The 72,089-nt window shown below is 31.6% G+C and overlaps 3 protein-coding genes across 4 annotated transcripts; 2 read left to right on the top strand and 1 right to left on the bottom strand.

Moving 5' to 3' along the window:
- The first annotated feature begins 6,058 nt into the window (after nucleotides 1-6,058).
- On the top strand, nucleotides 6,059-7,139 carry LOC108488258 (uncharacterized). Its single transcript, XM_017792548.2, has one exon. The coding sequence runs from the start codon at nucleotides 6,301-6,303 to the stop codon at nucleotides 6,931-6,933; it is 633 nt and encodes a 210-aa protein (XP_017648037.1). The 5' UTR covers nucleotides 6,059-6,300; the 3' UTR covers nucleotides 6,934-7,139.
- A 15,321-nt stretch (nucleotides 7,140-22,460) lies between these two features.
- Nucleotides 22,461-28,619, top strand: LOC108487389 (uncharacterized). 2 transcript variants are annotated; one of them, XM_017791720.2, is made up of 7 exons: nucleotides 22,461-22,633; nucleotides 22,982-24,170; nucleotides 25,091-25,151; nucleotides 25,244-25,359; nucleotides 26,222-26,312; nucleotides 26,930-26,977; nucleotides 28,330-28,619. In XM_017791720.2, the coding sequence occupies exons 1-7, from the start codon at nucleotides 22,627-22,629 to the stop codon at nucleotides 28,426-28,428; spliced, it is 1,611 nt and encodes a 536-aa protein (XP_017647209.1). In that variant the 5' UTR covers nucleotides 22,461-22,626; the 3' UTR covers nucleotides 28,429-28,619. The 2 variants fall into 2 exon arrangements, with proteins under 2 accessions (XP_017647209.1, XP_017647210.1); XM_017791721.2 differs by having other exon boundaries at nucleotides 22,985-24,170.
- A 131-nt stretch (nucleotides 28,620-28,750) lies between these two features.
- Nucleotides 28,751-32,553, bottom strand: LOC108488815 (protein NRT1/ PTR FAMILY 5.1-like). The gene is made up of 4 exons (XM_017793101.2): nucleotides 32,289-32,553; nucleotides 31,752-31,969; nucleotides 30,446-31,002; nucleotides 28,751-29,680 (listed from the first exon to the last, which is right to left on the bottom strand). Exons 1-4 carry the CDS (start codon nucleotides 32,389-32,391, stop codon nucleotides 28,807-28,809), a joined length of 1,752 nt encoding a protein of 583 aa, XP_017648590.1. The 5' UTR covers nucleotides 32,392-32,553; the 3' UTR covers nucleotides 28,751-28,806.
- Nucleotides 32,554-72,089: the final 39,536 nt, after the last annotated feature.

Consider the following 72,089-nt stretch of genomic DNA (forward strand, 5'->3'; position numbering starts at 1 on the left):
CCTAAGTTGTAAACCAATCTCGATTGGGGACTCGTGTGGAAGGTGCAGCCTGAATTAAGGATTCACTCTCCACTTACTTTAGAATTGTTGACAGAAACGACTAGAAGTTCACTGTCACTGTAGTCTTCTACAACATTAGCTTCATTGGATTTTTCTGATTGTTTGCTCTTTTATTTTGTAGCCTCCCTTTTGATTTTGTTTTGTAGCTTAAAACATTCAGATTTAATGTGCCCTTTCTTTTTACAGAAGTTACAAGTTTTACTTCTGTTTGAAGACTTCGATCTTCCTTTAGATTTACGGCGAGGATTCTGTTCCTGTGTTCTTCCATGATCATCATCAACATTCCAATCTTATCTCTCACAAAAAATGAGACCCTCTCATTGAGAGTCGGGTTTAACTACAAGATACTTCATCTTATCATACGAGGTCAAAGAATCATAAATCTCATCAACTATGAGAGACTTGTGGCTATACAAAATAGTGTCTCTAAAGGTTGAATAAGATGTGGGCAATGAACAAAGTAGAATCAACCCTAGACTTTCTTTTAAACACTGTTAAGTGTTTGTGCACAGACACCCCTAGACCTCCATGGCCTCAAGATTTGAGAGAATTCCCTTAAACATTGTTAAGTGTTCGTGCACAGACACACCTTCCTCCAAACAATGAGCATAAAGACGTTGCTTCATATACATCTTGCTAGTTAGAGTTTTTGACATATGTAGTTGCTTCAGCCTTTTCTAAAATGCAGCCACAGTCTTCTCTTTCATCACATCCTATAAAATTTCGTTAGAAAAATGTAGATGTAATTGCGTCAAAGCCTTTCAATCCTTACGCTTCTTCTTTTTATCTGTCAATGTCGAAGGCATCTTATCTATCCCTAGTAAGGCATCTTCCAGATCCATCTGCGCAAGAACTTTAACACCTCTAACCCATATTCGTCGCTGAATTATGGTTACGGAGCATTAGAGTACAAATAGAACATTAAAACATACATTTCATACATTATTACAAACATAAAATAAAATAACTATTCACTTATATATAGTCTCTAAATCAAGCCCTCGAGGCCCTAAAAAATACCTTAGAAATGATTCGAGACCAATTTGAAATCATTTCGAAAGTTTATGAAAAAGTTAGAAATTCTGGAATACAGAGGTCACACGACTGTGTGCCTCACATGGCTAAGACACACTCCCATGTCTCAGGTTGTGTAACCTTCGAACTAGGGACATACAACCATATCCCAACCCGTGTCCTCACCCGTGTAACTCTCTAAGTAAGCTCACACAGTCGTGTTACACGCTCGTGTGCCAGGCCGTATAACTCTCGAAATAGCCTTACACGCTTGTGTACCAGGTCGTGTGCTAAGCCATGTAATTGACTAACTTGCATACAAAGAAACCAACAGGAGACACACGGCTATTTCACCAGGCTATGTGTCACACACGATTGAGTCACACCCCCGTATCTTAGACCGTGTGGACTGTCGACTTAAATTTTCCCGAAATCAAGCCATTTCCAACACCATAACATGCATAAACCTATAGGCCTTTTGTGCACATAATCAAGGCATCAAAATCCTGTCAAAACATACATATAATGACCAATTCAGGTGTCCTAAAATCAACTAACCAATATGCCATTCAAGGCACCTCAAATGCAAACATCCAAAACTTACCTAAACATGCACATTTTACCACTTTTCATTCATCAACTACTAGCTTACCAAACATGCCTCAATTCGACCATTACCATTCCATTACAAAAACATGTCATTTGAGCCATCCAAAACATGTAACATGATATAGTCACTATGTCACAAACTAGCAAGGCATCAAGAGGCATCAACTAAGATAACTTATAAATACCAAAACATCAACTAATCATTCAACTAAATTCCATTACAAGTCCACCTATACATGCTATTATAACCTTGACCAAAACATTCAAAAACTATCGATATTTATGCTGGATAGTGTGGTAGATCTTCAACGAGCTTCCGATTATCTATAAAACATAGGAAAGAAGCTACGTAAGCACATAATGCTTAGTAAGTTCGTAAAACATGAAATATAACTTACCATTTCATTGCATAACAATAATTAATAATATAATGTAATCCAAACCACAAGCTTGGCACAATCCTAAACATCATCATCAATACACAGGCTAGTGTATTTATACATAACTCTTTTGGATTAACCACATGGTAAGCCATTTTCATAAGAAAATATATCATTGATTCATATATCCTTTTCATAAGCATATGCATTATTCCATTTGGAAACTTACCTTTTTAGTTCTTTTTCATGCCCGTTGAACCATCTAGAATATCATTGGATACTCGGGAAAGCTAACATGAAGTGTATTTAAACATATAATCATAACATTTCCTTTACATTGTTGCTCACACGATCTGTGAAATGGGCCCGCTCACACGAGCTGTGAGTTGGAATGTAAGCTACACGATGCTGTTCACATGAGCTGTGGAGTATAACAAAAAATGCAGGACCTCAGCCATCGGTAGGAAATTCAAGACCAACACCCGAAACATGAAATCCCTAATGACATGTCATTTGTATCCTACGAATTCCTAAGGTTCAATTGGGACTCAGTAACCGTCATAACATTGCCTTGGATATACATTGTTCAATAGAATTATAAATACAAAATAATATACAATTAAATAACATGAATATAGTAATCCGTACATACGAACTTACCTCGATGAATAGGGCGTAGAAACGAAATGGGCTAATATGAGGCTTTAGCTTTTCCCAATCTAAATTCGTGCATAGTCTATCTTGATCTAAATAGACAAATTCAATTCATTTAATATCCCTAGTATCCAATTTAATCCACATTTCATATTTATACAAAATTATTATTTTGCCTCTAACATTTTAACTTTTCACAATTTAGTCTTGAAGCTCATAAATTGAAATCTAAGCATTTTAATCCTCCTGTCAAGCTAATAGATTTCACTAGGGACTTAAGCCAACCCATAATAATCAACACTTCATAAACTTAACATGAACTTTTAATATTTTTACAAATAAATCCCTATATGTAAATTTCATCAAAAATCTCTTTACAAAACTTCTGTATTTATCAACAAGGATTCATAACCTACCATTTAACATCAAGAATCACACAAAATCATTCATGGAATAACCCTCAATCTTTCACAATTTTCCAAATTGATCCCCGGGCTAGCCAGGTTAAACTACAACGATCCTGAAAAAATAAAAATTATTAAAAAGGGGACAAAATTACATACCATGCAACTGAAACTAACTTGGACGAACCCTAGCTTTCTCCCATGGTGATTTTTGATTTTGAATAAGATGATATGAATATGACACCATCTTTTCTTTACTTTTGTTTTATGTTTTATTTACTATTTTACCATTTTACCCTTTAGAAACATTAATAATTTCAATAAAACCATGTTCATAAACATTCACTATCAACCCAATTCGTCTATTTACCATCCAAGTCCTTTAGCTTAAAATTTCATAGCTATTTGACACATTTAACTAGTAGAACTCTACTTTTGTACTTTTTATGATTTACTCATTTTCACTTAATTAATCATGCAAACGTCAAAATTTCTTAATGAAATTTTAATATGACCTTATTAGCATCCCATAAACATTAAAATAAAAATAAAATAATAATTTACTTATCGGATTTGTGGTCTCAAAATCACTATTCCGATTTCACTGAAAACGGGCTATTACAAAAATTGTTCGCATCTTAATCTGCCACAATGCGAATCTGGTGTTGCGATCCAACAATAGAATTTTTTACTTTAGCGATGTCATTACCGTGATCGAGATAAGCAACCCAAAAATCTCTAATACAAATTTGTGAAAAAATAGAACGTCGATAATGACAATGTATCGCAAAGAAAAAGAAAGAAAAATAAAGAACACAGATTTTTACATGGAAACCCTGTCAGGAAAAAACCCATGGGTAGAGGAGAAGATAATTCACTATGTTGAATTTGAATGAATACAAGAGGATTAGACTAAGTTTATTTATAGGTGTGTAAAACCATATTCTAATCAAAATAAAATAAAAGTAATACAGTAAGGTTAAAACATCTTATTCAAATCAACATTAAACAGTGGAAGTATACTTCTATTTGAACTTCTTTTGCACACTTGTATTTTACCATTTGTATTTTATTTTATCATGAATTTGGATCACATCTCTAACATACATTAATATCATTTGTATTTTTTCTCAATAGCTTTTTCACGCAAAGCAAAATGAACAAGCATATATTGACTCACTGGTTACTTAACATTTAACTAATATTAAGTTGCATTATGTGATCGGATCATAATGCGAGAAGACAAATTATATTAGTAGGTAATATAAATGATCCATAGTCTAATGAATTAAAATTGAGCAAATTGATTCAATGAATATATGTCGCTTATCATATACAATTGGGGAGATACCTTGTCTTGGATATCAGAGCGAATGACTCCTACAAGATAGAAATATAAGTGTGTTTGTCTGGATTGTCAATACATTGGACAAGACCCAAGTAGAATAAATCTTAGATTCATTTATGGATTTATTCACTTGTGACATTCATAGTGTGACTTACCTTAATCATGAGTAAGCGAATAACTATGTGTGTGTGGCTCGTATACTTTGATGTGTTGAAAGTCTGAGTTCAATTGGTAACAGAGTTGAAAGTTGGTATGTTGGATATACGACTTTTACATGTCATAACTTCATTTACTAAATTGGATTTCATAACACAATAAACGGTAAATGATATCCTCTAATAGGCATTACATGATAAGTGAAAAAGTATTATGCCATGAGTAATTTTTCTAAGACAAATGATTTTATTACTATTTGTTAGTAATTGACTTTTTCATGAGTAAACGACTATGTGTGTGCGACTCGTATACTTTGATGTGTTGATAGTCTGAGTTCAATTAGTAATAGAGTCAAAAGTTAGTATGTTGGATATACTACTTTTGCAAGGCATAACTTCGTTTACTAAAGTGGATTTCATAGCTCAATAAATGGTAAATGGTATCTTTTCATAGGCATTACATGATAGATGAAAAAATAATGTGGCCACGAGTCATTTATCTAGGGCGAATGATTTAATTATTATTGGTGGGTAATTGATTTTTTTATGAAGAAAGATGTAATGATTACCATGACAATTTGCATTTGAACCAATACAATGAATAAATGGCAACGACAAATTAGAGAAATAGGTCACATGTAGCATTATCTATAGTAAATATATTTTCTCACTATGAACAAAAGATGACTTAGAAATTAAATTAATTTCTTTGAGTTTTTATTTAATTAATTATAATTAATAATAGAAGTTCAAAGTGAAAATTAAATAATTAGTCATCGTAGTTTTGCTGGACAAGATAATTAAATTTATTTACTCATATATTCTAGTAAGAAAAAGTTATCATGACTAATAGAATTAGAATTGGATTGAGAAAATAATTTAATTTTGTGAATTAATTAAATTTATTTTAATTTATTAAATAAATAATATTTTAAAAATAAAAAATTGTTCTTTGAATTGGTTAAAATCTAGATAATACATATAATTGTACTCGATACATGAGACATGCTCTGTGACCCATCTTACACAAGATATTGCCCATTTAATTTTATGATAGATGTAGGTCTTTCTTATATGTATATTTGCACCAAATCAAAGTTCATATATCAAATTACATATTGAATAAAAATTATGTATAATTTTAAGATTTATCTTAAAACGAGATTCCAACCTTTTAACCCAATGGAATTATATTAAAAATCATACCCTTTATTTTGTCAAAAATAAAATATTCCAACATTTTAACCCAATGGAATTATATTAAAACTCATACCCTTTATTTTGTCAAAAACAAAATAAAATGCATACCCTTTAATTTGATTAAGTGTTTTATACGTAATTATCTAATATTTGATATTTTAATTATTAAAATTAATTAAAATTCAATTCAACCGAATGAATGAATAACCAATAGATATTATCTATTTCATTCTGGAAGAGTTTATTATTATTATTATTGTTATTTTACATCAAAGAAAAGAAAAGATATGAAATGTAAGAAAATTGCATGAGCCTAAATTACATACCCACCAAACTTAGACATAAACAGGTTATTTGGCCTTGAAATATTCTATTCCGATCTTTACCAGGCTTCAACTTCGGATCTTGAGCATACACTCTCTTAAAATAAAAATATCAAATAATTATCACCCACTCGCACGAATTCAGTTTCCCAAATGTGGAGTGACAGCAGTAGCCATGAGATTCAGCCTCACAAAGCTCTCCAAATCAAGCTAGATGACAAGTTCTTCTGCAGGCTAATGTCCAAGGAAACTTCCATGTCTAATTCTTCTTCAATGGTCTACTATGGATCAGCTTCGGGTGCTATTCCATTCATGTGGGAATCACACCCTGGAACCCCTAAACATCCTTCCCCTCACACTTCTCTTCCTCCTTTAACTCCCCCTCCTTCGTATCATTCATCGTTGAATTCAAAATCGCAACCAGTGCCAAAAAAGAACTCGAAATCGACCCTTTTCAGCTCCATCGTTCGGAAGCTGATCAGCGCCGCTCCAAGGATAAACCATGCTTCTCCTTCACCATGTTCTTTATTGTCTTTATCATCACGGTCTAATGCTTCCATGAATAGAAAGTTATCTCATAGACTAAGGGGCTATTTTTCATGTTCATGTTCAATATCACCCGTTCATAATTGCATGGATGATGATGATCATGCTGGTGAACGACTCAGATCAACAGCTTCGACGTTGTGTTTTGGGATTAAACCAAGGACTCTGAATGAAATTAGAGGTGGTCGGTCAATGATAAAAATGAAGAAAGCATTGCTATCATTTGTTAGCTATGACTGATCAGGTCAAGGTACTATTGCCTAGACATAAGTTAAGTAATTAATTTCATGGTATTTCGTTTTTATCATTTTGCTTTTAGGTGTATAGTAAACATCGTATGTTATTTAGACTCGAGATGAGTGTTAGGTACCGGTATATTTCGATATAAGTGATATTTGATCTTCTATAATTTTTATATATTTCATATATTATATCTTAATAACAAATATATATTAAACATGAATACTTAAAATAATAATAATCCTCCTAACTTAGTTTATAATTTGAGCTATTAAATTTACATTATTCAACCATCAAACTCAACAAAAACCAATAAAAGGTCATGATGTTGTTGTAATTTATACTAGCATTTGGTGTATAGTTTATCTCTAATTAAGTACATTCAATTGTAAAAACAAAGGAAACCCATTACTCATTACAAGTTTAATAATTTTCAGTTATTTTTCTCTTTAATTAATTCTATTTTATTTTTAAAAATTCTTTAAAAGTAAATCAATAATCCTCTTGATAACTTTCATGTGTGTGCACATGAAGATGCATGCTTTATAATTGTGGCAATAAATAACCATGTGGGACGCATTAATTCACTCTAGCCTTTGTCTTGGGTGTATGCGTTTTCAGACTAGCATGTAATGAACAAACAAAATAGGAATGGTGAAGAATCATTTAGCACTAATGTAACTTCCTTTTTAACCACTTGGTTAGGTTGCCGTAGATTAGAGATATTATTAGATTGAGTTGAATTGGATTGAAATTAAGTATGAAATTTGTATCATATTTAATTGTTTAAGTTAGTTTTAGTTGGAAAATTTCGAATCTTAAACTAGAAACATTAAGATTGGGATGGATTGAATTTAAGTATAGCATAATATCTTCTATATTAATATTAAATCTTTTATTTGTGTTTATTGTTACGAGTCTATCAAACACTAATTTAGTTGAATAATGATTAAATATCTTTGCTTTTCAAAGTAAATCATATTATTTTGAAAGTGCTTTTATTATTTTATATCTTTTATATAAAAATAGAAATATAAATACACATAATAGGATTTGAACCCAAGCCTCTATAGTTTTCAACATTTGTACTTTACCATTCAATAAAAACCTTGTTAAGTATTTTAGAGAATGTGTCCCCTTCAGGTGGGTTAAAGTGTGTTTTTATATGATATGGTTACTGTTCATGGATGTGACATCGTAGGTAGGTTCCCATACATGTTGACACATACCCTATACTAGGGTTAGCACATGTTTGCATGGTGTAGGCTCGCCTATTTAATATAGCGAACATATATCATGCAATCTTATCGTAGAAGGATGTGAGCTCCTTACAACCTTAGGTTTGAATTGTATAAAGTACAGGTTAAGACCCAATTGGGTACTCGGGTAGCGGGTTATAACAATTTGTTTGCCACCTGGTTCAAAGAAGAGTTATAAAGTGACTTTTCCTTGAACTTGATTTTACGAGATGAGAGTTCACGTAAGGAAAATCTTATTATGTGCGCATTATGTTTTAACTTGTAACATACGCTTCGCCACGTGTTAAGGAGTGGTATAGTTGTACACAACTGATTATGCCCCTATTCTCGGAGACATGAATCATTAAAGCATAATACCCTTTTAAAAGGAGGTTGCCTAAGCCTTAAAAACTAAACTGTTTGAAATCGAAATTTTGGAGAAGAATTCGTTGTTGAGAAGAACAATATCAGAGGTAATTTTCTTAAAATTTCCATCGTTCTTGTGACTTTTTATGGGTTTATTAGAACATAATGGTTAGGATGAGAGAAAGTGGTCGTGTTATTTAGGACATCTCTTCATGACACCGTGAAATGAGTATTTCGGTGGAAGCAAAGGCTTATGTTTGCACAACCAAAGAGGAAGAAATGAGTCGCATTTTGGCTACTCGGGGAATTCAAATACCTGCTTACAATTTCTCAATCCCCAAAAGATTAAACCGATTGAGCGATACCACCGATGGGGGTTTCCTATTTCCACTGCACATGATAGAGATAAGTTTCCATTTACCACTCTATCCCTTTTCTGCCACCTTCTCGATGAAAGTAGGACAACTCCAAGATAGTTATTTGGCTTTTCGTGGTGGGTCAAAATGACATATTTCATTGGATGTAGTCGACGGGAGAAAGTGCCATTGATTTTCGATTTTCCAGAATTTGTACCAACTAAAAACGTACAATCGGGGTGGTTCGGTAGGTTTATTTTATTTATCTCCTCAAGATGTAGAATCAATCATCTCGAATTGGTCTTCGAACCTTTGTTTAACCGCTGTAAGTACATATGGGTTAAGTATAAGTTTAAAAGTGGTTTTGATTTTTCGATTGTGATTGAAAAAGCAAGAAATTATGTCTGAAATTGGGTGGGGTTAGTATTATAGACTTCGCAAGGGTTGTATACTAAATTTGGAGGAGGTGCTGACTGTTAGGAATGTGTTTCAGCATTGCCTCCTAAATTTGAGCCCTAATAGATGGCGGCCTATTGATAATGGTAATGGTGCGAACACCATGAGAGTACTACTTGCACAGTTTGCATGGCCGTATGGAGGCACTGATGATTTGGGGCTTATACTCTTAGGGAGGAAAAATTAGCCTAAGAATTATTTTTATATTTTTTACAAACTAAAGCCCTGTCCGTGGTTCTTGAAACCTTCAGGGGGTCCAAAAAGTGGTGCGAACCCCCTTTTGCTAACTGCTGGTGCTGATAATACATTAGTTGGTGATGTAGTCACAGTTCGGGGTGTTAAAGAGAGTTCAGAAGAATCCACCAATTTATCTAGAGAGATTGACGATTACATGGACATGTGATCCTTTATGAAAAATGTGCTAGGTGGTCCCTCTATTACTGCAGTTGGGGAAGGGAGTACGAGCAGTAGAAAGAAACAAAAGACTACTATAGGAACTACTAACCTTGTATTGAGTACTGAATATGAGGGTAGTCCAGCAAAAGAGCTTCGTCAAAAGAAAGGAAAAGATTGTGTTGCAACATTTGGCGATGTGACCTCTATTGGTACAGTCCTTACTATAGTTCCTTCTCGCTCTAACTCTCCCACTAATCTCAAGCACCACTAAGACCACCAATTGTAGATACATTCAGGGTAATTGTTGATTATGGCCCTCCTGGTGTTTCAATGAAGTTTACTGCTTTTGGTGGTGAGACATGAACATTATTCCCATGGCGCGAGCATCTCAGCATGCAAAAATTTTCTTATAGTCCTAGTGAAGTGAGTAAACAATGGAAAAATTGCATGCATGAAGAGGCAAAAGAGCATATATGTCCGTCTAGATCATCCAGTTGTATAAGGAAATCTTCCTTACAAGAGCTTATACTTTCTCTTCAAGTTGTCTTAGTTGAAGCTGGCATGGTTAGTGTAAGGCTCGCTGAGGGTATCGACGAAGTAAAGGTGAAAAAGAAAGAGACTAAAAATTCTTACTAGTTTACCATGGGGGCACTAGAAAGGCTTACAAATTACATAATAACTTAGATGAAGAAAATAAAAAATTAGTGGAGTAGAATAAGAGGTTACGAGAGCGTCTCTACCTTGCTGAAAAAGATATTGAAAATTTACATAGAGAGATCATATTTGAGGGAGCTGATAAGGGTGTCTTGGAAGCAACCATGAAAAGGATGGACGAGCAACATAAACTTACAGTGGCTAATATGGTGAAAGAGCATAAAGAGGATTTGGAGAAGTATAAAAATAATACCATGGAAAGCTTTTAGGAATACTTACTAGTTTTAAAGTGTAACTTCCTCTTGCACGCTCAGGTAGTTGGTGACCCATTCGATGCTCGCAAGGTAAACTTTGATGCTCTTAATCATATCATAGGTGCCTCGTTGGATTTTGATGTTCACTTCTCTTTTGGAGCAACTCAGGAGGAGTTTGTAGAAGAATGGAAGAATTCTAGCAAACTTTACTTCGCTGAGAATCCTATTAAGACAAGTGTAGCTCCCACTGCTAGACATGAAGGGGGTGAAAATGAAGGAGAGGGTGAATGAGAGGATGGAGAGTTCATTGAACCTTAAGATACCTACGCTAATTCTTAATTTTATTTTTTTCATTTTACTTGTCTCTTTTTAATTTGAAATGAAAAATCTATGTTTATTTTGTATTGTAACGATGTGGTGTTTAGTTGCGAACTTGTTTGAGCAAACTGCATAATCAACTTGTCACCATAAATGAGTCAACTAATATAATTTAGAGATGGCTAACTTAGATAAGATTGTTCATAATTTTGAATAAAACGAACTTGGGGTGATCTTAAATCAATGAGTTGTTTGAAGAAGTGATATTAAATCAACTATATCAAATAAGACTGTTCATGATCTTAAATCGAATGAACATAAGTTGTTATCTGAAATCAACGAACCTTAATAATATCAGTTGTGATCTTAAATCAGTGAGCTGTTTAAAGAAACGATATTAAATCAGCCATCTCAAATAGGATTGATCATGATCTTAAATCGAATGAACATATATTAAGATCTTAAACTAGTGAACCTTAATAATGTCAACTGTGATCTTAAATCAACGAGCTGGTTAGAGAAGCAATATTAAATCAGCTATATCAAATAAGATTGTTCGTGATGTATAAAGTAAACAATATTTGGAAATAGTGTATCTTTATTGAAAAGAGGGACGAATCATTCATACATAATATATTTTTAGATGGCATGCATTCTATGTACGAGGCAAAACAGGGCTATCTATCTTTGCTATTTTTTAATCTCCACAGCCTACTTTTTCTACAACATCTATCATTCATTTTTCCTTGTTGTAATACTAAAAGATTGGCTTCAGTATTTCTTAAAACAAGATCTCCCATTTGGAACTGCTTATTCTTTACTCTGGAGTTATAGTATTGTGCAACTTGTTGAGCTTTTGCAGCATTTTTGACCTCTGTTGTCTCCTTAACTTCATTGATGAGATCTAAGTTGAGTTGAATGATCTTCCACTTGTGCTGATTGATTATTTGGTTGACGGTGTATAGGATTCATGAAAAAAATGTTAGACGAGTTAATTAATAAATTGAAAGTTACAACTATAACCTACAAATTTCCTAATTATTCTTTTACGTGCAAAAATTAAAATTAACCTAGTGACGTTGCCTCTTCGGCAATGGTGCCAACAATTTGACTGCCTTTGGACGTATTGTGTGAATACTGCATTAAAATATATAATTACGAGGTGGGTGAGTGCTCCGAGGATCGTACCCAAGGGAGGCTAAGATTGGATCAATTTTAACTTACACATTAAAATATCTAATTAATACTTTAATTAAGTTATAGTACAAAAATGTAAATAAGAGATTTGCGTGGATTTTTATAGTACTAATAATAAAACAAAATAACAATAAATAAAGCTAAATTTCAAGAGATAGAAAAAGTAGAAGGAATAAAAAATGATGATGGGTGATTAGCTTGCTTAGACAATCCTGATCAACTATCGTTTCGGGTTCCTCGTCAACCAACTAGTCACTATCCTAGCAGGATCTTCTGATCTTTCATTAACATAACTAGTCAGCAAGGACTACTTATCTTCTAACCTTATAGTCCAGATTGGCTTGGGGTGAAGGTGTTCAGGAATGGACAAGACCAATTTTGGGTTAATTCCCACCTTGATGACTTCTCGGGGTTGTTAATCTTAGGGCCTGTTTCACGTTCTTCCTTTCCCAAATAGCTGATCCGTTGAGCAACCTTACAAAACAATTAATAGATCATGCCTCTACTCGCTAATTCCCCATAGAAGGATTAGTTCCTCATAGTTTTCATAAACAATTTGGAATAGATGGAAGAATAAAACATGATGAATAGATTGAAGTGTAGAGTTTAAGAAAAGCCTGATTTGTATAAATAATAACACTAATCCATAGAAGTTGATCATCTTTACAAATTAGATCTCTTAAAGGAACGCAACGAACAAATAAACTAAACTCTGAAAAACCTAAGAAAGAAATAAAACGAAACTAAATCTAAAGAGGGAATTTAGGTTAATGGAATGGTGTCCATAACATGTGCCTAAACCACTGGTATGTTTGCATTATTCATGGGAGTAACACAAAACTGCTCCCATTGATGATAACGGACCAAAGTCCAGATTTCTTTGTAGTGAATCTTCGAGGGTTCATGTAGCACCCCAAACCCGGCCCAGAAGTTATGGCCGGATCCGGCATGCCACATCAAAAACGTAAAAAAAAATAAATTTTCCATTCTAAGTCCAGAAAATCGTACTTGATGTTCAAAAGATTAATTCATTAAAGGTTAAAGTGAATGGAAGTCTGCACCGGTAGGAAACAGGAAAGAGGTGGTGAGTCCATTGACCGCTTAAGTACCAAGCTCCTTTGGATCCAATCCTAGACATGCATACCGCCATTGCCACACTTTAACGTCATGGATATTTCTAGGAAACCGATTTGATTAAGTCATTTTTAGGAAAAGTGATTAATTTTGGAAAATACTTTCATTGCGGAAGCTTTGCTTGTTGTCGTGTTATTTTGAAATCAACTGTTGTTTTTGAAAACACGCCCTAAAGCTATCCAATTTCAACAGTTAAAATAAGTATTACCTATCTTAGTAATACATATAAAAAAAACCATCAAAAATAAATAAGTGGCCTTATTACATTTAAAAACCCAAAACTTCAAACGTAAATAAAAGGATGTCCAGTTCACCAAGAAAATCAAACTTTCGAGCAAGTGGCCACTCGAATTCCTCACGACTCCAAGCCCACTATGGTTGGGGATTACTGCGTGGATGAAAATAAAAGGGTGAGTTTGGGAAACTCGTGTGTAAATTAACCCAACCATAGCCTATATCAGCTTAAACCACGAAATAGAATAAGTTGGCCTTAGCCCGAGCGAATTCAAAATAAAGCCCATAGGCCCATAATGAGCGAAGCAGATATTACATGTTTATGCGAAACCCAACCATATCCAACCGTATACACCCCGTACCAACCTTACACCGTGTGGGGAGACAACTCGACCCACCCAACCGCTACACACCACGAATTTGCAGCATGGCTGCTGAGCGAATAATGTGACAGAGTCACCAGATCTAGATAATCGTGGCGAGCCACGATCAGATATATGTGGCAGAGCCACCAGATCAGATATTTGTGGCATAGCCACCAGAACGCTTCCTCCATAATATAACCCATGTCCCCATGCAACAGATATATAATCATGGCATACATCATACAGAATCAAATCGTCAAGCTTTTCAGTCAAAATTAACCCTAGGGGTATAACGGTAATTTTGCACCTAAGGGTCTAACAGTAATTTTCCATACATAGAGGTATTATAGTAATTTAGCTACTTTTAGGGTTTTCATGCATATCCTAACTATTTACGTACTATCAGAACACTTACCGCACATACTTACTGAATTGGGCCCGTTGGCCCATGAACCCGATCTTTGGCCCATTAAGCCCAAATTATCAAAATGTACGAAATCGCGCGTACTGCAGTTTATTACTTTAGATTACCAAATATACAAACCCAACTATCTTACGAGCATTCGCACACTCGCAAATTCCCAAAATACTGACTTTTCGGCATTTCGGCTTTTCGGCTTTTCGGCTTTTGCCAATCTAGTCTATGAGAGGTGTCGATTACACACATTTTTTGACGATATCTTGTGACGAGATCCACACACGAATCGCCTACAATTGGATTACTAACACGTTAATCTAACTATTCAAATACAAACGACGTATTAACCCCTTACAATATTCGGCCAACCACACCTACAGATCATAGTAAGCTTATAAGAAATCAATAAGCAACTCATTAACAAATTTTTGTCAATGTTTACCACATAATCATAATTTCACTGCAAGCTGTCTTCCTGAACAACAGTCACTAAATTATTTATAACTGGAGCTACGAAACTCCAAATCAAGTTCCGTTAATTTTCCTTGAAAATAGACTCATATATCTTCTATCCATAAAATTTTCAGAATTTTTGGTTTAGCCAATCAATACCAGATTTTTCTCAAAGTTTCCCATGTATCACTATTTGACTAATCTGACCACTCTTCATTACGAATCAAATTTCTCATTGTACGGAATTCAAAATATGTTCTTGTTTATTTCATTAGAAACTAGACTCAATAAGCTTTAATTACATAATTTATGCAGCTTCTAACTCATCTCCCACAATTTATGGTGATTTTCCAAAGTCACGTTACTGCTGCTGTCCCAAGCAATTTATTTCCAAATCACTCTTTCACACCTAACTTGCATGCTTGTTATTTAAACATGTATATCACCAATCAATCATCACATATCTATGATTTTACTTAAGTATAATCTCTATTTCATCATTTTAAAGCACAACATGTTAGCCAATTTTTCCCTTTAGCATCTAAGGCACATGCATGCTCATTTGTTTGGCTCAACTTCACCTATCTTCCATTTTTCATCAAAAGAACATGAAACAACAACCATTTCCTTCATTTTAATTCATGACTAAATGCTCACAACACAACTAAAAATCAAAATATACTTCAAGAGTTAAGGTAGAATCAAGAAGAACTCATGAACCTCAAAATAGAAGCAAGGTACCAAGAACTTACCTTCAATTTTCCTCCTCCTAATGACCGAATACTCAAGAGCTTTCTCCTCTCCTTTCTCTTCTCTAACTTTCAGCTATGATGAACAAAGATGGACAAAACTTTGTTCTTTTCACCCCTTTTTCTTTTAATAAAATTTCATAATTTATTCATTTAATTCTTTAATACAAAAGACATGAAATTCTTATCATGAAACTTTTACCTAACCCATTATCATGAAACATTTACCTAACCCATTATCATGGAACATTTACCTAACCTATTATCATGAAACATTTACCTAACCCATTATCATGGAACATTTACCTAACCTATTATCATGGAACATTTACCTAACCTATTATCAATTTGTATCAATTTGTACCATAAATTATGGATATCAAGTGTACATTTTGTCTACAACAACATGATGACCAGCCACTACATGTAAAATGGGAGGTTTGTCATGCAAATCCTCCTATTTTGCACTCCTATTTATTTGGCCACTTCAATTTAGCCTATAGCATTTTCAAACATTTTCACATAGGTCCTATTTCAGAATTTCACCCTCTTTTTCTTATGGAACAAAAATTAACTAAAATTGTCGGGTTCTATCTTAAGCTTGGGCTTTCTAGAGGCCCACTAACATAATTAAACCTATGCCAACATTCACAGGATTCCCGAAAATTGGGGCGTTACAGTTCAAACCCTTATTCCTGAATTAAAGGTCTCCCTTGTGACTCTAGAAAATATTTATCCATATTGGCATTATGAAATCCAATAGGGTTGGAAACACGAGGGGTTTCCTAAACAGGAGTTCTTGGGTTCTTACGTGGAGGCATTCTTGTTAGAGTCTATAAGAAAAATAATCAAGACATCCAATAGAGCAGTAAGAGAAGATTGATAATATTTAAACCTCAACTCTTGTTGAACTCGTTTGCATTTCCTCTTGGTGTTTGTTGATGTTGACTTCTTCTGATGGAGCTTCTTGAATTAGAAATAAGGGATTAGAAACTTAGGTTTTGAGGAGAAGAAGGGTTTTGGAGGCTAAGGGTTTTGAAGAGGTTGTACAGGAGTTTAAGTGTTTAGAATGATGTTGGTTTAAGTTAGAAATGTATTTTTATGTTTAAAAGAGTGTTTTTAGGATTAAAAATCGGGTGAAATAAGGATTATTTCGTCGGGTTGCGCGATTAGGTTGGGTCGACCTTGCAAAAAAATTGTCGCAACATCCCTGACAGGCTGTGTAAGTCGCGACGCTAGGGTTCGTTGTCGTGACACCTGGGTTCATTTTCGCGACTATAACACCTAAAAAAAGGGCCTAGGAGTTTTTGGGGTAATTTAGAAATTTTAACATTAGAGTGTTTTAAATTTTGCGACATGATTTATCGATAATGTTTTTTACTATGATTTTTAAAAAAACTAAATCAATTTTTGAAAAAGAGTTTTAAGACCTTCAATTTTGAAAATTGGACTGATTTGTAAAAGAGTCAAAATTATGAGTTTTTAAGAGACAATTAAACCAAATTCTAAAATTCAACCTGATACTTCCCCCACCTACATAAATTTCACGTTAGTTTCTTCTGATCCCATTCTTGTTGCCATCCCTTTGTTTTCCCATTCCAAACTCTAGTCTTTTGGTTTCCATCATCCTTACAACATTAAACCTCCATAATACTTCAAGAAAAACACTCCAAAACACCATAGATTCCCTCATTGTCAAGCTTGTGAGTTTTTCAGGTTTTCGATCAAACGCTCGATTTTTTGTCAAATAAGGTAACGATTCATCTTCTCATTAGTTTTAAATGTTATTTAGTCTTTAAAACAAAATTTTTAGCCATTAAATTGCATGTTTTAAATAAAAGCCAAAAATTGGGTCTTAATGGTGAATTTTGGGATTTTGCATAAAAATGTGGTTTCAAAGTGTTTTCAACTTGTTTTAATATGTTTAGAAGGTTTCTAAACATACTTTACGTTTCGTTAAAGAATTCTTGAGTTTTAATGAATTTTCGAAAAATAGGCATAAAACATGTCGAAAAAGTCGATATTATAAATTGAGTATTTTATTGTAGTTTAAAGGTTGGGAATTAGTTGTAGGTGAATTATAAGATGAACAAAATTGGTTTTAGGCGAAAAGATTGAGTATAGACTAAGATATTTGAGTTTTAAGTTTGCTATGTTAAATGTTTCGGTTACATGAGAACTTAGTTTTGGCTTATGTTTTTGGATTACTTGTGGTGAGTTCTTAGCTGATTATTGAATGCATTGTTGTGTGAAGTTTCAGATTTGATAGGACCTTTTACGAGTAGAGATAAAGGCAAGGAAAAGCTGGTTTGAGCTTTCAGCTTTTCAACGAAAACGTAATTGGTGAGTGTTTGGAATTGCTACTCGTAGACATGAGTCATGTGTTAATTGAGAATTTAGTAGTAGTCTAAACCACTACTCTAAATTTCGAGTGTAATTTTTCTTGTATCTATACCAGAGGTGATCATGGATTGGGCTACCTGGCCCGGCCCGAAGGCCCATTTAAAAAATAGAATGGTTCGAGTAAAAATGTAGGCCCAAAATATGGGTTCGGGCAAAAAATGAGGCCCGTTTAGAAAGCAATTTGAGCCTCGTAAAATTTTTTGGCCGGGCTAACCGGGCATCTCGAATTATATACTAAATAAATTTTTTTATTTTTAATCATATTTATTTTTTTTTCAATTTTAATATAACCATTTTTATTATATTTTCAATTTGTGTATTGATTTAAGAATTATTTTAGTCTCATTTTTTATTTGTTTCTTATTTTAATATTTGTTTTATGTTTTTAAATATATTTGATTTATTATATTTTAATTTTTATTTAACGAAATAAGCTAAAAAATAATATAAATTTGGGCAGTCAATGGGCTTAACAATTTTCTTTTGGGCTGGGTTTGGACAAATTTTCAGGCTCATATTTCGGTTCGGGCTAGGCCGGGCCCGTGCCTAGAAAACGAGCTTAGAATTTTTTCTGGGCTCGGCCCGAACCTGGCCCATGATCACCTCTAATCTATACTCATTTTGTGGTTTTGTGCTTATGTGATTATGAAATTATGCATGGTAATGAGAAGCTCAAACATGTGATATGTGGATATGGTGACTGTTGTGAAAAGTGCAAATGTATACATGATATATAAATTTGTTAAATGATAGTGATAGTGTTTTGCAAAAGATGTTAACATGCAGTGATAGTGCACGGATAATCAGTAAGTGATATGTGATTGTTTTTTCGGATATTTTGGCCTTGTAATCTTGAAACTGTTGGATATAGTTAGCATGCCATAGAATTGTGAGTAGTCACCTATACATACAGTGATTTTAGGGTGTTGAGGCCCTGGAATATGTTGGAGGGATAAGGGAATGTGAACTAAGCTCCATTCAACGGGACATGTGAGAGGAAATAAGGAGAGTGTTAGCTTTATGCTACACTTTTGGGACATGTTTGACTCTATGAGTCTATATTTGGTGTGTTGGAGATCCGTGTATCCTATGAGTGATGACAAAGCTCGTTATATGTTTCATAACTCAAGCGCCAATCTAGTATATTATATGTAACTATGTTGAACATGTTTTATGCTTAATGGAGTATGCGCTATATCGCCAATCTATCATATTAAATGTAATTGTGTGGAACATGTTTTATGCTTAATGGAGTATGTGCTATATTGCAAATTTATCATTATATGTGATTTGAGAGAACTGTGATATATGGTTGTTTAAGTATGTGTGTTACATGATATATGTTTGCATGAATATGTAAATGCTATGTAGAAGAACCAGTAGATAAAGCATGGTTAGGTACTCTACGACACTAGACATAGGACTATTGTAATTGTACTTAAATGGTTTTCTTGAGGATGCATGATGGTATGTGTGCGATGTGGTCATTCTAATCATTCATTGAGCTTGTTAAGCTCACTTACTCCGTTTTTACCCATTGCAAATTAGTTGCATACCAGTGTGAGTGGTGTGGTTTTCCGAGAGGTGATCCAGGCCAGTTTTGTGTTATTCTGTAGGTTTTCTTTATTTACTTACATTTTAGGGAAAAGAAACTGTGGTAGACTTGTTTATAGACATGTTATCTTCTAGATATTTCTAGATATTTTGTTGGTTATAGCTTTTGTTTATGAGGTTTAAGAGTTATGATTATGCTTAGGTTATAAACATTAATGATGTCATGGCGTTTCTAGCTCGGACACATTTTTGATGTTTTGAACTATCGAAATTTAGCTATTGGTTAATTATTTGTCTAAGTATATGATGTATGATGTTTAGAAATTAAATGGGAATGGATTATTTGCTTATGTATGCTGCATTTTTTAGGTCGGAAGCAGAGGTATCGATATTTGTATTGTAAAATTGATACCACTGTGTTCTAAAACATGGGGGAAGTTAGATTAGAGATTTGTTATCGATACCTTTGCTTGAGTATCGATACTCGAGGTCAAAATATCGATATTTCATGACAGGTATCGACAATTTTCGAGACTTTGGGATTTTAGTCGAGAAACAGAATGCAAGTTTGGTATCGATTTTCCAAGTGGTATCGATACCACCTAGGGAAAATATCAATACCCAAGTGTCAGTATCGATACCTATGGACAAGTTTTGGAAATTTCATTAACTGGACCTTACTCATGTTTAAGTATTATTATACGACTATTTGAGGAATGGTTAGCATGTAACTTTGATAACTAACAAATATTATTGACTTAAAACCTATACGAATGATAATAAGAAAGACGGTTCTTTTAGATTGGACTTTCACTCGTAGTATATGACATGAGACGGTGGTGTGGCATCCTGTATTTGGGCTTGGCGACCAGCCGGGTATAGGGTGTTACAGTGACACACCCTGTAGTTTTAGAATTCTTGAGAAACTGTATTCTGTATCTCGACAGGTTAATGATGTCGCGATATCAGGTTGATTTTTAAACTTCTTCGTTACTGCCCACGATGTTGCGATACAAAATTGTCTGTGTCGTGACGTTGACCTTGTTTCTCAAATTTCCGATCTTCAGGATGCTTCAAGTGCTTTGTTAAACCTATCTTTAACCCACCTGTAATACATTAACAACTTAGTTAGCAGAGTATTCAGTTAGTACAGTTAGTAATAATCAAATGATGGAAAAATGTTAGGTCTTGCTGTCGGACTCGTCCGTCTTTTCACAATTGATTCCCCCCCAAAGAATTAGTGCCTAATTAAATCGGTGTTTAATAAGTCATTACACAAGCTCCATAAAAAGACTTATTTGAGATCATAATTAAGCTTTCCTCTTAAATATCGGTTTGATATTCAAACTCGTACAAATAACACTTTGTCTTTGAACGTAGTTTAAATTTTGGGCAAACTACATTAGTTGTCCTTAAGCTTTATTAATATTACATTTTGGTCATTCAATTTTCAAAAGTTATGCAATAGTCAATAATATTATTAAATTGTTACATTTTTGTCACCCATTGTTAATTTTCATTAAAAAAAAAAGTAATGTTGTACCTTAATTCAAATGGTTAATAGCTAAATTAGTCCTTGAGCTATAGTTAAAAATTATTTTGATATTAAATTTTTTAACAATAATTGTAATTTTTAAATATTTAAAATAAATAAATGATTCATATAAAAATCATTTACAACATGAAAAACAAAAAAATTGCATCTAATTTTTCATATCCAATCTCATAAAAAATCATAGCATTTGAACTTTTACAGAAACTTTCAAACTAAATTCCATTTGCTTTCCATCGTTGATGAACACCTTCAATCAAGTCAACAACTTCACGTTGTTTAACCCCGAAATTGATTTGCCAATTTTATTTTGTTTTATTTTGTTCTCAAAGTCCTAAGATCCCTAACAAAATATATCTCAATGCAAGATTTGGATTCCACTATTAGATTGATTATTGCTATTCGAGTTTTCAAGAACACAATTTGGGCTTGCAACATTGTTTTCATTCTTGAGAATCGTAAAAACTTCAACCATCAATGACCTATTTGTAAGATTTTCCTAATAATTATGAAAAAAAGAAAGGAAAAAAATTAAGAAAAAAGAGAGCGATAGAAGAGCAAAATATTCTATTATATTGTTTGGTTCTTTGATAAATTTCAATTTTTGGAATTTGAAATTTTTCTTTTAATTTATATTACGCAACACCCTACTTCTTTTCTAAATTCATAATTTCTTTTCTAGTTACTATTTCAATTTTGTAATTTTGGATTTTAAAATTTATAATATAAGGTACTTTTCTTCTTCTCCAAACTCATTATTTCCTTTGTCAAATTTCAAGTCAAGAGATTACTTTCAGTTGTAAATAAAACACACACACACATATATATATATATATATATATATATATATATAAATATATATTATTTTTAATGATTTGAAAAGAGCGGAGCTGATGCTGATCCACATGAAAAGAGAAAAAAAAGGTAAAGAAAGATGAAAATGAAGAAAGCATAAAACAACAAAGCAAATAAAAAAATAATCAAAATGAATGAGTACTTAATTTTTTTTTTTGTAAAAGTTCAACAATTATGATTTTGATGATTTTGGATATGAAAAAATTAGCTGAAAATTTTTTATTTTTTCATGTGGCAACTGATTTTTATATGAATTATTTTATTTATTTTAAGACTTTTTAAAATTTTTTTACAATAATTGTTAAGAAAAATTTTAAAATATCAAAATATTTTTTAATTATAGTTTAGGGATCAAATTAGTTATTAATCCTTTGAATTAAAGTGTAGTGTTATTTTCTAAACTGAAGTTAACTGCCAAGTGACAAGCATGTAACAATTTAATAACATTAAATGTAACTTTTGAAAGTTGAGTGATCGAAATGTAATTTTAAATAAAGTTTAGGGATAGATGATGCAGTTTACCCTTAAACTTTTCAATATAAAAAAAAAAAAAGTTTAGAACTTTTCAAAAAACTGAATTTGGCAAAAGCGTGGAAAATTCAAAATCAAAGGCCCAAAGGGAATTGTGTGTAGAGGAAACACCTTTGAGCCCACCGTCCATTTCCCACCAGTTTGCGCCCCATTGTTCTCTTCAGAGTTCAGATTCTGCCTCGACGATTTCGTTTTCATATTTCAACAATTATGCCAGGTTTGCGCCCTTGAATTTCCTTCACTCTTTTGTTACTTGCTACAAGCTGCAAAACCCAACATGCCTTGTTGTATTTCTTTTGAAGAAAAAGATGGTCAAGGCTGGTTAATGCCAAAACGAAGATGAACTTTTATAGTTTATTTGTTTTTCTTGAAAAGGGTATGCCAAAGTCTCGTGCTTACTTTCTTCCTATTGGGTATATTTGGTGAAAAAAATGGTTGGAATTGAATAGAACTAATATTTGGTTACTAGGAAGGTTGAGTTGGAATAAAGAGTGAATTTTTTTATTAGTGGAAGTAATTTGGGAGTGCTAGGGAAAACACTCAGATTCCTGTTGTTGAATTATAGCAGGTGAATTGCTGATGGAGACTTCAATATCTAGTTCAATTGAAACGGGCTTAGTTTATGTATCTGAACTTGGGAAACGAGATTCTTTATGTGACTGGATGCCTGGAAATGGAAATTGGCAGGTATCTCCTAAATTGAATGATACTTGTCAGAGTGGATGCAAAGAGGCTGAGTATTCATGCCCTCCTTTGCCAAGATCTGGTTCTCAACACTCATCGATGAGTGTTCTGTCTGAAGTTCCTGTGCCTGCTTTTGTTTTCAGTAGGAGGAAGAAACGGCAAGGCAGCAGCGGCAGTGGTTCTGCTTCTGTTGTCAACTGTTGTGCGGAGGCCCCAGTGAATTCAAAGAGAAGTGGGGCTTGTCTTTCTGTTGTCAGCTCTGATGCTTTTTCAGTGGCAACATTGGAGCGAAATGAATTTTCTCATGGGGAACATAGAAATGTAGCTGTTGGAGATACCGTGATGCCTCTTGCATGCAATAGAGAGCCTCACGGTTTAAAGTATGAATCTGCTAATGGATGTTCTGCCATGGACGACCGTAGTTCTGATGATGTACATAAAACTGTTATGCTGAAAACCATAGATGTGGATAGTATAAATGATAGTTGTTCATCATCGAAGTCAAATATGGATACTTTATTAGCTTCCACAAAACGTGAGATGGATGAAAATGGTGAGTGCACCTCCTCTAGTGTAATAGGTGCTGAAGTTTTAAGGGAAGATGAAAAAGGTATGTGCCTCCCTGTACTTCAGAAGCCGGAGAATGTTGAGGAAGTTGGGCCATCTAGGCCTCGTGCTATTGAGGAAATTGGTACTAGTGGGGGTAGTAGTTGTTCTAGGTTATGCAAAATTTGTGACCGTTTGGGAACAGCACAAAAGATGCTAATTTGTGATAATTGTGAAGAGGCATTTCATGTACGTTGCTGCAGACAGAAGATAAAGAAACCACCGGTTGATGAGTGGTATTGTATGTCGTGTATGAAACAGAAGCGAATAGTGCTGAAGAAGACTCTTGCAAGAAGGTCTTCTAGTATCACTGGTGGAATGGGCAAAGAAAGAGATGTATCATCTAAATGGGAAGTCAGTCCAATAGAATTAATGTTGAGAGATGCTGAGCCTTATACAACTAGTGTTCGAATTGGCAAGGGTTTTCAAGCAGAAGTTCCTGACTGGTCAGGTCCAATTGATATGTATGTTCCATGAACTATTTATTTTTTAATTAATTGTCTATATGGAATGCATTACTTTATAGGCTCTCTAATTGGGTGCATAGGAAAACATAGATATGAATGATGCTCTTTTCTATTTGAGGTTTTATTTATGTTATGTTCCCAAATGTTTATAACTACGTTGTCCTTTGTGACATATGAAAATCTGTCTGAAGCACAAGGTAGTCAAAAGTACTATTTGATGCTTATAATATATGAGGAGCTTAAAGGAGAGCTTGCTAATAGGTTATATTGATTATAAACAATTATCTATTTTGTAAGAAAAATCCTAGGCATAGATTCTGTCTTGACCTAGAGACAAGACATAAAATTTGACTTTAGTAGCAGGCTAATTGCATTGACCTTGAAGAAACCAATGCCAACTATCTTTCTTTCTATTACACTGATAGGCTTTCTTTGATCACTTGTCATGTTTCCCATCTAATTGATGTATATTTCACACATGGAAAAAGAAATTCCACTTTTCATCATAGAACAGATCACCACTAAGTTGATGTCATCTTGCCTAAGTGTCTTTCTTTACTGAAGAAGTCAGAATCTAGAATTCCAATTTATGAAATTTAGCTAGGAACTGTTATGGTGTCCAATATAATATATAGGTAGACTAATCTTCTCATTAACCTTCCTTCTCGAAGATGTTTTATAAGTTCTTTCCAAGGCTCTTTTAATGAGTTAAAAGTATATTCTGATAGAAAGCGCACTGCTTTAACCACCGCTTTATTTTGGAATCCTGCATACATTTCATAATCAGTGGGTGAAATAGAATTGATAATTTTCAGCTTAGGGAAAGTTAGTCTTTTTGAAAAATATAGGTGCTATTGAGTGCTTTCTCGATCCACAAGTGTTGTCCTTCATAAATAGTTTCTTGTTATACTATGCAGTGATGTTGATACCATTGGCGAACCCCTAAACTTGGATCCTTCAGAATATACTTATTACCACGTAAGGCTTTGATATATGTCTAGGTTAACATTGCCATTTTGCAGACAAGTAACAGTATGGTTTGAGGGGAATTGACATGTCTTTCTTTGTAGGAAAAGAATTCAAACAAATCATCTAAATTAAGCTTAAAAGGGAACTGGCTTCAATGCCAAGAATTCGTAGCAGGCAAAGGAGGCAGTAAAGGAACCATCTGTGGAAAGTGGCGCAGGTATAGTCTGTTCGCTTCAATATTTTTCTTTCTTTCTTGCCATTTATGTTAGCACAAGTTGATATTTTTGAAAACTCATGGCATTTTTTTTGTATGGAACAACAATCAGTTTATTTCTGATTAACTTGGAGATGAATTATTATGAAACTTAGAATGATATCAGTTCTTTATGTCTGAAAGCTTGAACGCTGGACAAAGGGAGCCATATCCTGAACTGAACATGTTGCATTATGATAAATGTTGATACCATTGATCCTCTAGTTGAAAATGGCAAAAAATTGTCAACGTACGAAGAATGAACTCGAATAGAATTCAGACAAGGATATATGTCCATATATCACTCTCCTTTTCATTATCATACGCTTAATGGTTAGTAGATGATACTATTTCTCATAGTAAAAGTTGAAATTAAGGAGATGGAAGTTCTGCATACCTTATTTCATATCAGTTTAACTGGTCAACTGTACATGCCTAATATATTGTTGATAATGATGATTTTGGATAAAGATGATTAAATTGTTCTGAAGAGCCAGAAGAATTCAGTTCAAAATTGCCAACTTACTAAGAATGAATCTTGATGGCTCAGCATAGCACATTTCTTGTCAGATGATTGGTCAATGCTGTACACTTAAGATATTGTTGATAATGATAATTGTGGATAAAGAAGATGAAATTGTGCTAAAGAGCTAGAGGAATTTGGTTCAAACTACATACTAGGCATTACATAGATGAGCTATCGATATTTTCTACTTCATTGCTAGTAACTTAACATGCTTATAAGTTTAAAGTCTCTTTCTTGGTGTTCTTTTCTCCTTGTATCACTCATGCAAGATTTTTAACATTTTAAGTTCTTGCTTTATAGGGCTCCGCTTTTTGAAGTCCAAACTGATGATTGGGAGTGCTTCTGCTCTGTGCAATGGGATCCATCCCATGCTGATTGTTCTGTACCTCAGGTGATAACCCTTTTAGCGTCTTTAATTTTCCTATGTCCTTTGCTCTGGATTGCTACCTTCAGGTTATGGTACCTGACTTAGGAATTTATATTATTATGGGATATCTTCATGGAGCAGTAATCGGTTTAGAACTTTTTTTGGTTCTTCCTGATATGGAAAACTAGTCTGGGTCTGGGACTCAATCCAAAATGTTTCATTGGATGCTCAAACTTAAAGGTTGATCATGTTTGATGTGTCATCAATTTGCAGCTATTTTAATGCAACTCTTTTTTTCACTGTAGATGTCTATACAAGACTCAAATATAATGCCTCACCATCTTAAAAAATCTTTGGTTGTAGTCCATTGATCTGTCTGAAACAGAATCTGCTGTTTCGTATAAGTGGTAGTTTTATATGAAGTGCATGGCATATTGACTGCAACCACTTCTTTACCCCTCTCTTCTTATCACACTGATTCCCTGGTCAAGGTTTTACAACTATGGTATATGCTCCCTATTGTGTCTGGCTCTTTTATAATAAACATATAACTCGAGAAAAAAAATTCAATTTTAGTCTGTCATAATTGTTACAAGTCCGACATTTTACTCTAATCAAACTTGCTGTATTTATTCTACCAGGAGCTGGAAACCGATCAAGTTTTGAAGCAACTCAAGTATATTGAGTTGGTATGTACCATTGTGCTCATTTACTTCACTAATTACTCAATGCAGTTTGTTTTTTTTTGTTGTTGTTGTACTCAATATTTGAATATCAAATAATGCTGGAAGGAGGGTTACAGAAGCCTTGAGCTATGTTTGCAATTTGGGGCTAGCCCAAGGGATAAGAGTGGAGTGTGGTTGTGGTAAAGATCATAGGTTTGAGGCTACTTGTTGCAGAAACCAAGAGGAGTCATTTAGGAGACAGCATGGAATTTATGTTAATTAAACTATTAGATATGGGGGATTTAGAATTAATAGTTGTTCTAAGGAGACTACAGAACCTCTGAAACTAGGCTACTTGTTGAAAGGGATTGTACTTCTGTTTTAGTCTCATAATTTTCCTTTTGCCTAAAGTATAAATAGCAAGTTGAAAGATTCAGTTTAAGATTATTCAAGTTTGGGAGTTTGGACTAAAAGTAGTTGTACTGGTTTAGTAGAATTGATGCCATCATCGGTTAAGTTTTGAGTTTGCTGATCCTAACTATTATTTTTCAGTTGGACCATTTCATTTATTAGTAATTGGTTGTAGGCTGGATTCTTACAAGTTATTAGAGCTCGTGTTGTTTGTTGCCTAGTTTGTTACAATTCCTTCTTTTTTTTCCTTGTATCTGTTATCTATGTGGAAGGCCTCATCTAGTTGACTTGTTATTATCGTCTCTTAGATGATGTGTTGTAATCTCACATTAGTCAAATATGAAGCTTGCTGTAGCTGTTATCCGAGGTGTAGCCTTTTGACCTATTACTAATTGATTTTAGGTTGAATCATTAGCGCCTAAGAAATAAGAACTAAATTCACACAGTAACTCTCAAGAGCCACTCCTTTAAAATCCCTGCTTATTTATTTTGTAGGTTGAACTTAGTCTCTCCATAATATGCACCATAAAACCCTGTAGAACTGCAAATATTAAAAACTGTACGAAATGCCAAATTTGTTAATTTGTTCTCTTTTCACAGAGAAAATGGAAGAAAAAAGAAAGAAACTCCCGCAGCAAGTTAGATTTTGTCCTTGACATTAGGATCATGTATGCCCAAAGGATCTGTATTTTACAGAGAAACGAGGCTTGGATGGGTGAAACAAAAACTTGGGGTGGAATAAAATGTGATTTTATTCTACCAAATTTCTCGGACAACTGTTATTTAATTGTGTTGTTATTAATTCATTATTTATATGGCTTTGGACATGCCTTGAGCCTAGAATCAAAGCACTCTTACTTCTTGCATAGGACATTATAGGAATTCAGGATAGTTCTAAAACTCTGTAGTCTTTAATTTGTTTTAGTTGCTTAGGAGGCGATTTTAACATTTCACATCCTTTGCAGTTGAGTCCTCGACAATCAGCTAAACGGCAAAAATTGAATCAGACCAAAAACTGCACTCCACAAAATGGTGAGGATGAAACAAGAAATGCACAAAGTTAGGTTGCCTGGCGGTAGTAAATTTTTACGGATTACCTGTACACCTTACCTTCACAAGATATTGTACATTTAGTAGTCATTACAAACCGATGGTCGCAGTTTTGCAACTAGATAATTCTTCCTTCAGCAGTTGAACTCACTTCCTATTGTACTGTATTGAAGAGAATCATCAATTAAGAGTAGCATTTTGGGCATTGTCTTCATTCTTCAATTTCAATTCTCTAATTGTTTTGATGTATGATATATATAGTTTGCATTGTTAGAATTGAATATATCTACTTCCTCATTAAAGTAGAAATGAAAACATTAATTGCTGCACATATCATTTATCACGAACATAATACCTTTTCCTACCACTCACCATCTTTTCAATATATATATTTATACTTGTAATCCTAGTGGAGATATCTCTAAGGCTTTACTCTCCAGTTCAATACAACCCTCATTGAATTCTATGGTTTCTCTTTTGTAGACATATTTACTTGATGCCCAAAGAAAGGCCCCTAAGTTAAGGGTTGATATGACCAAAAGGAACCCATAGTAGTAATCTAAATGAGAGTCATTCAAGTTGTCACCAATCCAGCTTTTGCCATTTCCTCTGCCTGTAATTTTATCCACCACTGTTACTAAAAAGCTGTTTAAGAAGTTCCCAACACCAATTCCACTGGTGAAAAATGTTGTCCCTAGGCTTTGCATGTCTTCTGGTGACTGGTCATAGAAAAATTCTAGCAGTCCAATGGCATTAAACACATCAGCAATCCCTAGCAGTACATATTGAGGCAACAGGCAGAATATGCTCATCGGGACAGTTTCCTTAGGTCCCATGATGTGATGCATTCTTATGGCATGCATTCTTCGAACCTCGACTGCGTATGCTATAGCAATGGCGGCAATTTGGATGACAAATCCAATGCCGAGCCTTTGAAGAAGGGTTATTCCTCTAGGATTTCCGGTTTTTCGACGCATGAATGGTACAAAATAGCGGTCGTACATTGGTACGGAGAGGAGCATGGAGAATGTGACAAAGCTCCCAAGTGAAGCTGCTGGGATTTGAAAGCTTGAACCTAAGCTTCTGTCCATGGTGGTGCCTTGTTTCACAAATAATGTGTTTATTTGAGCCCATATTGTGCTGGGGATTAAGGTTACTAGCCATATTAAAAGCATTCCAAGAACAAGCTTGGTTCCTTCCACTTGAGTTACAGTGCAAGGTGGCTTACTTGAGTTGCCATCTTTCACTGCTGCCTTGTCCAAGAATCTGCAAACACAAATGAATGAAAACGCCATCAAAATAAGATGATTTCATAGGCCATGTTAACTTATTGCATTGCAATGCAATTACGGAATCCACCACACTTTCCACAACTCATTTGTCTGGTTTTGTTGATAAATCCATGTGGTGGGGCCAGCTGGGCGCACCATTTCACTGTAATGTTAACCCCCCCACCCATATTCATCAGAAACCAACTTGGTCCCTCCACCCTCAACAGATTATGGCCATTGATCGTTAAAGGTATCTAAAAAGGAGTGCTAAAACAATTTCACGTGGAAGGAATTTATTAACCAAATGGCCATCAAATTCTGCACAATAAGCCCCACTTTGGCATTTGGCACTGGAGATTTTCTAGCTCTGCATATGAATTCATTGTTTTAAGTCGAATATTCGGTAGTTACATTATGCCTGGTCTTTTTTAAAGTCAAGTCAGGTTAGACCCCAAATGTGAAAAAACTCTTTTGACAACTATTTTCTCGGTTTATAAAACTTGAAACTGAGATCTTACTTAAGGGATACCGAGTTGCTTACTACGGGGTCTAACAACATTGGTAGCTATGTACATGACTTTGCAGGCCCCATTGCACCTGTTTCTGGCACCATGGATTTAAAGCACTTTGCACTTTGGAATCTTGTACTAATTCAAACTGACCATGCACTTAAACAGATTCCATGCTTTTTTGTTTTATGTTATCTCATAACAGTGGAAAATTTGATACTACAGTTGAATGTTACAGTGGGAAAACTCACCTGAAAATAGGAGTGTAATGGACTTGCCTTTTCCCACTGTTGATGTACTGTTGAGGCCCATGTTCATGAAGCTGAGATGGGTGGTTAGGGACCTGAAGTTTTCGATTCCAAAAGGCGATAATGGGGACTTGAATAAGGTCCCTAGCAGGACTTTTAGTCTTCTTCACTTTGTGTCTGTAAATTGGGGTCCCAAGATAAAACACAAAGAGTGAGAAGAGGAGACCAACTGTTGGGATGCCATAGCCAAGTCCCCAACCCAAGTTTTCTTGAATGTAAACAAGGGCAAGAGTGGCAACCAAGGCACCCAAGAAAGAGCTAAACATCCACCAATTGAAGAAGGAGACTTTGTGCTCCTTTTCTTGGGGATTGAAATCATCAAACTGGTCTGCCCCAAAGGTTGATATGTTGGGTTTTGTTCCCCCTGCTCCTATGGCTATGGTGTAAAGTGATGTATAGAAAAACACTATTTGTAGAGTTGAGGCCTTGTTACAAATACCATCTGTGCAAGTCGGCCTCAGTGATTTCATTGAAACTGTTGTTGTCAGCAATATCATTCCCTGTTTCACATTTCACCATGACATTAATCAACTGAGTTAAATGCATCAATGCAACGTATTTTAAAATGAAAGAAATTAAAGGGAAAAGTAAAAAACTCATGTTCACAAGTATTAAATAATGCACCATTCATTGTTAATGAGTACATGCAAGTCAAATCAAGTTCCCTCTAGCACTAGGAACAATTTTCTGTACTTATCAAATGAATACAAATTAATTCATGTCGGTTCTCATTCTAATGGTCAATTATTCAATGAATTTAAATACTAGAATAGAATAGTGTCCTAATATTAAGAGCAAAAAGAAAAAGAAGACAAGACGGAATCTTCTATTGTGGCTGTAATGAAAATCATTTATGCTTTGTTGGAGAACAAATTATAAAGCAGTGGCTAATATGAATGTTAGTGAAGGCTAGTCAATAACTTAGTATTCATTGGACCCACAATAACTAACAAAAAGATGACTGAACCCAATTTGCCTTCTGATAGTAGGTATCTAGAAATATGGTCCAAACAAATGGTACGACCTCCTTGGTGGATGAAGATATAGTGAATATAAACCTCATCATTAGCTAAGATACATTTTGGATTTATGTGACCTTGGAGAGTGCCTTTCTGATCAGAGTCAAACATGGTTTTAATCGTCACCGGCTCAAGTGGTGTTTACTATGATTGGAGATGTAAGGAATATTATCATGATGAATTGGAATGAATATCGAAGAGGGAAAGAAATGAAATAATTGGTGATTTACCACGACATAGATGAGAGATGAAACGGTGAAAGTCCAGAAACGACCCAAGTAAGTATCTGCAATGTATGCTCCGATAATTGGTGTAATCCAGACCGATCCTGACCAGTTATTCACATTTCTAACAGATGAAACTGTATCTTCATGAAGTTGGGTGGTCAAGTAGTTCACTAAGTTTGAAGCTATTCCATAGAAAGCCATCCTTTCAAATGCTTCATATCCTGTTCACACATAAACATTACGTATTAGACTTCAAGCAGAATACACGACTGAAGAAACATAAAATCAAATACCATAAGAACATTTCATTTTTGTGGTAATTTTCTGTCAAGAATAAAACTTAGTCACCAGACAACAGCTATTGACGAATCTACTTTTGTATGATAAACTGTTTGGCAAGGAAATGCAAATGAGCAAACAAGGGGAAAATACTAGTTGAAAATAGGATCAGGTTTATCGTGCTTGCAGACATAATGGATTCTATGATAATCCACTATGAAATGAACTAAGTTAGAAGGGAAAAGGGTGACGGTTTCTTACCAACAAGGAAAGCACAGGCTCTCCATTTTCCAGTTTTAGAGGCAAGCACGGGACGGCCACGAAGATCAACAGTGCCATCTTGGGTATAACCTTTGGTTTCCATTAGATTAGAGAAGCTATAGAGGAATGGTGGAAGCAGTGAAGCAAGATAATAATAATAAGACGAAGAAGACGACTTGGTTCAGCTTATTATAAGCAAAAGGTATAGTGAAAGCTTTCACTCGCTCTAATTTCTAAACACACAACGTCAAAGCCTGCCCTTTATATAGAAAGCTGGGTTATGGTTTACAAAATATAAAATATTTTTATCTATATTAAATTTAACATTTAAAATTTTGAGTTAATTTTACTTTTCATATTTATTTTATAGTTTATATTAATGGTTCATAATTGTTCTTTTCAATAACGTTGTTTTCAAAATTGAATTATATCTTTTTCGTGTTTTACCATTAGATGTTCATTAGATCACAATATATTACGAATGAATGTACATATTAATTAATTATTTGATAAATATTTTTATTTTAGGTACTTAATGTATGTAACCATTATAAAAATAATTAAAATATACAAAACATGATAATAAAAATAACAAAGCAACATTAAAGTAATTCTACAATGTTAAAAAAAAATTATTTGCACAACTTTAAAAGATGAAGATGTTGTAAACCCATACTTTTTACTATTTTAGCTTATTTTTTATGTATATAAAATTGATATAAATAAATTTATATTATCAATGCATTAAATAATATTATTTTGAAACTTAAAATAAATTAGGATAATTTACATTAGTAGCCACTAAACTATGGTTTTTTTGGTCACCTAATTATTTAAAGTTACAAAATAGTCACCCAATTATTAATAAATTTTTTAGTCATCTAACTTTGAAAAGTTACAAAATGGTCACTCAACTATTCAATTTTTTCTTTTTTGTCACCAACTTACTAATGTAAAACCAAAAACCCAAAATAATAATAATTAATAATATATATAATAATTTATATAGAAAATAGAGTTTAGGTTTTATCTTTTAAAATTTTAAAATTATATTTATTTTAATTTATAGATTAAATATTATATTGAGGATATTATATTGTATTTATTAATTTTGTTATTAAATTATTATTCTAATGTTAATTTAATAATCTTTTTAAAAAAATATCAATTTAATAATAAATATTATTTTTGTCTATGCAAAAGTTTAATAGTAAATATTATTTTCCTTACTCTTGGTACGTAGTAGGGTGAAGTAAGAAAATATTTTTAGGGCGAAATTAAATTGTAATTTTATGATAGTAAAAGTGCAATTTCAAAATTTTAATAGTCTATATCTTTATAATTTTAAAGGATTAAATTAAAATTTATCATTTTTAGGGGCAACGTATAATTTTACTGTACTAATTTAAAATTTTAAAAATCTTAAAAGGCCTAAATGAAAAATTTTCTATTTTAAGGGGCCCCGCCCTAAATTCATACAGTATATAATAACTTTAAAACTCGTGACTTGAACTTACTCTAATAGATACCTTAATAAATTAATTTTTTTCTAAACTTTTATATATATATATATATATATATATATATATATATCATAGATTTCTATATATAAAGGTAATACTAATAAAAGGAGATGCATCAACATTCAATGATTAGGTATTTTTATTCAGTAGCAAAAATCACTAAGAAAAAGTTTAAAATTTCATTTTATTTTAATTTAGATTTTAATTATGATTTGAAGTTAATAATAAATGTTAATTTTGTTACTTGAAAAGTTTTTTAAATTTGTGTTTATATATTTATACTTTTTATTAACGTTTTTATTCAATTAGCGTCATTCATCAAATCGGACTTCAATCTAGTTAAAAATTACCAAAAACTATTTTATTTGCTAAGTAAGTTATATAATTATTTGAATATTTTTGTATCTTTATATTTTTATAAATCAATAAAAATTATTCATAATGAAATTTGAACCAAAGATACCATGCATATAAAACATTTTCATTTACCATTTGAACTAAATCAAATTTTTGTTTTTATACTGAAACTTTAATAAATATATTTGTTATATATATTTTTATAAAATTCTGTATCTATAATATTTATTAAACTTTTTATTGTGTTGGTGTTATTCACCAATCGGGTCTCAACTCGTTAGGGACTACTAAAAATCATTTAATTTGCAAAGCAAGTTACATAATTATGTGGATATTTTTGTCTTTATATATTTTTATAAATCAATAAATATTTATCAATAATGAGATTAGAAATAGGGACACAATGCATATTATGTTGGATAAAACATGTTAGCGAACAAATATAATTATAAATATTTATATTAAATACAATATCTAAATAAATAATATAAACAAATATTTATATTTATGTAAAACACCATATTTAAAATAAAATAAATTAAATAAATATTTATATTTATATTTATTTAAAACATCAGATTTGAAAACAATTAAATAAACAAGATTTTTTGAGAAAACGAGAAATGGAATAAGGGAATCGAGTTTTACTAGATGTTGAGGCCTGTTTTCACAGTTTCTTTAAGACAGATTCGACCGCTCCTATGGTACTTGGAGAAATGTTGGTCGTCTGTCTCCCAGGTTACAACAACAAATTGATCGCGGCAGTAGTACCTCTGCAGTGATTAACAAACAAACGTTGTCTTCTTCTATTACCGAAACATTTGAAAATTTGGAGAGAAACAGAAAAGTGTTTTTTAGGGTGAAATAAATTCGTTGTGTGTCTCTAAAGCTTTTATAGGCATTCAATATAATAAAGCTACAAATCTGCATTAAAGGAGCCTTTAAATCAATTTGAATAAAATCAAATCAAATAGAAAATTAATCTGATTGGAATAAAATCAAATCGATATATTTGTCCTTTTAAAACAAATTTTGTATAATATTGCCAAGAAAAATAAAATACGTATATTAGACTAAAATATCCACAAGTCTTGATATTTTGCGTTGCCCATGTTATGCAAGTCACCCCGAACTCTAATAGATTTAGCTTTGCACCCTTTTTTGTGTAAGGGAAATCATTAGTTTAGTCATTCAATAATTAACAAGTTGATTTATATATATATACAAGTTCCACACTTGATTCCAAATCAATGTGAAACTAATGCTTTTCATTTTCCTCAACATAATTCACGAGTAGCTTACTTTGAGTATCAATTTCTCATTCATTATTCCAGCATTTTGAGCATATGATATACTGTTGTAAAGGTCTCATGGATTAGAATATAAAAACCATAATTTTATGATTCAGCTCTCTGCCTTTACCAATCGAGAATATGCCTCAAAGTTTCCAAAAATTATATTTTTTTCAACATATTAAACATTTTTATTTACCATTTGAACTAAAACAATTTTTCAACTTTATATGAAACTTTAATAAATGTATTTTTATGTAAATTTTGTATATTAAGATTCTAATTTTTCATTTTAACATCGTATATATTTCACATGTTACTATTAATTAGTTCTAAACAATACTTTTTATCATTTATTGTATCTTGTTTTTAAACACACGTCCGTGTTTTAAATACGTGATTTCCATACATATACGCGTGTGATAAGATTTCTAGTAAAAATAATGTTGTTGATTTAGTGTCACAAATTAACTCGACACCAATTTAGGATTAATGCCAAAACAATGATAAACTATATTCATTTAGTATTCCTAATATGATGTGTTTTTGTGTTTAAATTTCATTTTTCTTACAATTTAATCTTTTTTTCATTTTAATATTGAACATATTTCATATGTTACTATTAATTAGTTCCAAACGATACTTTTTATTATTTATTATATGTTGTTTTTAAACACACGTCTTTTTATTATTTATTATATGTTGTTTTTAAACACAAGTCTTTGTCCTAAATACGTGATTTCCACATGTATATAGTTGTGATAATATTTTAGTATTAATAATGTTGTTGATTTAATGTCACAAATTAACACAACACCAACTCGGGTTGATGACAAAACAATGATAAATAATTGTATTCATTTAGTATTCTTAATCGATGTATTTTTGTGTTTAAATTTAATTTTACTTACAATTTAATCTAATTTTTTCATTTTTATATTGTACATATTTTATGTCTTATTATTAATTAGCTCCAAGTAATATGTTTCATTATTTATTGTATATTATTTTTAAACATACCACTGTATTTTAAATATAATTTTCACATGCATACGCATGTGATAAAATTTTAGTATATATTATAGATTGTGTTAATCTACTATTTACCCCAAAGTTACACCCAATTATTACTTTGGTGCTTAATTTTTTTTTTATCAATTTGGTACCTGAAATTTTCAAATGTCAAGCATGTTACCCCATTTGTTGTTGTCGTTCCCAAAAAAAATGTGACATGCTAGAAGCCCACCACATCACCCAATTTTCTTTTTTTTTTTTTTTTTACGAACTAAATGCAAAGAACTAGAAAAAAATGCTAAAATTCATAAAATAATAAAAATTTGGAAAAATCTCAAATTTCTAAAAAATCATGAAAGATTATAAAACTTTTCTTAAATTTAGAAAACATACTTATCTTTAAAAAAACATAAAATACAAACAATAATGAAAGTTCAAAAGGAAAAAGAATCATTAAAATTATGATACATAAATAACTATACTACATTTTAATGGTGGTAACTATAATGGGGATTTTTAAAATGAGAATAAAAATTAATTTAGTTATTATCAAAATAAATGGTTTTAGTTTTAAAATTTTGTATTTATCTTATCTGATTAAAATAAAACCAACAACACCTAATCTTTTTCTTTTCTTTTCTTTGTGTACTTAAAGTTGAAAAAAATTTTGAATTATCTTTACTGTCAAATTTAAAATTCGTAGCCAACATCTACCCCCTTAATAGACCTATAGAATGCAGAAGATTAATTACTCGGCTTGCTTTGGTAGATACCTTGAGAAATAAAAAAAATTAATTTTTTCGGAGAAAAAAATTAGAAAGGAAAACAAGAGATCAAGATTATTATAAGATTAAAAAATTTGTGTATTAGGATTTTTTTTTCTTGATTGAAAAAATTGGTACTGTTTTATTCTAAAAAAATTAGGATTTTTTCTTGGTTGATTCAAGTACTCAAAGAATTTCAAGTATAAAAATTTAAAATTTACCCCACTTTCTTGTGATATGCTTGAAATTCTTTAGTAATTGAAATCAGACAAGAAAAATAATCCCAAATTTTTTAGAATGAAATGGTCGACCATTTCTTTCAATCAAGAAAAATAAATACCTAATACCCAAATTGATTAATATTAATAACACCTAATCTCTTGCTTTCATTCCAATTTTTTGCTCAAAAAAAAATCTGAAATCATGTTACGGAGAAAAAAAGGGAAATATTGGGTATTGTTAGTTTTATTTTAGTAAGGTAAGATAAATACAACTTCTAAGATTTAGAACCACTTATTTTAATCTAATGATTAAGATTATTTTAGTTATCATAATTTTAATTTAAATTTTTTAACTATAATCCACCCTTTTTAATCACTTGAATGTTTTTATATATATTTTAGAAATTAAATTAAATTAATGGATATCTAAATATCTATATTACAATTTACTCACAAATTCTTTAAATTTGAAATACCTCCATTAGTGATGATCCTTTGACTATTTTTTATTTGATTAATTATCACTAATATCTTAATTACTGGATAATTGATAAACTATTTCTCCATTAAATTAAATTATTTATTGTTTTCTTTTCTTTACCTTCCTGTTTTTCTTGCACACCATGTTTCCATTTTCTTTCTTCCATTTGTTGATCTGCCACTTTGGTGTCGATCTTTGTCTTAAATGGGCACTTGAAATCATTGAGAGGGACGAAATTAAAAGAGGATGGGTTTGAAGTGGGAAAAAGGGATTTGTAAAGATTGTAACTTTAAGGGAAAATTTTGGAGCTGGTTTTTTTTTTTTTTTTGGAAAAAGTGGAGTAAATTTTGAAGAGCTGTGTTAAATTTTGGGTTTTTTGAATTCTGAGTATTGTTAATATATTTGAATTTTGATTATTTTAAATTTAAATACTATTGAGTTTGATTAATTTACAAACAGTGGAATTTTTTTATTTAGTTAATTTAAAATTTAAAGAATTATGAGTTGGTTGCAATCGAAAATTTTTAGAGTTAAATACAAGGTTATTATTTAGCATTTGAAGGGCATTATCTTGAATTACATTTTAGTCTTTACTTATTTAATATTTTAATATTTTAATTGATTCAAACGAAATTAAAGTAAATCTGAAATTAATTTAAACAAACTTTCAAGTTCAATTAATATAATAATAGTTTACTATTAGTTACTTTATAGAATTGAGATCATAGTTTATTTTTTAAAATAAGTGACATAATTGTTTTTTATAACAACATAAATTTTAAAAGAAATTTTTAAAAATTAAAAAATTCTAGGTTAAAAAAAGTACTGTACATATATGTATATCTATATTTAAGGTGAGTGTTCGATCGAATCGAATGAAAAAATTTCGAGTTAATCAAGTTGACGAATTCTATTTTATTATCCTAACTCGATTTGAAATTTTCTCGAATCGAGTTGAGTGAGATGAAATTCAAATCAAATAGAATCGAATATATTTGTTCAAATTAAATTTTTTTTTAAAATGATTTTGTGTCCTTATAATCACTGTCACCTAATGTAATCAAATTTATCCACCATAATCAAATTTGTTATTAACTTTCATCCCCTCATAATTTATTTATTAATATTTTATATACGAGTTAGTTTCTTTGCTTGCTTAGTTGCTTCGATTATCTTCTTATTATTGTTACTATGTATTTTGAAATTAAAAATATATTAAATGTAAAAATGTGATTTTTTAATAAAAGTTATCTTAAAGATAAAATGTGAAATTGATATCAACGTAAAATTTTCACACGAATATTTTATAACATCATCAATAGTTCAATTTTAACAAAAATTATAAAGATTCAATATGATTAAACAATTCAAAAATATAAATAGTACAAAATGTGAAATTTTAATTCAATAAAATTATTTTTTGACAAAGAGATAAAAAATTATTACTATCTAGGTTTAGAGATTTTTTAATGATTTTAATTTTTGATTTGGGGTAAAAGGTGAGAAGTAAAAGTTTGGGGTTGAGGAATAAATTTTTTTTTTTTGGGGGAGGGGATGAGTTTGGGGTAGAAGAATGGTGGGATGAGAGGAGAGTAAAAGTTTTGGGGGAAAATAAAAAGTTCTTGGGGATGAGGGACTAAAATTTTGGAGGGAAGTATTAAAAAAAATTTGGGGGTGGGGGGTAGGGGGAATGGGTTTGGGGTAGAAAGGGGTGAGGTGGGAGGGGAGTAAAAGTTTTGGGGAAAGTAAAAGAGGTTTAGGAATTTGGGATAAAAATATAAAATATTATAGTTTGGTATTCGGTTTATTCGAATTCGAAATCCAAACTCGATTCGAACTCAAAATTTGAAAAAAAAAATTCGATTTGACTTGAATAATTTAATTAAATCGAATATAAAATTACTTATAACACATGCCACATTAAAAATTAGCATTTATTAAAAGTGAGAAATATAAAAAATTTGAGAGATAAATCTTTCAAATCCTTCCATTCCATTTCTCTTTGTCTTTTCAAAAATAAAAATAAAAAGTTATGTTATTAATCCATATATTATACATAAATTGTGAATTTAGTTATGTCCTAATTTAATCATTTAATTGTTATAATTTTTGAATTATGAAATTTACTCTTCACCCAAATAATAGTTATTTAGTTTTTTTTTAATTTCCAATGTAAATATATTATCATATATGTAATTTCATGTTAACTTGTTATTTCCAAACAATATTTATAAAAATACTATATTATTTTAGTTAACTAATTTAATGACTACTGCTTGAAACAAGACTGAAATTTTCAAATTCAAATAGTACTATAGAGACTAAAAATAATCAAATTGAAAATAAAAATTAAATCCACAATTTATATATAATATTAAACTATTAACATAATTTAACCTAATGAATTTGTTACCATTTTTGCCAAATAACTGCTACCATTTAAATTAAAATAAAAATAAAAAAACAAAATTTATAATTTAAACATAGTATAAGGACTAGTGACAGAATTTGACAAAAAAATTCATTTTATTTTGAGTGAAATAGTGGAGAATACGTTGGACAGTTCATGGCTTGTCATTTTGTCGTTAGTGCTGGGATATCCAAACAAAATCATATGATTGTCGTTTTACCACTTTCAACATTATTTCGTGAAATTCAGGTTAGAGGATAGTTTTGTTTTCCTTACACATGAAGAAAAGTATTAAAAAGATGCATTAGAGAAAAATAATCTCACATCAATTATGATTTCATATAATATAATGAAATCTATTCTTCATCGACTTTAATTTGGATAACATACCATTTATCAAAATTGTCAACATACTAATTATCAAGGATTACTCAATTTACTTGCTGGGATCCCTCCCTATACCAACAAGCAATGATAAGTAAGTTTGAGATTAAGTTTAGGACTATGGCAATCGTGAATCTTTCACTGATTTAAGTATCGAAGAACGATCAGAGTGTCAATTTTGATATCTCTATAGCTCATATTTTTCCCTTGCGGATCCGGTCATCTTTGATGCCCATAGAATTAACTAAAAATTTGATTAAGACAATTGCACCTATCAATTAATAGTATATCTATAGTGAGTAAATATATCGTTTCCATGAAGATTAAAAGTACTAGTAATTACCCTTTTTCTATTATTTAACTGAATAATTTGGGTGATTGATTAAAACTAAAATTAATTAAATTAATTAATTAACGACCACAATAAAGAACAAATAACAAAAATAATCGAGTAACAACCAAGAAGTGAAACAATACCTAGGAAAGAATTCACTTAAATTTCACACTATCAATCTAAATTACACAATTTCTTTACTTAGTAACTCGATCCGTAGAAATCCCTAAATTATGCAAATATCTCTTCCGAGCATAAGAGCAATTGACTCCAGGTTGATTAATTAAAATTTCTTTCTAATTAAAACTCCGATTATCGCATTAGTTCGTACTATGGATTCCTCTATTATATTTGACTCTAATCCAGTAGATTTATGTCGTCCTATTTCTAGAATTGCATGCAAATCCACTCAACTCTACAAGATCTACTCTTAAACAAGGTTTATTCAACCATCGATCTAAGCACATCAAACATGGATTAATAATCTAGAAATATTAAACTAAGAATTAAGCACACATAATTGAGAATAATAAACTAAATATTTATTGTGAAAAATAAAAATCAAACGACAGAATCCATCATAGGGTTCATCTCTCTACGTATTTAGAAAATTAGTTCATACTTGAAAATAGAAACATTTAAGATACAATACAATTGAAAGAAATAAAGAAACTCATGATAATATTTGAAGAAATCAACAGCGAATCTTCAATCTTGATGGAAATCTGCTTTAGAGTCGGCTGCAATTGTGTTTTTCGAGTTGTTTTTTTGAATATTCTATGATGACTCACTCCTATATTCTTATTTTTGTTATATATACGTCTTAAAATGCCCGACTTCGTGAAATCGACACGGCCTACCACACACCTGTGTGGGTCACACAGTCGTGTGGAATGGTTAAGCCCGTGTGGCTCCTGCAACTTTCTTCGACACTTTGGTTTTCACTCATTTTTCGCTCATTTTTCTCCCAAGTGCTCTATTAAGCATTAATGTAACCTCCCTTACTTGGCCTAGATAATAGACCTAGGCCGGAGAAGTCACATTTTCCACCGAGGTGGCTCGGTCATTTTACAAAACAATTTTCAATTTTAAACCTATTTCATAGAAGCGGTTATCCCAATTTTATAAATTTAAGACTAGCATAAACTCTAGCAGGGAAAAATAAATCAATGATCCTTATATAATTATTAAGCTATTTAATTCACTTAATAAATAAATAATTAACGACATTAAATAATATTAATAAATAACATTCAACTTAAGAGATGTAATTAAAAATAGTTACCCCATACCATGGTTCTTAGAAAAATAAAACAATAATAATTAATAAATAATAATTCGTGGGCGAGAACAAGCCGAGACTCTTCGCATGTTGAGTCTGTATCCTATTTCTTGAGATTATCTAAAAAGATGGAAAATAAAGGGAGCGAGTTATGGAAGCTCAGTGTGAGTTGTTTTACAATAAACCAATTCAATATTCGAATTTGTAAAGTAATAGCAAACAATTTCACATGACAATCAATTCAGTATAATGACAAACAATTTTGCATATCAATTTATTTAACATAATAACAAATAGTCTCACATATCAATCAATTCAATACGGTCAAATGGGTTTGCTACTTTCTACAAGCAACCATTAACGATCAATCATAATCAGTCAGACGGATTCAATTATCGAATCAATGTACTTTACACAATTAACATATAACAATTCAATCGATTCGTTATGCTCTTTTCATGAGTTTGCACAATATGTCATGCAACTATCAATTCGTTTGTCAGTCATTAGTCCCACCCCCAACTGCTACACACTACAATAGGGGTTCTCTAGAACTCTCTCCTCCAGTCACACCGGGTTGTGGACTTAATGCCACCAATAATTTGCAGTTTTTATTGCCACTGATTGCGGAAACACAACATACTTGCAGATAAAATCTGTCAGAAGGTTGTGCTTGCACGGTAAAACGGATGCAGTTGGAATCTACTTTTGTTGTGGATACACAACGCATGATTAAATGTAGTTATGCCGCCACATACTTCTTTCAATCGTAACATCCCATCTCATGCATATGCCATGCACTCATTCTTAATGCAATTATTCAATATCATTGTCAACATTCTATCTTTATTACAAGAATAAGAAAATCATAAATCGATCATTAAAAACATATGAGACATTTATTCGACATGTATAGCATTAATGAATAGTTATAATTATTCACGAATTAAAGCAAACAATCATGAGCAATTACATCGTATTAGCAACTATAGAATCATTCAAAGACTTATGCCATTTATTATAAGTAGTTAAATCATAAATTAATGTATTCATATAGTCAATCATTCTCATCTTAGTCAAGGACCCAATTGCATAATCTAGTTCTCTAGATGCCATAAAAAAACCACCGGAGCTAGAACGAATTCATGATGTGTTTCATATTTTGATGTTAAGGCAGTATCGATATGATCCGTTGCACATTATCCCAGTCGATGAGATTGAGTTCCAATTGGATTTAACATTCGAGGAAGAACCTGTTCAAATCTTGGAACGCGATGTTAAGGTATTGAGAAAGAAAACTGTTCCTCTAGTGAAAGTTCTGTGGTGGAACCATGATACTGAAAAGGCCACGTGAGAACCTAAAGAATTGATCCGACGACATTATCCGTATTTGTTTGAGTCAGGTAAATTTCAAGTTCGAAATTTCTTTTAGGAGGAGAGAGTTGTAACCTACCAAAAAATTTTGAATTTAATTGTGAGAATTTGCAGTAATTAAGTCTCTATATCTGTGGTTGTCTGCTCTACTTTTGGTGATTAAGGTATAGAGTTCGAATCATGTCGTTAAGAGTTTTATCATTTTAGAATAACCCCTATTCATGCATTACATAGTTAAGTGTAATTCTGTGTGAACCTATATCAAGAATGAGCTTACTAGTTCACTGGATAAGCATTTGTCTAGTCTCGAGTTTGAATCCCATTATGTACGTTCGGAAAAAAATTGCTAACTGTCAGATATTTGGTTGGAAGTTAAATCAATTAAAGTTTACGTTTCTTCTTCCTTTTCTCACTTTTTTTCTTTATTTTTCTCTTTATTTTTTCTTTCTCTCTTTCTTTCTCCTTTTTTTTCTTCTGCTTCTTTTTGTTCTTCATATTGTCAGTCATATGCCTTGTTACTTTGTAGCATCCACTTAAACTCGTGTTTTGCCTATTACTATTGTCGGTAAGTTTTTTTGGAAAACTCTTTGAATTGGTTGTTGCTCTTTTGCAATGGAATTGGTCTCGCGATTAGTGACGAGATTTTTCTGTTTACACATTAATTATTGGCCTTAGTAGGAAGCCTCGAGAAACAACAGTCCCTCTAACGTTTGTAACTTGCAAATTTTATTTGGACGTGAAGGTAATGGTTAAATGGAATTAGGATTTTGTCAAAGTATGTCGATGTCGCGTTAAAACCTAGAATCGGTGATGATTTATCGTAATTGACTATTAACTGTCTGTTTTAGGTGTTGGAGAATTCCTACATTTTTGCTACTTTCAAAGTTACTTCAGGTGCGTACCGAAAACTCTAATTTTTGTGAAATTTAGTTACCAAAAACCATGACTGTCAGTGCCATATGGCCAAGTACACGGGCATGTGTCCAGGTCGTGTGAGCTATACGGCTGTGTGGGCAGCCGTCTAACTCACTGTTCATCAACTTGGAGCCACACAGACGAGGCACATGGGCGTGTGTCCAGGCTATGTATGACCATACTAGTGCAGGGTTCATACGGGCAACGAACACGGGCGTGTGTCTAGGCCGTGTAACTCTCTATTTATGATTTAGGACCACACGACCAGGGACATGAGAGTGTGCCCAGGCCGTGTGGGGCATACGAGCAAAGGACATGGGCGTGTGTACAGGCTGTGTAACTCACTATTTGTGTTTCAAAACCACACGGGCATAGGACATGGGCATGTGTCCAAGCCGTGTGAATCACACGGCTAAGGACACGGGCGTGTGTCTAGGCCGTGTGGCATATAAATCAAGTTTGAATCTCATTTTTTTGAGGCCGTGTGTGTGGCCGACGCTGCTTCTAACCTCTTCAATGTATGAATGGTCTGAATCTGATTGTATGAGAGTTTTCTATTGTCCTATGATTGACATATGTATAGCATAATTGGTTGTATACTGTGTTCATTATTTTTGATATTGGACTACACTTTGTAAATGTGGATATTTGTACACTGCATATGTATGGGTTGGGATACTACGAAGAAGGAAATACTCTACTCCGAACTAGTGGCTAAGACACAATATGAAAAACTCTGAATCTTGCACTTTGATGTATTTTGATTTGGCAGCTAAGCTGCAACTCTTTAAACGTATCAGACAGATATTATATGGTATACTAGGTTGGATGGGCATTGAATACCCTATATGGTGTGTTGGGATGACCGAAGATGGTATGTAAAGGTTGGGGGTAGGAAAACTTACATATGAAACTGATTTGTTCTGTAAATAAAACCAAAATTGTTTTTGCTTATGTAACAAAATTGTTTTGTATCTGAATTGGAATGACTTCTATTTCTTAGTCGAATCTCAAAATTCGAGAATGATCTTTCAATTGTATTTCATTTGAATGAACCCCTTTTATGGACTGAGTTCATAACTCACTCTGTTATTGATTGGATTTTAAGATGTTCTCAAACATGAACGGGTCAGTGCCGCTAGAGCTCGATCAATTTTTTTTTATCATTTTTAAGTACTACTATTAGGAATTTTAGTTTTCTAAGATATTATAAAGTTTGGAAGGATTTTATATTTAGTTAATCGTTGTGCTATATGTTATGTAGTAACAGGTTTATTCTGATTGTGTTATAAATGTGGTTTCTTAATATCATTTATGTAACTTTTTGGACTTACTCTGGATGTTTAGGCTGGTACATGTGCTCACTTGTTGGTGTGTAGTGTTGGATGGGTACTTGATACCCTAAGTGCTGTGTAGGGATAGACAGAGATGGTGTGTAACGAATGGGGGTAGGACCTATAAATGTGCTTTCTTAATATCATTCACAGACTTATGCCATTCATTATAAGTAGTTAAATCATAAATTAGTGTATTCATATAATCAATCATTCTAATCTTAGTCAAGGACCCAATTGCATAATCTAGTTCTCTAGATGCCATAAAAAAATCACCGGAGCTAGAATGAATTCATGATGTGTTTCATGTTTCAATGTTGACGTGGTACCTATCTGATCCGTCGCACATTATCCCAGTCGATGAGATCGAGTTGTGATCGGATTTAACATTTGAGGAGGAACCTATTCAAATATTAAAACGTGATGTTAAAGTACTGAGAAAGGAAACTATTCATCTAGTGAAAGTTTTGTGGCAGAACCATGGTACTGAAGAGGCTACGTGGGAACCTAAATAATCAATCTGACGGCAGTATTCGTAACTGTTTAAGTCAAGGTAAATTTCGAGGTTGAAATTTTGATGTCGAAATTTCTTTTAAAGGGAGAGAGTTATAACGTCTCAAAAAGTCTTGAGTTTAATTATGAGAATCTACAGTAATTAAGTTTCTGTAGCTGTGGTTGTGTGCTCTACTTTTGGTGATTAGGGTATAGAGTTCGAGTCATATCGTTAAGAGTTTTATCATTTTAGAATATCCCCTATTCATGCATTACATAGTTAAGTGTAATTCCGTGTGAAACTATGTTAAGAATGACCTACTAGTTTACTGGATAAGCATCTGTCTAGTCTTGAGTTCGAATCCCATTATGTAGTTAGGAAAAAATTTTGCTAACTGTTAGATTTTTGGTTGGAAGTTAAATCAATTAAAGTTTATGTTTCTTCTTCCTTTTCTCAACCTTTTTCTTTCTTTTTCTCTTTCTTTTTTCTTTCTATCTTTATTTTTCATTTTCTTCTTCTGCTTCTTTTTGTTCGTTGTATTATCGGTTATATGCCTTGTTATTTCGTAGCATCTACTTAGACTCGTGTTTTGTCTGTTACTATTGTTGGTAAGTTGTTTTGGAAAACTTTGTGAATTGGTTGTTGCTATTTTGCAATTGAATTGGTTTCGCGATTGGTGACGAGATTTTTCTGTTTAATGTTAATTGTTGGCCTTAGGAGGAAGCCTCGAGAAACGACGGTCCCTCTAACGGTCCTAACTCGTGAATTTCATTTGGACTCGAAGGTAATGGTTAAATGGAATTAAGATTTTTTTGAAATGTGTTGGTGTCACGTTAAAACTTAGAATCGATGATGATTTATCGTTAATTGATTGTTAACTTTCTGTTTTAGGCGTTGGAGAATTCCTACATTGTTGCTACTTTCAAAGTTATTTTAGGTGCGTGCCGAAAACTCTAATTTTTACAAAATTTAGTTACCAAAAACCATGGCTGTCGACGCCATACGGCCAGGAACACAGGCGTGTATCCAGACTGTATGAGCCATACAGTCGTGTGCCAGGCTGTGTGGGCAGTCGTGTAACTCACTATTCATCAATTGGGGCCACACAGGCGAGGCACACGGGAGTGTGTCCAGGCTGTGTGTAACTATACTAGTGTAGGGTTCATACGGAAAACAGACACGGGTATGTGTCTAGGCCTTGTAACTCACAGTTCATTATCTTAGAACTACACAGGCAAGGACATCGGCGTGTGTCCAAGCCGTGTAACTCTCTGTTTGTGATTTAGGACCACATGGCCAGGGACATGGGAGTGTGCCCAGGCTGTGTGAGGCATAGGGAAACGGACACGAGCATGTTTCTAGGCCGTGTAACTCACTGTTTATGTTTTGGAACCACACAGACATAGGACACATGTATATGTCCAAGCCATGTGAATCATATGGCCAAGGACACGGGCGTGTGTCCAGGTTGTGTGGCATATAAATCTAGTCCGAATCTCATTTTTCTGAGGCCGTGTGTGTGGTCGACGCTGCTCTTAGCCTCTTCAATGTATGAATGATCTGAATTTGATTGTATGAGAGCTTTCTGTTGCCCTATAATTGACATATGTATAGCATAATTGTTTGTATACTGTGATCATTATTTATGATATTGGACTACATCCTGTAAATGTGGATACTTGTACACTACATGTGCATGGGTTGGGATACTGTGAAGAAGGAAGTACTCTACTTCGAACTAGTGGCTAAGACACAATACGAAAAACTCTGAATCTTGCACTTTGATGCATTCCGATTTGGCAGCCAAGCTACGACTCTGTAAACGTGTCAGATAGACACTATATGGTGTGTTAGGTTGTACGGGCATTGAACGCCCTATATGGTGTGTTGGGATGACCAAAGATGGTGTGTAGAGTTTGGGGCTAGGAAAACTTGCATATGAAACTGATCTGTTCTGTAAATAAAACCAAAACTGCTTCTGCTTCTGTAAACAAAACTGTTCTATATCTGAATTGGAATGAATTCTGTTGCTTAGTTGAATCTCAAGATTCGAGAATGATCTTTCAATTGTATTTCATTTGAATGAACCCCTTTTATGCACTGAGTTCATAACTCACTCTGTTATTGATTGGATTTTAGGTGGTTCTCAAACATGAACGGGTTAGCACCACGGGAGCTCGGTCAAGTTTTTTTATCGTTTTCTAAATAATACTATTAGGAATTTCGGTTTTCTAAGATATTATAAAGTTTGGAAGGATTTTATATTTAGTTAATCACTTTGTTGGATGTTATGTAGTAATGGGTTTATTCTGATTGTGTTATAAATGTGGTGTTCTTAATATCATTTATGTAACTTTCCGGACTTACTCTAGACGTCTAGGCTGGGTTTAGGGTGGTACACATGTGCTCACTTGTTGGTGTGTGGTGTTGGATGGGTACTTGATACCCTAAGTGGTGTGTAGGGATGGATAGAGATGGTGTGTAGCGAATGGAGGTAGGACCTATATATGCACCTGACTATGTATCTGTTTCTGAAAATGATTCTGCAACTGATATGTTAATGAACAATACTTGAAATCTGTAACTGAGAATGATCTGTTATGTGTTCCCTGCGATATTTACGCATCTAATTTATTGTTTGAGATATTTTACACACTGAGCTCGATTTTGTATGTTTCCTTTTAGGTAATCAATAATCTTAGCATAGATCCGCTTAACAAGAACTCACTTTATGATTTCTTTAATACTGTTAAGTTTATGAGTTCTTTTATGTGGACCGTTTAAATTGGACTTTTCCAGGACTGTTATTGATTTTGCCTTTTATTTTGGTCTTGAATATTTTATTTTAAACTGCATAGGAACGAATTTTCAAGATCAAAACACAGGTTTCAAAACTATGTTTACTTAAGATTGAACCTATGGTTTTTATATTACATATTTTGGTTTGCTTGAAATTTTAATTAAATAGAGATAGCCTTGCAACATGAAAATTTATTTCACGACAGTGCAACGTCTGTTATGCTTCGATTCGAGACATAACACCATGTTAAAAAAATCATTCACAATTATGTTACAAAGTATTATTAAAATCAAATAATAGTAAAAACATCAAATATCAAATAATAATAATAGAAACTTAACATATAAAACAAAAAAGTGAAAATCATTTTGCATACCATTTCTGGTGATAAAATAAAACTTATCAAATAATGCATATCTACCATTGTGTAGGTAAATATTATAAAAGCCAAATAATAGTAAAAGTATAAATAATCAAATAACAATAAAAAGTGAGCACATTAAAAATAATCAACATCGGACTTTTTTTTTTTTGATGGAAGCAAAATTTATAAAATAATATTAAAAGTTATTTTTTGTATTATTTAGATCCTACTTGAGTTAAAGTGACTTTATAGATAAAATCTTAATTTTAATTACTATATAATTGTAACACTAATAATAAAATATTATTAATAAATTAATATAACTATAATTATTCTATATTAATAATTAGTTATGAAAAATAAAGTATAAGAATAGTCACTTAACTATTTAGTTCGTTCTTTGTTAAAAAAAACTATTTAGTTCGTTCTATTTAGATCATCCAACTATTAATTTTTTTATTTAGTCATTCAACTTTTCAAAATTAAATATTTTAATTATTCTAGCGTTAACTTAGTAACGGAAGTCTAACGTGAGTTTTTTCATTGGCCTAATAATAAATTTATCCCTCCAATGTTTGCACATTCTATCAATTTGATTCTAAATCTAAAAATCTAAAAATATTTTTATATTTACTTTTTAAAAATTTTTAAATTTTATATTTACTTTTCTCAATAACTATATTCGTTTTCTCATCAACTTGAATACCTAAGAAATTAATGCTAATTTTTTATTCAATCTATTTTGATTCAGTTCCTTTTTTCCTTTGCTACATTGTTTCTCTCAAATGCCTTATTAAAGTCCCAAAAAAAAGCTCAAAATTAATAAAATTATAAACCCAAAAAATAGTTGGATTGACAAAACCAACTCTGATGACATTACTCTTTGCTATAGAGATAGTACTGGTTTCAAGCTCTAGCGTTCTCGTGTCTTTGTCATTTCTAGCTCAAGCATTGGAGAGAGATTGCATGTCAAGTCCATGACATTTGATATTTCCAACTTAGTCAATCGAGTGAAAGAAATAATGAAGTGGAAGATACTCTTGAAAGTCATTTTGGGTACAAAAATCTTTAAAATATTTTATATTTACTTTTAAATTTTTTATAATATATATTTAAAATTTAAAATTTTTAAGATTTTAAAATATTTTTTATAATTACGACTTAAATGACAAATATTATAAACATTGAGAGCTAAATTTGTTGATTTTTTTTTTAAAATTTAGGATCAAACCAATACAATGTATAAACATTGGAGCGCTAAATTTGTTATTAGGCCAGTAAAACAAATCACACCTTAGACTTCCATCAGGCAACTAATGTGAAGAGTGACTCAATATTTAATTTTAAAAAATTGAGTAACTAAAAAAAATTAATAATTTGGTGACCAAAATAGAACAAATTGAATAGTTAGGTGACTATTATTGTACTTTACCCATAAAAGTAAAATCTATATTTTAAATTTTATAATTAAAATTTGAAAATAAAAATATTATTATAAAATAATTGTATTGCTATAAAATAAAGAGAGATGGGAGAATAAAGAACAAAGAAAATATGAAAGCAATACAGAATATACTTTATTGATAAAAAAGGGGTGGTTACAATGCTTCATCAGAGTCTTTATTTATAGGCATAAGAAGTATAAAAAAAATAGAGATCTAATTCTAATAACTACTAGAATTTAAAGTATACCAAAATTTTATCTTGATCATGATGGACATCCATTTAATAAAATATTCATAACTCTCCTCATTGGATGTCCATTAGTAGATAATATGCCACATTAGAACCTTATTAGGAAAAACCCTATGGGATAAAAATCTAACAAGGAAAAAAAGTACACAATCTATAATACACATAATATGTTGCCTCATTAAAAACCTTACTAGGAAAACCCAATGGGACAAAACCTCGGTTAAGGGAGAAGGGTACAACGCGTATTTACTCCCCCTCATGAAAACATCACATATTTTATCATATTCTACGTATTCAATCTTGAATACTAGTTTTTCAAATGATTATTTGAATGTATTGCTAACCATTTATATCACCATTCTTTTAAAAGTCATGAGTGAGGAAAATTTGGGGAAATGTATTTTGATCTCTTCAAGAGATTCAACAATAATCATAACAAACTTTAATCATGATTCTTTTATAAAAACACAAATAGGTATTTTGGATCATTTTATAATCCTCTTTCAACTATTATTCAGTAAGTCAATTTTACCACATACGTTCAATTATTTCAAATCATATAAATGAATAATTTCCTGAGAATTTCAATATGCTTCTAGCATCCTAAATCCTTCAAGGATTTTAATATAAACTTTACTATATAGTGATTCATATAAAGGTTGTAACAATAACCATTAGATGCAAGTTAAATCTTTTATGAATTGTCAACTTAATAATATATCTAAAGGTTTATTGCATCCACCACAAAAGAATATTATATCTTTTCATAATCAATGCCAGGACTTAGCGAAAAACTTCATATTTTTATTTCACTTTTGCAGAACTACATTTGCACCCTCACTGGCTTTATACCTTTAGACATTTGGACGACTGGCCTAAAAACTCCAAGAATTTAATTGTACTTGAGTTGCATCTTTCTATTTTGCTCAGTTTATTATATATCTATATTTCTAAATAATTTATTCAGGATCCTCCTTTTATTTTATTATTTCAATAATAATATTGCATGCAAAATCATTGTCGATCATTTTTATTATTCGATTCCACATTTTTTCGAATTGACATAACTTATCGAGATCTCTTAAGTTCATTATTTTAAAATTCAGTTTTAGGTATGTAACACCCCAAACCCGGCCCAGACATTACGGTCGAATTCGGCGTGTCACATTGAAGTGTTTTTCGAAAACCATGTTTTCATTGAAAACCCTTCTTGATGTAAAACTCATTGGAGCGTTATTGTAAAACTCATGTTTTAATTAAAAAACTTTGAAAAGAATATTTTCGTTATAGATTAAAGTGAATGGAAGCTGTGCACCAGGTAGGAAGCCAGAAAAGAGGAGGTGAGCCTATTGGACTGCTTAAGTACCAAGCTCTTCATGGATCCAATCCTAGACATGCACACATCCATTGCCACACTTAAAGCATATTACTTGTCCACGAACAATAAATTAAGTTTAAATCCATTTAAAATATTTATTTCCTTTGAAAACATTTACGTTGCGGAAGTTTTGCTCGGTAATCGTGATATTTTGAAAATAAGTAACTTTTATAAAACGCGCCCTAGAGCTAACCAATTTAATAACCCAAAATATTAAAAATAATAAAAAAACGGCCTTATTACAACTTAAACCAGAATAAAAAAAATCAAAATAATAAATGCGAAACTTATTTTAAAGAAAACAGAAACTTAATCTTCGGGGCCACTCTAAACCCCGCTCAGCTCCAAGTCCACCAACTAGGGCTCCCCTGCAAGGATGGAAGAGAAAGGGGGTGGGTTTGGAAAACTCAGTGTGTAAAGTATCCCAACCAGAGCCCAAATCAGTTCAAGCTTTACTGGGCCTAAGCCCTATTCAGAAATCAGAGTTAACTGGGCCTTAGCCCATATCAGTATTAATCTGGGCCATAGCCCTATTACAATATCAGAGCATACTGGGCCTAGCCCATATCAATATCAGTCTGGGCCGTAGCCCTATTACAAGTCGAGATATATTGGGTCTTGCCCATATCAACACAGTTAGGCCCATTTTAAAATAGTTGGCCCATAATAAAACAGTCTCATATGATTAACGCATGATAACCCCATCCAACCCTGCACTTCCCTCCATCCATCCCTACACTTCCTGTGGGGAATAAATCACTCACGCCATCCCTACACTTACAGTGTTAGCATCGGTTGCGGCACTAACTATAATCCGCAGCAAAGCTTCTTATATCGGAATATGTGGCACAACCACCAGAAAGGGTTCTTCTTCCATAACAAAACCCAACCCCATGCAACAGATATACATGTCATGGCATACAACAAACATAATCAGAATATCATGCATTTCAGTCAACATTAACCTTAGGGGTATGACGGTCATTTTGCAGCTAGGGGTAAAACGATAATTTTCCTACTTAAAGGTATTCTAGTAATTTAAATATTTTAGGGTTTACATACATACTCTAACCATTAACACATTAACAGAAGCACTTACCAAGCGTTTTTACCGAATTGGGCCCATTGGCCCACTAACCTGTTTTCGGCCTATTAAGCCCAAATATACCGAAGTGCACGAAATTGCGCACTCTGCAATTATACTGCTTGCGATTACCAAAATTAACAACCAAACCACCTCACAAGCGCTCGCACGCTCGCAAGTTCACAAATGCAGGCTTTTCGGCTTTTGCCGATCTAGTCTATGAGTGGGTGTCGTTTACACACCTGTTTTATGACGATTCGTTGACGAGATCCACGCACGAACTGCCTACAATTACATTACTACCACGTTAATCTAACTACCGAAACGAACTACATATTAATCCCTTACCTTATTCGGCCAATAACACCTTAGGCACTAGCAATCTTACTTTTACCGAAGTTAGCGACTAGAATTAGATCCACTTGTTCCCTTTGTCCAAGCCCTTAATCAGTAGCCTCTAGATCACACTATCATCAAGATAAAACAGTTATCACAACCCCTTAGGGCTATAAACCCAAATCGACAGCCTCCCTAACCTTTAGGGGTTTCAGTTTTTTTCTAAAATACGAAATAAAGACTAGGTTGGAAGGACTTACCACCGATTCCTTCAGTCAACGATTCCCCTTAATTCCTACTCGATTCTGATGCAGTTCTAAGCCCTCAAATGATAACAAAAGTCGAGCCTTCAGTGATCTTAAAATTTGGTTGTGTCCCTATGGCTATGCGTTTTCGGCTTTTTGTAACAATAAAGAAAATATAAGGATTTTGTAATGGCTTTGTTGACAGAAACTTGGGATTTAGAGGACTAGAGTATCGATCAAGAATGATGAAGAGAAGTAAAAAGATTTGGCTAGGAAAAATAGGCACAGAAGAAAATATAGGCTTTTGGGATTTCGGCTTTTTATGACAAATGGTTATGAAGGTTTAGAAACGACTGATAAAAGATGGAGATGTACAGGATGATAGGAAGATTTAGCTATAGAGGAAAAAAGAAAAAGAAGAGGAGAAAGTAAATAGAGAGAAAAAGAAAAGAATAGAAGAAGGAAAGGGAATGAAAGAAGAGAAAATATCAAAACCCAAAGGAAATATTCTAAAATACCCCAAATATATACTGAAGAAAAAAACAATCAAAGGGAACAAAAATCAGCAATGGCTAATTTACTCAAATCCAAGAGACTAGCCGAAAAACTCCCCAACTAACACCCCCTAGTTGGCTTAAATACTTACCCCACCTCCTTCCAATTTGAATTCAATTAAAATTCCTTCCTTAATTTTTGCCAAAATTTTAATTTGAATTACACCCAAATTCTTTCCCCGTACAGTAATCTCCTTAATTCAAATTCCAATCAAGGTTTGGGTGTTTCGGTCCAGTTCAAATACCTTCCCCACGTGCAGCAAAATAACAATTTATTTACGCGTAAGGTAGCTCAAACACAAGACCTCCGGGCTCCCATGCATGCTGCCATCCACTGGGACGCGACGTTGTTCTTAATAAAATAGCGTCGCATTAATTATTAAACCTTACCTGCTGTAGCCTCGTCCATTTTAAAAATAAAATAAAATTCGCCACATCACGGAATTGAACTCGCGCCTTTCCATATGTCCAAGACGCTATCGCCATCGCACTACGACGCTCTTTGTGTTAAATTAAACCGCAACTCCTCTTAACCCTTATTCTAGCCGCGATCGCATATTAAAAACAACCCAAATTACGACGCCACGCCTTGAACCTAGGCTCCTCCTCCACCCTCCTAGCATACTTAGCCACTAGGCCAAATGCTTGCTTCGACATGACTTAGCTCGAACATTTAATAAGGCCTACTCATGATGACCCTTGGTTTTTCTAAAATAAAACCCACATTTGCGCACGCAGGAATCGAACCCCGCTCCCTTCCTATCGCTAACAAGCCTAACCACAAGGCCAGGCTCCTCCTTATATCCAATTTTAGCCCAACTTATTAATAAACCTTACTGCCCAGATCCCCTAAAGAAACAAAAATAGTAATTTTTGCTAGAGTCTTGAACCGAATCTTTCCCACACTTTAAATACTTCTAAATTTATTTAAAAACTAAAATAATAATAATAATAATAACCATAATAATGAAAATTTCAAATACGATAATATATATATATTTTCCTAATAATAATTATAATTTCCATAAATCAATAAAAATAGATACAGTAAAATTTTCTAATAATAATTTAATTTAAACACTAAATTAACAACAATAATTTTATAAATATATTTTTATCTAATAATTATAATGATAATAATTTTCATAAAATTAAAATATTAGTAATAACATAAATATTTTATCAATATATATATATTTTTAAACACTAGTAATATTTAAAACTCCTCAATATTCAGGTTTCCTTCTATCCGAATCCCAGGCTCAAAGTCCAACTCTTCTAGGCCCAATTTTTGGGGCGTTACAGGGTACCTGAATCTCTTCTGAAGTTTTACTTATTAGTTATGTCTTGGGTCTCTTCTGGAGCACCCGCCTCCACTATATGACCATTTAGAAGAATTTTTTCATCTTTGGAACTGATCAATCTATATAACACTTGGTTATTCTCATTAATTTCGAAAATACATCTAACAGTTAACTTGTAATGAGCTATCCTTATTGAACTTCTGGTTCAATTACTCGCCCCCTAACTCATTACAAGTTATTGTTTTTCTCCCCCTAATGTTGAGAAAATTGACAACTCATGTCACAATTAAATCTCAAATTAATTGCTCAAAAATATTATAAGGAGACTCATATAAATATACATTCCCAATCTCTTATTATGACTTGTGCGTTGTGGTGGAGTAGTTGGAACATATACCGCACATCTAAAAATTGTAAGATGGGAAATATTTGGCTTTTGACCAAGAATCAATTGTAATGGAGAGTATTTATAACTTATTGGCTTGATGCGTACATCATATAAATCAACATAATCTCATGCTGAAATAGAAAGTTTAGTTCTCATAAGTAATGATTTAACTATTAGTTGGAGGCATTTGATAAACAATTCAGCTAAATCATCTTGTGTGTGAATATGAGCTATAGGATGTTCAAATTTTATCCCAATTGACAAGAAATAATCATTGAAAACTTGGGATGGAAACTCACCAACATTAGTAAGATGCATTGTCTTATTTGCATGATCTGAAATTAATTTTTTAAACAAGTAATCTTGCAAATGACAGGTTGCAAATTAATAAAACATATGTGATTATTTTGTAGATGTATCTACCAAAATCATATAATATCAAAATCATCCACATGGTGGATGAATGAGCCATATTCATTTTAGAAATGTAAGACATTAAATCTCAACTTTAGCTAGTGAGTTTCTAATAATTAGTTTTCATTGAGAACAAACAACAAACGAGAATTCTTTAAATTAAAGAATCTTTTGATTCTTTAATTGAATGGACATATAAATTCTCAATTAATTTTCGCATCATATATGATACAAGATGGTCTAAATAGTCACGCCAAGTAGTAAATGCATTTGTATTACTAAACTTCTAGTTTACTTTAACTTGTGTTTTAACTGTACTAAATTGTAACAAATTGATATTTTTATTATCATTTCTTTTAATTTGTATCTACATATAGGTACTATTGTGATATTTACTATTGGAAATGTCTAAATCAATGTGAAGTCTATAATGCCACCAAGTCAATAAATATAATTTCCAAATAATTGTATGTAATATGCCAAAATCTTCAAATGCCCAAAAATCTATTAATAGCAAACTTTGAGAGTAAATCTTATTTTCCATGTGTACAACAGGTACATAACCAATGACTTTTTATACATAAGTTTTCTCTCTTGCAAGTTCTCATCAGTAATATTTTACCACGTAATTTTAATTGAGAACTTATTCTGAATACTGTAGAGTTATACTCACAGTTTTTAAAAAATACTTGCAACTTTAGATGCATCCAACCATAATAAGCTTTTGATAGAATTATCATATTCTATTTCTTATGAGTAGATCTTTCATAGTCAAATATTTTGCTTTCAACCCTTTAATAGGGATGATGACAAAAGAATATCATAAATATTATAAATTAAATAATTCAATCCCTTTTTTATTCATATGAAATATAATCTTTTCTCATTCACAATCTCAATATAAGATTCATTACAAATAACTTTTAAAAGTAATGCATTACCCATCACAAATTTTGTGCTTTTTAGATAGTGATATATTAACTTTTTCGAGCTTTCAACTAATTTCTATTATCAAATATTGAAATAATATTTGTTTGTTTTAGTACCAAATAAGATAAATACTTTCTATCTATAATGATAGAATTTATTACTACATTTTCATATCCTTCCTCAAATAATATTAATAGAAATAAAATATTTGGGCATACGCCGCATATGTGGCTAATAATTTATCATATCATATTGGTAACATAAGTTATCTTTACCCTTTGAAAAGTAATCTTGAGAACTCTCATTGTTCTCTTATTCATTACTATGTTCCCACTTTTAGTGGTCCATGAGTATATCTTTTATTTTCTTTATGTTTACATTCACTTTGGGGAATGCAACAAATTTAGTAGGATGGACTTATAAACATCTCAATAGATTCTTTATTTCATAATTACCATCGCAAACATGCGCGAGATTTCAAATCAAAATCTATCTATGCATGTTGTCATGATTAGTCTCCAATTATAATAAACAATAAATACAATATAGTAAAATATACATGAAGATCTTTAACATCATCGTCATCACTAGAAGGTATGAGATAGTTCAAAAATATTCTTGATTTCATATAGATAACAAGATCAAATCTTTCACCATCCTTAAGAACAAAAAGTAAAATAAGTTAATCAAAACAATGATAACATATAATGAAAGAAGAATAAAAATAATAATAAGATATGAAACATTAAATAAAAGAAACTTCCTGTAAAAACTTTGCATATTGCCGTAAAAAATATTGAAAATCATGGAGGATAAATTTGATCGTCGATAAAAGGAACTATCACTTTAAGTAAGATTGTGCTAATAACGTGTTATAAAATAAATAGAGATTGAGAGAATAAAGAATAAAAAAATATGAAAGCAATATAGAATGTACTTTATTGATAAAAAAAGGGGTGGTTACAATACTTCATCAGAGTCTCTATTTATAGGTATAAGAAGTATAAAAGAAGTAGAGATCTAATTCTAGTAACTACTAGAATTTAAAGTATACCAAGACTTTTATCTTGATCACGATGGATATCCATTTAATAAAATATTTATAACATATACTTATTTTTATAACAAATTATAATTATTTGGTATATGGTGAAAATTTTAACTCCAAATATTAATTGATTTTGTCTTAATTTTCATAACACTAAAAAATAGGTTTAGTGTTTTTTCTAAAAAAATATTAATAGAATAAATATAATTATTTTTATTTTAGATTATATTCACTAAATTTATAAATTTAAAGTATATATACGTATGTAATACAAAATACTAATATTAATTGAGCAATTTTATTTATCTTAATTTATCAAATAAAACTGAGTTAAGCTATTAGTTAACATTTGTATAAGATCAAACCGATTTTTTAAAATTTAGTATTAAATAAATTCATTAATTAATAATATAAATAATGTGACTATTTTAGTAGAAAATTTAAAAGATATGATCAATTAATTTCACATTAATTAATAATTGATTAAAATTATCGATGAGCCTTAGCTCGGCGATACTAATATTGTTATTAGTGTAGGAGGATACGAGTTAGAACGTGTTGAAACATGTTAATCTTTTTATTTAAGGATTATGGAGGTGTTATAAATAATTGAAATATTGTATAAAAAATTAATTTTTAATATAAATTTAATAATATAATGAATAATAAAATATATTTTATTTTCAATTCAAAATTTTAAATCCATACTTATAGATAAAATAATTTTAAAAAAAAAAATTAAAGGACGAAAATGTGTATGTGCCGCCCTAGTTATGGCTCTTTGCAACACCAAAAACATGCTATAAATTTAAGATATGAAGTCATGAGCACTAAGCTTATTTATTGCAACTTGGATTTTGGTTGGATCCCATTTTACCCAATCATTTCTTTTGTATTGTCTTACACTTAAAGCTGATCCCTTTTGAATACAATATTCCAAAAACAGCTTTTATGATTCATTTCCATAGGTTACACATTAAAAACAACATTTTAGATTCATTATCAAATCTTCATCACATCTTATTCCATTCATCTTTATATTTTTCCTTGATTCTTCTTTTATAATGATTATTCACGTGATATTGGCTAATGATAATAAAGCTTTGTACATAGACAATTTGCAAGTACAAAAAAAAAAAAAAAATTGAAAAAAAAGAGAGAGAAAGCAAGGAATTAATAAAGCTTTTAGAAATCTAAAATGTAGTGATAAGAAAAAGGTGATTTATCTCATTCGAAATTCATTGAATCAAAGTAAATTCACCATTGCACAAAAAAGTGGGTCAATTACCCTAGTCGTTTCTAAGCCTTTCATTAAATATCATAGGAAGAAAAGGCATTGATGCCAATTATATTTAATTTCTTCTATTTATTTATTTTTTTCATACCATGAAATCAAAAAGCTGGCTCTCTTCTTTTCCTTTACTAATTATTATATAATATATATTTTACTAGACACCCAAATCCAATTATGTTAAAAATATTTATTAAATCAAATTTTGATTAAAATGATAAAGATTAGTGTTGTAAGATCATATCTCATTGTGTGTGGATTTTATTAATTTTATATAAAAGTATGAAAAATAAAAAGAAAATTCATAGTAATAATATAACTTTGTAAAATGCATTTCTAATTGAGTCAATGCTGGTTTAACTTTAAATATAGTATTGTTAGTTATACCAATTCATGTTACTCTCTTTGCTAAAATTAAAATATCACAGTTGTTTTTTATAAAGTTAAAATTTTGTTTTTTACATAGTTAAAATTTTAAATTATGACTTTAATATCTTAAATATTTTAATTAATTAATCTTAAAATACATATTTAAAGTAACTTCATTTAAACTTTTAATATATATATATATATATTCAACTTTTAACAATTAATAAATTTTAAATAATAAAAAGTTAAACTTACAAAAGCTTGATCATAAAAAATGTAAAAGGGACAAATTTACATAAAACAAATAATAGAAGAAGAACAAAAGAATGCGTTGCACTCAAAGGGAAAAGATTTATAGCGACAGAAAGTTAACTCGGAAAAAATTTCAAAATTTTCCCTTAAATTTTATTTTCTTATAAAAAAGTTATTTTAAAATGAAAACCCTTTTGGATCGAATCAGAAATTTTATCAGTAATTGACGAAATTTGGTTGAAAAAAAAGTGGCAGGAGGGATCAATCTTCTATCCAACTTTTAGCAGTTGAAATCTTTTGTCACCAATACTCTAATTCGTCGCTAACATAAAAGCTTTACTTGTAGCTATGATTAATTTGATGAAATGCTATCAATGGGATTTTGTTTTTATTCTAAACTCAACCTAATTTAAATTAAATTCCCCCACATAAATAGGTTCTTAAATAAACCCATTTACCAATTATCTCATAAAAACAAATTCAATGCCATTTCCATGATCATAATGGTAATTAAGTCCAAATGCATTGTGGGTGTTCTTTCATTATTCTGTTTAAATATCTTTATAATTAATAATATGAAAGCAAGGCCAAATTCAAAAATTTTATCCAAAAAATTGTTTCAAAATTGTTTAAATTAAACTATCAATTCCTAATAGTGACCAAAACAAATAAACAGACAGAACTATTAATTATTGGATGGTTAAAGGCGCAATTATTTTATTTTATCAAGGGGTCTATGGCCATGTCTCCCTTGGTCAAAATATAATCCAAATTCCTATGCTGGTTTCACTTTTAGAATTTACGCCTCATAGAGTTATTTTTAAGAATTTAGTCTTTTTACTTTTGGGATTTAAAATTAAAGTCCAATTATTAACACAATTAAAATTTTTCTATTAAATTTGTTGTTACATATTGAAATTAAAAAAAAACTTAGTAGCCATATAACAAAAAAAAATTGCAATAAATTTGAATTTAACAATGTTAACAATTTTTTAAAATTTACGTCAACATTCTAACCATAATAAAATATTTAGACTAACAACCAAAATTATAAAAGTCGAGGTACTAAATTATGTCGAATGTTAAAGTATAGAGATTGATTTTCAAATTTGATTATAGTATAAAGATCAAAACTAAAATTTAATCATTGTTATGTAAACTCAAAATATAAAAGGTAAAATGTTGTGTATTTGGACAAAGAATAAAACATTTTGACTAACTAATGATATCATAAAAGTTGAGGTGCCAAATTATGCCAACAATTGAAGTATAGATTGAAGTTTAATTTTGAGCATGGTATAGAGATCAAAATTGAAATTTGATTATTGTTATAGAATCTCAAACAAGAAAGTATAAGATTGTGTATTTAGACACAAAATAAAATATTTATACTAATTAATGACATTATAAACAGTGGAGGTACCAAATCATGTCAAAAGTTAATTTAACCATTGTTATATAATCTAAAAAAATAAAATAAAAAAGAGGTATATTTGAACACAAGCCTTGACATTCCTTTTATGTATATAGATTACTATTGCTTGTTTAAATTTTAAATTGAATATTTAATTATCATGTTTTTAAAATTAAATAACAATTCAAGTAGGACGGGAATAGTTGTTCCCTTGGACAAGTTTACTTGTACAAATCATTTGTGGCTAACATTTAAGCTCGGAGGTGAAAGTTATACTTATTGAGAATAAAAGACCACCAATTTGCAGGAGGAATAAGCTTAGCTACTGTTAAGGCATTCAAGTATAGTGATATCACCATTTCAACTCTTTTCATTGTCGATATTCATTGTTGGCTTAGATATCTACAAATGGAAAATTAATGCCTACTATAAATCTGATTAGAACATCTCATTAGAAAGCTGAAATATGTCAACGTTGAATCTATCTATATGTATGTTTATATATACATATCTGTGTCTTCAAAAGAGAAACTAACTTTTAGATACTCCTATGTAATGGTCGGTTTATGCATACAATTATATGTTAAGATCAACCCCACCGCCCCTATGTATAGTATGATTAATAAACAAGAAGTTTAGGAACATTTGTCTACATATTTCATAGATATCTCTTCTTTAGCTACCCCAGATAACACCAGGAATGAGTTAAAGATTCAAATGTTACGATCCTTCAATTTTATATTTTTTTTATGCAGTCAGTTCTACGTCGTCCAAATTTGATTTTTGTATATTTATATTCAATGTTTGTGTTTAATTTGAATGTGCATGGATTCATTGAATGCTCACTCTCAAGTTTGGATAACATAAAGGAAACTTTTGGTTTCCTTGAATCAAACCAAGGAATACTATTAATTGAACAAGAGGATCAATTCATTAGTTGATGTTGTGTTCACACAATAAAGGGAATATAATCTTTCTTAGATATCTTGTGATTCAGGGCATTGATGTTGTGTTCACACAATAAAGGGAATAAAATCTTTCTTAGATATCTTGTGATTCAGGGCATTGCTTCTGATAATTTGTTAGTTCTAGTTTTATCTATTAGTTTCAAAGCCATTTGCAGCTTAAGGAAAAGCTAGCATTGTAACATCCCTTGCCTGGCCCGGTCATCGGGTTTGAGGTACAGAATGCTACAATTGTTGCCAGAGCAACTACGGGCGAATAACATTCAAATTAAAACATAAATCATACAAACATAACCATTTCAATTCATATTCACATTACACAACTTTTCATGGGTCTTATACGAGCCTACGTATACTTTAAAATTAACCTGAAACTGAACCAGGACCAATTTGCAACATTTCCAAAAGTTCAGCTTGATGTTGCGACTTCAGGAGGTTCCTCGTTATGCCGTGGTCTGAAATCCAAGTCTCATCGCGACATGGGCTCTATTTTTGGCAGAAATTAGGCATTTTGGTACTTATTTCAAACCAATTCAACCATTTGCAACTTTGGTGCATTTGTACACATTAAAACTTATATAAAACTTGTTCAAACACATAGCAAAACATTCATTTTAAACAATTCAAAACAATCAACCCAATATGCCACAATTTGGCACCCAAACATACTAAATCAACTTAATCAAACTCAACCTAAACAATTATGCTTTTTAGCCATTCAAAAACATCTTTCCATTCCATTTCATGTAACACCCCTATCCCGTAACCGTCGTCGAAATAGGACGAGACATTACCAAAAATTAGGAATCGGATTAGAACAGTAAAACTTTGAACCTTTTTTAAATAAAAGATCATTTATTTATATAACAAATAGACACAAACAAAGATCGAATTTAAAACTTATAAAAGTAAACTTCCATAAGATGCCATATTCGCATGGCTTATATACAATAGTCAAAATATCATTCTATTTATAGTCTATCCTATACATGCCATAAGCTAAGTCCAAATCACATGATTATTACAATAGTAGATAGTGTGACGAAGTGCTGACGATCCCCGAGCTAATAGTAAGAGTCAATGATCTACAAAAATAAACAGAGAAACATAACATTCAAAGTAAGCTTTCATAAGCTTAGTAAGTCTTAAGCAATTTAAACAGTTGAACTTAAAAACAAACCAAATGTTCGAAATCACATAACACTTTCTGAGTACAATACTATTTGGCTGATTATGCACAAACACATATCATTTTACTCCGTTTATACTCAAACTCATATAAACATAGTATTTACAAGCTTCCGGATTAACTTTAATTCTTTCAAATTTCACTAGTGTATCATTTCTTACCCACACTTACTTTCAACATTCATAGTTAAATAGCATATCAAAAACTATCTTGTAACTTTGCATAATAACTGAATGCACACATATACAATTATACATATGAATTTACAACATCTTTTCATATGCTTCTCATTACACATTCTTAATTCCTGTCAGATCAATCTCACATATGATATATATATATATATATATCACATACCTGAATCACTTAATGTGTAATACGAGTTCAATTTATCATCTTAGCATAGGATCTCGTAGTCATATACTTTATCAAATTCACTAACACTTGGCCTGAGGTATAAAACCCAAACATAACACCAAGACGAAGCCTCACGGGACTTTAAACTCAGATATAATACCAGCACTAGACTCTGGGATTTAACCCGGATATAATACCAAGACGAAGCTCATGGATTTAACCGGATATATTACCAAAGACGAAGCTCGGGATTTAACCGGATATAATTCCAAAGATATAGCTTATGGGTCTTTAAGCCCGGATACACATCAAATATCATGCATCTTTAATCATATATTAACACATCTCATTCAACATATCACATTAGTAGTCATTTGCTACATTCGGATATAAGCTCCATATGAACACCATCATTTACATTTCGGTTAAAAAGTCATACATAAATATCACATATCCATTTCACCATTCAAGCTTAACCCATAGTGACCATTCGACTATAAGTCATATACATAAATTATTTATCGCACAACTTAATTCAAGTAGAACCAAAAGGTCACAATTCACCTAATATATACATATTGCTCACCGGTTCGCACACAACCTTTCAAATTAGCAATTATAAGTTGGTTCTGCACATAGCCCATCCTTATCGATAATTTATGATGGTTTTACCCTTACTCACATATATGACATAGGCATTTTTATCTATGCTTCTCAATTCACATTCATGATTCAATTCCAATCGATTTAACATGCATAAGTACATATCGCATACCTGACCAACTTAATGTATTGAACGAAATCGATTGTCGATTTAACACAAGGTCTCATAGTTGAACATAAACATGAAACCATTTCTTATATGTTCGATTCACATCAATCATCAAATTCATTTAATTCACATATACTTAATTAGGTTATTCGTACCTGAATAATTTACTTTACGGAACGAATCCACATATCGTATTAGCCCATAGTCTTAAAGCACCACACTTTTAATAGTTTACCTCATCGAAGTTCACATTTAATCACTTTAGTGCCAAGCCATATTTGGCTACCACAAAGGACTAATAATAATAATTTTATACACATCATGGTTTCCTTTAGATATTTAATAATCACAAATCGTGATATCTCTACCAACACATATACGACATAGTTTACTCATTGTAACACTCATTTAGTGCATCAAATTTCCAAATCCAATTCAACTTAAGCATAATAGCCATAATCAGGTTATAGCCTTAAATCATTACATATTCGGCACATTAACTAAATAAAATTTACATTCTCTTTGCCATATTAATTTAACTCTTAGGCATATAAAAAGGAATCAAGCTTAAACACTTAAGAACTTACCTTGAATGTTACCGAATGATTACAACGGCTATTCGATTACTTTCTCTTTTCCCTTATCTAAATTTGTCCCTCTATGCTCTTGAGCTTAAATTCAAAGATTTTAAACTAGTCATTATTCGACTATTCAAGCATCACTTTATAAATATAATATATATATATTTGACTTTCACACTTACTGATCATAGTAAGCTTATAAGAAATCAATAAGCAACTCATTAACGAATTTTTTTGTCAATGTTTACCACATAATCATAATTTCAATGCAAGCTGTCTTCCTGAGCAACAGTCACTAAATCATTTATAACTGGAGCTATGAAACTCCAAATCAAGTGCCGTTAATTTTACCTGAAAATAGACTTATATATATTTTATCCATAAAATTTTCAGAATTTTTGGTTTGGCAAATCAATACCAGATTTTTATTAAATTTTCCCTTGTTTCACTGTTTGACTAATCTGACCACTCTTCACTACGAATCAAAATTCTCATTGTACAGAATTAAAAATATGTTCTCGTTTATTTCATTTGTAACTAGACTCATTAAGGAGTCTAAGAATATAAACTTCATCTTATAACCATTTTTGTACAATTTATAATGATTTTATAAAAATAGAACAGGGGATCTAGAAGTCATTTTGACCCTGTCCCACATCACTTCAAATATCTTATTATCGAAAATTCTTTTGCTTACATGGTTTCTTTTATAAGAAACTAGACTCATTAATCTTTAATTACATAATTTATTCAGCTTCTAACTCAACTCCCACAATTTATGGTGATTTTTCAAATTCACTTTACTGCTGCTGTCTCAAACAGATTATTACCAATTCACTCTTTCACACATTCTTTGCATACATATTATTCAAACATGTATATCACCAATCAATTTCATCATATATATCTATAATTTCACTTAAGCATAATATCAATACAACACATTGTGCTCAAATCATAATTCAAGTTCAAATCCGGCTAGCACACATATAAACACTAGTAACTAAATATTAACATTTGCATTTCACCATAATAGCCAATTGCCATTAAGAAATTAAACCACAATTATTCAATTTTACCAAGCTTCAACTTAATTTAACTTATAATAGTTCATAACACATTTAAAGCACATACATTACTAAATTTTATCCAAGTCACAATCGGCCATAGTACACCCAACACATTAGCCGATTTCCTACTTAGCATCTAATGCACATATATGCTTAATTCACCACCTAAGCAACATGAAACTCCATTACAATCACAATTATTCATTCTTTAAAACTAACATTCAACTATCAATAATTTAGCAAAAACTTAGGTAAATGGCGAATGCTATATCCTCAACCAAAACTAAAGTTTTTAACATGGGCTATGTAGGAAACTATGTGATTAACTAGATTTTCACAAGACTTTGAAGATAGCACATGAAACATACCTTAATTTTGATGCTAACATAGCCGAAAGTTTGGTCTCTCCTATCCCCCTTTTCGCAATGAAGAACAAAAGTTATCAACCTTGTTCTTTTCACCCACTTACTTATTTCATTATAATATAAAAATTGTTATTACATATTATAATACATTTATATATATAAATACATATAAAATTTATACTTTTTCAATTACTCAACCACATGGCCGGCCACTATAAAAAAAATGACAATTTGACATGCACATCCTTATGCTTTTTAAACCATAGTAATAAGCCATCACATAAATACCTAGCACATTTCTTAAATTTTTCACACAAGTCCCTTTCAATAAAATTCACCTTAATTGGAAAAAATCAAAGCACCACAAATTCACATATGCATTTTCACACAAATTAAGCACAAAATTTATCATTCAATTATTTTCACGACTCGGTTTAGTGGTCCCGAAACCACTTCCCGACTAGGGTCAAATTAGGACTGTCACATTTCATGTACAACTATGCCATTTAAAAACTATAACAAAACAAAAGTTATTATGTCAAAAAATATGGTTTTGGGAACCCATTTCTGTAAATCAGACTCATAAATATTTTTATTAAATATTTACAGAGTTAATTTAAAAGTGAATTGAATTTCAGTAAAGTAATTTTGTCAAATTAGTGCTTAATTAGGGTAAAAGGACTAAATCATAAAAGTGTCAAAAGTTAAATTGTTAATGAATCATTATATATAACTTAGCTAAGGGACTCATGAGGCAATTAAACCATTTTTCTAATAATAGTGGATGGAAACAAAGGTTTTAATTGTTGAAAATGTTATAAAATTATAAAGAAAATAAAGAAAGCATTAGGTAATAAAAATATGAAAGTGGGGAGAGAGAGAAAACATGAAAATTTTCATGTTTTCAACTGAATTTGGGGAAGAGGAAGAACTCAATGCACTGCCATAGGGTTCTAAAGTTTCAAGTTTCAATTGGTATGCTCAATTTAGTCATTTTCTTATAATTTTTATGTTTTTGGAATCTTGGGAGCTTAAGTTAGCTCACTCATGTATTGATTTTCGAAACTATTAAAAGTTTAGGAAGTTGCCATTGATGAATAGTTGAAGTTTTAGATACTAAATTGATAGATTTTAAGCTTAGGAGTGAAAAATGACTAAATTGTGAAGTTAATTTATGATTTTGTTCAATAGAGACTAAAATGCACAAATTTTGAAATTTATGGTAAAAATGAGAAATAGGAGGTCCAATAAAGACTCGAATGAAATCAACATGAAAAATTGAGGCTAGAATAGAAATTTATGTAAGCCCCAGTTTTAGAGACAAATTAAATAAATTGCAAAAGTTGCTTGAATTAGCAATTGAATGTGAAATTGTTTGTGTATTGATAATTTTGTATATTTTTCTTAACCCGTAGCTAACGTCGACTCAGATTCCTTGAAAAAGAAAGAAAAAGACAAAGTCGTCAACTAATAGCTTGGAGTTTACAGTTTGTGTTTCTATAATCCAAACTAATTAATTTTTTTGTATTATGAATTGTTTGCATGGTAAGATCATAAGGTGAGTTGGTTTTTAGGAAAAATAATTTGAATTGATTTGGTTTGGTTTGAGTTGATTGGCATTGATGAGAACTAAATTGAATTTTTATGTGAAAATAATGTATTTTGTTTAATTATGAATTGGACATATATGGTGATGAACGGTGCTATGATATCTGTGAAGTAAATCTTTGAGATTGAATTATAAATGTAAATGTGAAATCGTTACCCTATTAACTGTTTGGGCAAGATCTAGTATAATTGGCATGTCATAGGATAGGAAGAGTTTAGGGTTATAGGACTACGTGTCGGAGAGTATTGGGCACCCTATTTTTCAATTATATCGACCAGCGCAGGGGTGCAACTTATTATTTTCGGATTTATCTGATAGGCACTGGGTGCCAAGTTGGTGTGATGGTTGGATTCGCGTATCTGTCCGAGTTCGAGTCAGGTTTATAAGGAATTAAAATATGAAGTGAAATGAATGAAATGGTGAAGATATTCAATATGAAAATTTACTATGTCGATTGAAATAGAAAGTTTGAAATTCATTTGAGGAATATAATTGTAACACCTCTAACCCCTCTCCGTCAACAGATTAGGGTCACGAGCATTACTGTCATATTAATCAATTAATCAACCATAATTAAAATGCAAGCTAATATATTCAAATCACAGTAAAAATTACCCATACAGTCCTAAATATAAGTTTACAAGACCCTAAAAATGATTTAAGAACAAATAGGGGCTAATTTGAAACAATTCTTGAAGTTTTGGGTAAAATCTCAAAATGCCTAGAAACAGGGGACACATGACCGTGTGGAATGCCCCAGACCGTTTAACTTTCAAAGTTGGGGCACATGGCCGTGTCCCAGCCCGAGTCTCTACCCATGTAACTCACAGACTTGAGGCACACGACCATGTCTCAACCCGTGTCTCAGCCCTTGTAACTCACTAACTTGGGTCACACGGCCATGTCGCAAGCTTTGTGTCAGCCCGTGTGGAAACTACACCTATACTATTTTTTTACATGCTCAGGGTACACACCTGTATATGGCACACGACCATGTGACAAACTGTGTCCCAAGCCGCGTGTACCTAAATTTACCTTAAAACTCAAGTTTACCAAATTGTGATTACTTGGGCACTAAGCAACCATTTCACCAGCCATTTAACCTATTCAAAATACAATCAAAGATACACAATTCATACCAAAACAACTATCTTAAGTGCTTAACCAATGTACCCTAATTGGTACCACAATTTATATCATCAAACAAATTAAAAGCATCAACCATTCAAAGCTTTCATTCATACCAAATTTTAAGCTAAACACATACCAAAACTATAACAAGGCTAACATACCAACATAGCCTTAACCGTAATCAAATATATACAAGTAATCATCATCTCACTTTAAACCAAAATAACATCACATTAACAAACCAACTATCAACCAAAAACTTCCTAGGTATGTGCCATTACAAAATGAAATATCACCACACTTGAGCTAGGGATTGAGGTTGAATGCTGAGTCAACGATAAGTTGAAAAGTACCTAACCTGCTCATAGAAAACAAAACCGCATGCTGAGTAAAACTTAGTAGTATTTCTATAATCCGAACAATTTAAACTTGATATAAGTAATTAAATGTAAGAAGTGTAACAAGTAATGCTATAAACATATGTATCAAATCAATAATGCAAATTTGCTCATTCTTTATTTACATTCACTATGGTTCACATGTTCAAGTACATAACATTGACATTTCATATAACATTTAATGATTCAACTCATGTAATAGCATGATTCATATCTATATTCAATTCACAATTTCATTTCAATATACATATCCAATTTCATCATTTCATAATCCATTTCCCATCTTGATTCCATTTTCATTCATTGACATTTCAATATCAAGCACATCGATTTTATCGTTTATTTTCCCTATTAACACGACTCGAACTCGAACGGATACACAGATCTAACCAACACATCGGTTTGAAACCCAGTGCCTCATCGGATAAATCTGAAGTAATAACTGCGCCCAGTGCTATATAAGTTGACACCCAGTGTCTCATCAGTTAAACCGAAGCAAATTGGCACCCAATGCCTCATTGACTCGAGGTCGAAGAATCCCTGAACTCTTCCTATCCTATGACATGCCATTTATATCTAACTTAGCCTGAATAGTTCATAGAGTTTCATTTCACATTTCAATATAACCAATATCTCATTTCCATATATATATATACACCTTTGTAACATATAGGCATTTTATTCAATTCATTAACAATCACAATTCTCAAAACACATATATTCGATTCATCATATATGCAAATACGTACATTCCTTAATGCATACATTTAAATCCTTATTACATTCATCAATTCAATTCAATCCGTTTCATCCCAATTTTAACAAAACTACTCACCTCATGCCTTACCATGCATAATAGTTCAAAATGTAACAATTTACAAGAGTTCAGATTATAGAAACACAAACCGTGAATTTCAAGCTATTTGACGTCAGTTTTTTCCTTTCCCTTTTTACTCGAGGATTCCAGTACGATGTTAGCTACGAAATTAAAACAATTAAAATACATTAATATTACATAATTCAATCTCCACATAAAATTTTAATTTTTACACTATGTTTGCTTAAACTTCAATTTAGTCCCTAAACCGAGACTAATTTTAACTTCCACATTTAACTTTATATTATTTTTATACTAATTTAACTCTAAGCTAAATTTAACTCTCTTTTTTTATTATAACTATTATTATTTATAACCTATATATATATTAAATTCATTTTATTTATTATTAAAACATATATATATATATATATTAGATTATCACATATATATATATATATATATATATATATATAATACACACCATTAATGCCGTCCACTAT

This window comes from Gossypium arboreum, chromosome 10, assembly GCF_025698485.1.
Source record: "Gossypium arboreum isolate Shixiya-1 chromosome 10, ASM2569848v2, whole genome shotgun sequence".
NCBI classification, from domain to species: domain Eukaryota; kingdom Viridiplantae; phylum Streptophyta; class Magnoliopsida; order Malvales; family Malvaceae; genus Gossypium; species Gossypium arboreum.

Excerpts from the sequence above, each read along its gene's own strand:
- LOC108488258 (XM_017792548.2), top strand. The coding sequence starts at position 6,301 with ATGTGGAGTGACAGCAGTAGCCATGAGATTCAGCCTCACAAAGCTCTC.
- LOC108488815 (XM_017793101.2), bottom strand. The coding sequence starts at position 32,391 with ATGGAAACCAAAGGTTATACCCAAGATGGCACTGTTGATCTTCGTGGC. Across the intron at positions 31,970-32,288 it reads AGCCTGTGCTTTCCTTGTTG|GATATGAAGCATTTGAAAGG; the intron begins GTAAGAAACCGT and ends ATGTGTGAACAG. Across the intron at positions 29,681-30,445 it reads CATTACACTCCTATTTTCAG|ATTCTTGGACAAGGCAGCAG; the intron begins GTGAGTTTTCCC and ends TTGTGTTTGCAG.
- LOC108487389 (XM_017791720.2), top strand. Across the intron at positions 25,152-25,243 it reads CAGAATATACTTATTACCAC|GAAAAGAATTCAAACAAATC; the intron begins GTAAGGCTTTGA and ends CTTTCTTTGTAG. Across the intron at positions 26,978-28,329 it reads AACTCAAGTATATTGAGTTG|TTGAGTCCTCGACAATCAGC; the intron begins GTATGTACCATT and ends CATCCTTTGCAG.